Below are 66,360 nucleotides of genomic sequence, written 5' to 3'. Positions count from 1 at the left end.
TGAAAAAATATTATAAAAATTGTGTTCTGAAAATTTTGGGTTTCAATTTTTCTAAAATATTTTAGCAGTTATTTATCTTCATTCCAGCTAATGCAACTGTAGTGAAACAATCATACATTGGTGCTGGAGCAGCTATGGTTAAAACAACAATGTACAGATTTGTAGAGGGACAAATGCTTGTTTACCTTACTGTTGCGGATGATGGCTGTGTTCCAGTTATATACGAGAGTGCAGGAATGAACAGTAAAGGAGGTATTTACATCCTGTAAAGAGCCACATACTTTTATTTTAGCTAATGAAACAACTGCCCATCATACTAAATAGTCCAAACTATGTGAATGAAAGTAACGATGGGTCTTGAGAAGACAAAATGTAAAACAATTCAAACGGGAAAGACAGCTGCTAGATTAATATCAAAACAATCTACACACAAATCTTACACAAGGTCATGTTTTTCTTTGACTGTTAATGGCGTCTTTACACTGAATTTATTGGATGTTGGATATTTACTGATTGATATTTTAGTCTTAGATACATGTTTTTTATTATTTTTTTTTATTGCTTTTGAACTACCTGTCAGTAACTTCGAGTATTCTCTGTCAGCTCTGTACTAAGGGTCTTTCTGTTGTGGGCTGTATAAATACCCTGCCACGTCCAGTCTGTGTTTTTGTCAGTTGTTTTACTGCTTTTTATCAATCTATTGAGTTAAACCTTGTTCAACTAATTGTTATAGTTTGTTCTTATGTTGTACTGTTACACCACTGTCCCAGGTTAAGGGGACGGACTGTAATTCAGTTGTTGTCGTTTGTTGCTGCATATCATATTCGTTTTTCGTTCATTGTTTTGTGCATAAATCAGGTCGTCAGTTTTCTCGTTTGAATTGTTCTACATTTGTCATTTCGAGGCCTTTTATAGCTGACTATGCGGTATTGGTTTTGCTCATTGTTGAGGCCGTACAGTGACCTATAGTTGTTATATGTCATTTAGTCTCTGTTGGAGAGTTGTCTGATTGCCAATCATACCACATCTTCTTATTTTTATACAAAAAAAACAAGTTTGTGATGAAGGTAAATCTAGAAAAGCGCCTCATATGCACGATAATTATGAAGTGGTTTTTCATTTAACTAACGGTCAAATTCGGAAAAAGTGAACATGTGACCAAAAAAAGGAAAATTATTATGTATATGATTATAAAAATGAAATGTTATATGTCAACTCTATTTTGTGGATATACGATGAATGACATCGACAGTAAGACATTGAATTATTTATCTAACTCAAAATTTATTTGTTATTATAAATGACATCATTGACTTGTCTAATTCTAACCGCATTTTTCATATTTTTAAATAGAATCCGTTAAAATGGGAATACAGTATTTGGGAATTGAAGCAGTTGCGTCTGATGCATCAGTATTTAATTTACCAGCCAGTTGTGTAAGTAAATTAAGGCAAAAGTAGTTTACAGATATTCAAATCTCGCAAATAGATTAAGAAGAGACAAATTTTGGTAACAAAAAAGAACTGAGGGAATCGCATGAATCCCCCCAAAAAACTATATTCTTGAATAACGGCATACTAGATACCTTAAACACAAGTCCATAAAACAATTGTAAACAATATGTAGAATTGCTGATATGTAACATGTAGAAATAGCTTCTTCAATTCATGGTTTCTTTATGTCAATAAATACTCTATTCTTTGTTTTTGAAATATGCGTTCCATTGTTGTTGTTCAATAATATAACAAAATCATTGTAATTATGATGATAATAGTAATTTGGCTTTTATTTCATTGTAGAGTATGAGTTGACGTGTTAAGGCTAGTGATTGCTGATTGACTATTACGGGTAACCCTTTTTCGAATAAAATTTGAAATATATTTGTACAGTTTTGATTTTGCATTGTTACCATCATACCTAGATACATTCTTAACCTAAGTAATAAACGGAAGGCTTAGACTAACATAGAGCAGCTAAAATTGCCCATTTGGAAAAAAGTATAATATTGATATTGAACTAGAAATATGGGTAATACAAAAAAAATATTCATCAAATCTTCCAACCCTCTGCTCAAACCGAATACACATACACATACTATTCATTCATGTTGTTTTCAAAATAACAGACAGAAACATTAAATTGGTAAAAAATCGATACAGGGTAATAATTCGAGTCGAGTGAAAGTAACATTATATTGACTTTTGTGTACATATTAAATTGCTGACCGTTTTCGCAGTTTCTGTCTCGCTTTGATAGCATACAAGATAAAACGCCAAAATGGTAAAACGAGTAAAATATCGTTTTTTATCGGTAAGTTGTTCTTTAAGGCGTCCCGTTTTATTGCACATCTGCACTGTGTCTAAACTACCCCGGCCAAAAATGTTTGGACTCAATAGTATCTAATATCCGGTACGGTAACGGACCATCAACAGACAGAGAAAAGGTAGGATTTCTGTTTATTTATTTGTTATTTTTATTTTATTGAAGAATATTTATACACATATAACTGTTTTTGATTGTGAGATATAATATTTTCTACAACCGTTCTATATTTATAGAGAAATAAGTAAAAAGGCACATCAAAATGGTGAATTGAGTGAACCTTGCCTCGAATTTGTTTAATTTCTCTTTAAATTTTGCACATTGTACGGGAAGAAAGGTACGGAAAGAAAGATATTAACACGGAGATCGTAAGGCTAGTCAATTTGAGCACCTCAATATTTGTATTTCTGTGCATGGAACGAAAGAAATGGGTGATGTCAAAATTGAAGGACCCGGTTTTGTCAATGTGTACGACCCGGTTTTTTCCTATAATTTCACATAGCAGGACACGGATTTTTCATAGAAAATGATGCATAATCGCATAAGTTTCCATGCGGCGCAAAGGATCACAATAATAATGCGTTAAAAATCTTTTTACCCCTCATTGTAACTATTATACTAAATATAAATCAGTATAATAGTCTCAAGCCATCCAGAAAATGCAATAGTGATTATTTTATTAATAATTTTATAAATAAACGGTTCTTTTATCTCTGCATTGTGTAATAATTATCGTACATTGACAAATTTTCTACATTTTAGCGACGTTGGTCGAGTTTATAACTGTCAATTGAAATATGCATGGGAGGATCGAGGATTTTTAAAAGGGGGCATAATTCCGTAAATGGATAAAAAATCATATGAGATAATCCTTTTTCAACTGATTTTTATCGTTTTTTCTTATGTTGTGCTGTTTCACCACTTTTCTTTTCTTTTTCTTTTTTTTTTTGAGGTCCCTTTTTACTTATTTCTCCATTAATCTAGAACGGTTGTAGAAAATATTATATCTCACAATCAAAAATAGTTATATGTGTATGTAAATTCTTCAATAAATTATAATAACAAATAAATAAACAGAAATCCTACCTTTTCTCTGTCTGTTGATGGCCCGTCACCGTACCGGATATTAGATACTATTGAGTCCAAACATTTTTGGCCGGGGTAGTTAAGACACAGTGATCTGTGTTCACATGAATTATCATTGATATGGTCATAATAATAAATGAACAGTTTACAAATCTTTGAATTTTTCGAAATACTAAGGATTTTCTACAGAATGGATTACATTAGCTGTATTTTTGCAAAATGTCGAAATTTTGGGTCCTCAATGCTCCAAGCAGTGTTTTTTCTATCTGTAACAGGTTGTCAAGATTAAAAGCAAAAAAGGTAAATTGATTAAAAATCATCCTTCATGGGCAATAATTCCAAGAAAAATTAGCTAAATTTGTCAGTCAGATTGATAATTCTTGTATTGCTGTACAATTTTTTGTTTACTGGCTGTCTATGAGCTATGTATTGAGATTTATTTTTCAAAATAATCTATAGAAATACTAGAATTCTTCTTTAACTTCATTAAAAGCCAGTAGCTCCTAAAAGATAGACGAAAGATACCAAAGGGACATTCAAATTCATAAGTGGAAAATAAACTGACAACACTATGGCTAAAAAAAGAAAACTAAACACAAACAAAAGTACACAAAACACAACACAGAAATTTAAAGACTGAGCAACACGAACCCCACCAAAAACTGGGGGTGATCTCAGCTGCTCCGGGAGGGACAGCAGATCCTGCTCCACATGTGGCACCTGTCGTGTTGCTCATGTAGTACAAATCCGGTGATAAGTCTAATTCGGAAGGTCACATTCGGGGAAAAGGGTACGGAATTGTTGTTACGACGATTTGAACATAGTCATGGCCATGGTGTGTCAGTTTATTTTCGACTTATGAGTTTGAATGTCCCTTTGGTATCTTTCGACTCTCTTTCTCAAGTTAGTTTATTGGCAAAAATGCTAGAATTGATAAATTTTGTCATTTACGTCCAAAACGCCTTATAAGGAGTTTTCTGATAATTTTTGTATAAATATAGAGAGTATGTAGATTTTGAACATTTTGTCTCTTGAATTATCTGTATGTTTAATGGTTTTCACGATTTTAGATGATCGTCGTTAAAATAATTTCGAGGACACTTGTTTAAAACATCTATAGAACAAAACCAAATGTCAGGAAAAACAATTAAAACATTACAGAAAATTTTGCAAAATCTATACTTATATATGAGAATTGTTTCTTATATGAAAAAATTTTGTACTTATCATGAGCAACAGGACGGGTGCCATATGCAGAACACGATCTATTTACTCTTCTTGAGCACTTCAGATCATCCACAGCTTTTAATATTGTCCGAGTTCCTCAGTCTTTCTTTTTCTACGTAGTGCTTTTTAGACTGCATGGTGTTTGTCTTTTCATCGGTGTTTTTTTTTTATTGCCATATGTAGTTGGTATATCTTTGTTTATGAGATTTGTTTTCCCCTTCGGTATCTTCCGCCTCTTTTTAACACTTTTAAAATACTTTTTGTGAATAGTTTCCTGTTAAACTGACCCACATATTTTGGCTGATTTACTTATGAATGCATAATTCCTAAATTTCATACACTAAGGACACATAACAAGTTTGTAATACGCGCAAATTAAAGAGGTTAAACATACATTTTGAAAATCTGTATTACGATTACCGACCATGTTGGGTTTAAATGTTTGATCCTAGGTCAATTAATGATTCAAAGCTGTAAATTAATCTGCCTTCCCTTCCAACATAGATATAAACATATAAACAATTACAAGAAAAGCACCTGTCTGCTTATAAACAGCTAAAGATAGAAAGGAAGGTTGTAGTAAAACAAATTTTCATATTTTCATTTTATTTGTTGTTATTGCACTGATAAGTACAAAGGAGGCAGGAGTTACCAAGGGGACATTCAAAACTCATGAATCGTTGACAAACCGATATCACCATGGAAAAACGACAAAAGACGAACAACTACACAAAACACTTCACTAGAACATTGACATCAACTTGCTGTATTCAATTCAAAGTCTGCGTTGGCATTCACCAGGCCCACAAATATACAGAGAGTAAGAAAACATAATAAACAACGCATATATACACAATTCTCAAATGGTCAAGTTTTAAGATATTGAACAAAACCGCATTCAACGTTTTGTTCCATTATTAAATTTATATCAAATGAGAATTTTAAAAAACTCAGAGAGAAATCATAGAAAAAAATAAGGAGGGAAGCCAGTATCATGCCATACATAATTTTCAAAGAAAAAAATTACACCGAAAACTATGTTTGAGCGATACGAACCTGGAATGAACTCACTGAAAGCCCTTTTCTTTTGGTCATGTTATTCATTTTGAAGGCCGCACTGTGACCTATTATAGTTCTTAACTTCTACATCATTTGATCTCTGGTGGAGAGTCGTCTCATTGGTATTCATAACACATCTTATTTAATATAAACCTGCCTGTTGAAGGTCAGTATCATACATATTGTTGTTCTGAACGCCAAAGATGCCACTATAGACAAATGGTACATATATATCCAAAAGCGATTTATAGTTTTGTTTAAAAAAATTAAAACCAATGGGAAATATTCTCCAAATGAAGTGTCAAATGCAAAGAAAATAATGACGATTGGCCAATTTTTTGAAGAAGTGAAAAAAAAAAGATTAAAAAAAAGGGTCAAAAGTCAAAATGCAATAATTATATGTTTACACTTTTCCGACCAAATACAATCGCTTATTGCATTTAACATCTTATGGAGTTGTTTGTCTTGATGTATCTATTTTTTTTCTTGATTACGATCATATCTAATAGCAAATCAGTTATCTTAAGTTAATTCTCTGGTTAATGAAATTAACTTTAAATATGATGTTTGAATATTTTAGAACTTCCATCTGTAGAATTCTATATCTAAACGGTTCTTCTGAAGATTGTCTGTTGTCCTAAAAATAGTTTAAATGGTGTTTATGCAATAAATATTGCCTATTTTTAACTTCATTCTATATTTTACCTTCATATGACGCAGTGTCTTATCATATAGAAAGTTGAACGATATTAATGTGAAATTTTTTATTGAATGGCCCTCTGTTGAATCATATAAGCATCAATGTTAAAAGATAAAAATAAAAAGTGGAAAAATGTATCGATACTTTTCACTTGTTATTCTACCATTATATGTATTAAGTTGCTGTCCTCCTAAATAATGGCGTGGTATGGTGTATGCAGATTATGCCATGTAAAGAGCTGGACAAATTCATCGAACTGAGGTAATGATTCTGTATCTAAATTTGTACTGCAATTACAAATAACATAAGAAACAGAAATCATATGAATAATTGAATACAGCACAGTCTTATATGAATAGCTAAATTAATAATAAACTCATCATATATACCAGGATTAAAATTTTGTACGCCAGACGCCTGTTTTTTCTACAAAAAGACGCTAAAATAAAAACATGTCATAAGGCCAAATAATGTACGAAGTTGAAGAGCATTGAGGACCCAAGATTCCGAAAGGTTTTTTCAAATACAGCTAAGGTAATCTATTCCTGGGGAAGAAAATCCTTAGCATTTCGAAACATTCAAAGTTTTGTACACAGTTAAATTATAATTGTGACCATTTCAATAATAATATATGCCAACAAAGAAGATATTCATTAATAAATTTCTAGATGTGTTATAAAGAAATCCAGTTTGAAATGCCTTTCTGTAAGGTTTGAATTCTTAAGTTTGTGTTGGATACAGTAACTGATAAGACATAAAAATTAAGTAAGCGCGTATTGCTGAATATCAATTATTCCATTGAAATTATAATATCATTTTCGGATGTGCATTCGGCTCATATTTCTTCCTTTCCATTGCATTACAATGCATGCAAAAACTTTTTTATCAGAAGATTGTAAATCCTTCATTTTACATACAACCATTTACAATTGATGTAATTTCCTTAATTCTTTCAGCAAACATATAATTTTTTCAACTTTTCTATTTTTCTATTAATTGGTATAGAACGTATTGAAAAAAGTAAGTAAACATTTAGGGTCTAGAGTGTTCTTGTTTTCTTGACTTTAACAAAACTGTTATGGCATTCAAAATTCAGATCTATAACAGTATTACACGATTGTTTGTTAGAAGAAAGACAACTCTGATGTTCAATAAGTTATGTTAATAACATTAACGTACACAGGTGCGCACTTTGACAATTGTTCCTTCAGTGATGCTCGAGGCTAAAATATTTGACAAACTAAACGTGTTTTAAAATACAATTTTAATGAAATCATAGCTACTATTTAAATTGACTGAGTAATATCAAAATAAATGGAACATTTTGCACTATAAAATACAATTATGCGTTAAATTGTAATACCTTTAGATAAGGAAACGCATAAAAAACATTGACATTTAAATCACTCCTATTTGAACTACATCATTACTTAAATGATATTTTAAAATTGTGCATCTCATTTATCTTTTTTATTTTGTTTTGTAACTCATTTAAAAAGCAATTATTGACTTTGACCGGGTTGAAGAAAGTGCAAACACACGCCCATGCTTTAGCGACTGTTCGAATATAAATGGCGACCTATTTAGTGTTCTACAGTTTTGCGATCTAAATTCATAAACTTCACAGGATTAGTTTTCTTTTATTGAAATTGGGCATCGACTTTTATGGGATGGTTTGGTCATTTTTGCATTTTTATTATGAACTTGATAACAGTATTTAACTTTTTTGCAAAATTTAAAAAGGTACCAGTTTTGTGTAAACATCTCCTCGTTCAGTTTTCAACACAGATCGTAAAACATCAGAGACAAATTGAACTTGTGAACCAGTAATTGTGGAATGGTTTGAGGACAAAATATACATAACGTGAGGGTACCCAAATTGCACCTATTTTCACAGTTTTTTTCACCTACGTTTATTCATGATTCAGACAAAAGTTTTATTATGTAGATGCATCCTTATTTACTACCAATAGTTCCAACAATTTGATTTTGAATCCATATTGAATCATAGAAAAATGGGTTTGAACCGACCACCAAACGACCCATGATTCTATAACGAGGGGTACCCGATTGCATCCATGCTTTAATTAACATCTGTAAAAGTCGAATAACTGATGTTTTTTTTTATTTTTTACGAAATGAATGCCTGCAGCATATTTTTGACAGTTGCTGATGATGGTTGTATTCCTGGTGAACAGAAAGTTCCGGAGTAAACATGAATGGAGGTATGAAAATTACCTTTTATTTTTAATCTAAATAGTCTTTTTTTTTTTATCTCACACTTATCAAAGGTTATTATTGGTAATTGTCACCTTTCGTCCTCCGTCGGCATGTTCATTATATAAAGCATTTTCCTCTGAGACCACCTAACGTACAAATATATTTAAGTCAAACTTCATGTGAATATTCCTTACTAGAATCTAGTATGAGTCCTCTTGACTTTGAAGTGAGATCTTCTCTTAAATTTATTCAACTTTCATTTCAGTGACTGGAAGTAGTACAAGAAGCCCTATTAGCTGAAGGTGTCCTTATTGAACTGCTTGGTATTAAGAAACAATTAGGTTAATACTTTCCTTTGGTTTTAGACGTATTATTTGTCTGGTTTTCACTGACAGCAGCATTGTTAAAGTTAACTCCATGCATAAATTTCATAACGAAACAATTTAAAGTCAAGCTGATCACCAACATTTAAAACAAAATCACTACTGCAATAGTTTATTTCAATTACACTGGATTCCTTCAATGGTATATATTCCAATAAACACAGGCAAATATTATTATGCTGAATACCAAAAAAATATAGTTTTTGAAATCACTTAGGCAAGAAGGTCTTGTACAGAAAACAAGGTACGAGCAAGGTTTCATATACTGGCAGTCTTTAAAATTCTTTATTCAAAATGATAGTTTTTGCAACAACGAAGCTGCAACAACAAGAATATGTCATTATCGACATGATTAATGAAATACCATAAAGTTAGCCACCATTATATCAGATTAAAGAAATATAACAAGCAAATATACTTACATTGACAAAAAGTAGATTTTTGTTAATTTGGGGGTAATAAATTGTTAAAAGTATTAAAAATGTATCAATATATGCCGTGTACTTGCTATTCTGTCACTGTCTTTATTTGAATGTTTCATTATCTTAATCAGATGCTGACAAACTGGCAAAAGAATATATGGGGATTGAAGCAGCAATTTTTGATGCATCGCTGTTTATTCCACCAGGTAACTATGTGGAGCAATAAAGAAATTAATAGAATATAGAAGGTTTCATTTAGGTCTGCCTTCTGTTATGTTGTGATTGTCTTTTCATTTCTTTTTTGTGTATGTTTTTTTTCTATCCAATTAAGATATTACCCGCGTCACGACATTTATATATGAATAAGTTCTTTATTTTGTATTCATGATCGGTCTGATGAGTAAAGCCATTTGAAACTGATTTATTCAGCTTGTTCAAGTGAGATATATAAACGCTACACAATGGGCAGAGGGTTTTTTACTGCTGAGAAATAGCAATTTGACGATCGGAATGTTGAAATCATCACGGTTGTAATAGATTTTTGTTTGAAGTCGTCCTTCCTTTCAATATCGAGGAAGAGATATAGATATGAAGCAGACCTTCCACTTTCGGTAGCATCCTAAATGTCATGTTCACTGGGATATATGAGGTGTAAGCAACAATTGACATGTGGTTTAATGATTGACAGAACATCATCAATAAATATGTAAGTGAAATTAAAGAACTTTACAATATGCTTTTTTTGTCTTTAAATAAGAAGTTATGTATGCATTATGCTTCATATAAGTACAAAGACAATTATGTCAGTAGAAGTGCACAATAAGTACCCATTGGAAAACCGACTGTCTGCTGATAAATAAGTGTGGTTCTTCACAAAGTAAGAATTTTAATCACCGAAAACAAGCAACTTGTATCTACGTTTCCAAAGGAGAAGGGGCAGTAAGGGCCAAAATCAGCCCCAGCTTAGAACAAATTCAATTTTTCTGAAAACCATGCATAAACTATCTACTTCATAGAACAGAACAGATTTTGTTCATATCTCAAGACGTTTTTGCGTAAGAGACTTTTAAAACTAATGACAGATAAATTTAAAAATCCTCTATTTTATGATATACTTTTATTTGTAACTGTTTTGAGATTTTAATTTGGTATGTACTTTTTTAACCATTCAGTCGATTGGGAAAATGTAATTTATCAACGTATACAGTTTACAAATGCTATTTTATTTGTTAACAACTCATTATACTTATAATAACATAGTTACCATTGCTATGGCAACAGTAAAATATTCAAAAATTAAATAAAACATAAATAAGCGCTTTAAGATAGCTGGGGTGTTGGACGACAGATTTTTCTTAAACTTCTACAAAAGACTTCTTGATCAATATACTTTCAATTTTCAATATAAGAACTGGGGGTCATAGACCTTGTTTTTTTCGTAAAATACATTGAAATTAACAAAACCACAGTTATTTTATATGGGTTAAGGTATATGCATACAGTATTTTTATCAAAGTATTTCGAAAAATATTTATTGGTTCTCCATCATGTGACAGATTATGCTATCTTTTCTGCAGTCCGCAATTTTCCGTTAGCAAGGAACGGATATACTCAAAATACTCAAGTCATAAGCTAAAGTATATACACTGCCATTATGCTTTATCATGAACATATGTTTTAATGAGTTATGTACCTATTTTGTTACATCTTACTATTAATTGCAAATAGTCATATGAAACACATGTGTATGAAGAAATATGTTGTACTAGTAATTCAGCATATCAGAAAACATGAAGTTATTGTCTGACAGATCAGAAAAATGTACACAAGTTACAACTAATTACGGTTGGCCGCTGACAAAATATGAAGTCATTCTGTTTAGTAGTTTCTGAAAAAATTGTTGAGAAAGTATTTGTTAGACAAACGGACGGTCATACGGACGGACAAGGTGATTAAAATATAACCCACACTGATAGATTGGAGAAATATGATGCATTATACATAAAATACACATAGGGTCATAGATCTAACCCATTTTTAAAAAATGGCCTGCTATGTACAGTGACTATCTTATGTTTCGTTACGGTTTAAAATATAAAAAAAAACGATGAGCATATTCTGTCATTTTAACCCGTGCATTGAACTTTGTCATATACACTTTTATATATAAAACCGGAGAATACACTTTTATAAAGGACACATTTCCTATAAAAAATAAAATTTGTAGAAATCAGATTGAAGATCAAATGTAATTAAACAAATCAACGATTTTAACTCTTTAAAATGTTGGAGGAGGCAGTTGGTCAAAACATTTTCCAGGAATATTGAAAGTGAAAATTAACCTAACACTGTAAAATATATGGTTAACAAAGGAATCAAATGTTTGGCATTTCTTCCAAAGTAAAAAATATAATGAATTTTCAAATCATTCACTCTTCGTCATTTGCTTCCTCGTTGTCACTTTCGTGAACAGTATCTGGATCTGGCAGGTTTCGAGCGTCAAGAAGATATTTGCTCCAATCACGACAGTTTTCAAAAATGTTATCTGTGTACTTTCCAATACCAAGATACCAAATTAAGGCTGTAACATGAGAACAGGTTCCTACAACACGAGTTCAGGCTTTGAACTGGAAATACCAGCTCAAGACACTAATGTCATCATAATGAACCCATACACGATAGCATTTTGATGATATATGTCTTGATTGAATTTTAGCACACAATAGATTCTCTTCATGGTTACATGTATACACTTCATAATTACCATCGTCATCTAGGTGTTCTCTTGCATAACTTGGAGCAAGTTTAAGTTGATAGACTCCCACTGTAATATTTCTTATATCTTCTTCTGATAACCTGGGAAAATTAATCTTTTGCCATTTACAAGAACGTTTGTCAAGGCCTTCCTCTATTATATCCTCATGGAGTAAGTTATTTTGCTTCGAAAGATAAAGCATTTTAGACTCCAATTGTTCATTTTTTTCCAAGTCCCCTGAATTTAGTTCTGGCCAATATTTATTTATGATTGCACAGGCAATATTGACATAATCAGATACATATGGAATCTGGCTGTTTGGTAGAACTCTGTCAAGATATTTCAATAACTTAATGCGGCCATTCACGGACTCGACCACCCAACGGATTTTTGTTATTAGTCTTGTTACGTTGCTGTCTTCAACTGGAAGTTGAGATTCCCCTTCTTATAAAAAGCTGGCATTTTTGTTTGGATACCCATTTCTTGTAGTAAGTCAATTGCATCTCTGAAACCACGGTCGACAATCAGAATGTGATCCTCAGTCACCCATTCTTTAAACTCTTCAATGTCATGTTGAATGATGTGCTTTATTATTTGTGCATCGTTGTTCTTACCGTCGCTAAAGTACGGTCCAATTACACTTATAATGTAACCAGTAGTTGTAACAAAGACCATTGGTTTTACCAATGGTCGATCGATGTTTGTGCATGCTATAGCATTTACGTTGGAACTTGAATTGCAAACTTTTCTGGATATATATATCAGTGCCATCTGCGACTAAAATTGCTGGATACATTCCTTTTCCAAACAGAGATTGCGCTAGAGGTCGAGTATGCGATGTTATAACCTCTTCCTTACTTATATGATAAAATCCAAGATTAGAGGGAACTAAATTTTTAGATAACTATTTTCCAGCTGATGCTATAGCACGTCTAACATAATCTTTTCCTAGATTGAAAAGTGTTGATGAAAGTTTTATGATAAACCAGACTTCAATTTCGTAAGAAATATTCCAATGCATGTCCGGACACTTCGAGTGCAAGAATCACTTAAATTACCCCTTTGAACAATTGAACACAGGTCATTAAAGTTTTCCTTGGAAAGGCCTGTCAGATTTAAAATGTCTGAGCTTGTAAGTGCATTTTCTGTATCAAAATCAATTCGCCGCTTGCTTCCTCTCAAAGCCATATATCGGATTTGCGTTATAAGGTCCATTTAATCTGTACGATTGAAAACGGACGAAGACTGCGAATGTGAAATTCTGTCAAGTGCATCAGGTAAAAATATTTCATTGCACAAGTGACCTGGACAACATCTGGTAGAAAAGCTCTATCTAATGAGATGATGTAGTCGATCGTTCAATTGAGCAAGGGAATAGTAGTGTTATGCATTTAAACATCAAAGGGTTTGATATGTATTGTGATTAGAGTTTTTTAGTAGATCTTCAGTAATTTTCAAAATCTACATTTGATTGACACCGCTGGCTTAATAGTCCTCATCACAATAGTTATGAATTCCATCTTTTACTGTCAAAAGAATGGTTGTAAGAATTTTAGACGTCGAAAATAGTGACCAGCCGGCTATATAACCTTGATGCGTCAACCCGTGATCCAATAGGAAAATTCACAACGAAACTAAAAATCTTTAATAAATTCAAATAGTAAAAAATATATGCCGAAACAATATGAATTTGGTAGTCGCTAACTAAATATTTTTATTTTCTAACTTCGATGTTCTGCTTCTTTCTAAAATTATGATGTTTATGGAATAATATTATTTTGATTTATCTTGCCGCTTTGGTGTGTATTGTGAAGATTTGTATCATTCCTCTTTTAAATGTACAAAAATATTCAGACAAACGAAGTAAACTTTTAAAAATCTTAGCTGATTCCCAAACAACTTTCCATTATATATAAAACTATAAACCACGCTTTACCTTATGTATGAGTTAATTAATAATGAACAGGCCCACATCATCATCTAAGTTTAGCTTTTTGTGATTTTTTTTTCCTTTTTCTTTTTTTTTCATCAATTTCAATTTTCTGTCCTTTTGATAAAAATGTTGGAATAATTGTTTGACTTATGTCTTATCACATTGATATTTATGCAAATAAAATATGTTTAACTTTTCTTTCATTGTAAAATATTTAATCTTTACATAATTTACATCACCAAGATGTATAGACCTCGTTAGTTAATGCTTCATAGAAAGATATATTTTTATCCATATGAAGAAAAAAATAAAAATTGTTATTATTTTCGATTTAAAAATGTTATTCATCTTAAACGAAAAAGACCAGGTAAAGATCAAAGGGTTATTACTTTCATATATACTAGAACACACCCGCGACATCGTGGTTCCGTGACTGCATCGAAATATCTACGCCTTTTTTTCATTCTGGATTTTTAGTATTCGTATTTGATGATTATTAGGTGCACAGTTTTCTCTGCTTTCAAAATCTTTCAGTTTGAATCCGTCCTGGTTTTCTTACTACAGCCGGACACTACTTGTTGATATATTTTTTGGGTCAATGATTGAATTTAGTAGTGTCAATCCTTGTATAATTACGAAGTTCAGGTGACCCGTGTATATAGCAAATCCAAAATACACAGCCACCAAAAGTGCCTGACAGAGGCGGAACGTACAGATTAGGTAACAGATAACAGGTAGTATTGGTTTCGGTATCGGATTCAACCCGGAACTTGCTAATTATTGGTAATATTAATTATATGGGCAACAAAAGGACCTGGAATGGTGTAATTTTTAATCAACACCATTGTCCTATATCAATTATATATATAGAGTTGAATTCTTTGATTCGTCGTTTTTACGTCATGCCGGCTAACAAATTGGACCTCGTTATTTTAGTAGTATAGATGTGTTATTGTGTGAAAAAAGAAATCTGTTCAGAACTATATTATCACACTCAAATAGAAAAAGGAAAATAATACTAATAACCTCATCATAGATGCCACGATTACAATTTTGTTTGCCGGACCTCGTTTCGTCTACACACGACTCACAAGTAACGCTCGATCAAAAAAGTTAAAAAAAGCCAAATAAAGTACGAAGTTGAAGAGCACTGAGGACCAAAAATTCCAAGTTTTGTAAACATTTAATTTATAATTATGACCATATCAATGATAATTCGTGTCAACACTAATTTCACTAAAAAACAAATCTATCTCATGTACTATTAATCAGTTATTGTTCAAATGAATGTTTTTGGAAAAAGATGGGGTCAAATCAAAACATATCATATCAGCTGTAAAATTAGCATGCAATACTTTGAATTAACACTTGTTTGAAATTCCTCAATTTCTAATAGTTTTTCTCATCTAATATACATTTAACCTTTCAAAAAATAATAATGATATAAGATAATACTGGGAAAATAACTTTATTTGATATTCAAAACTTCCTTACGACAGTACGAACTGCATCTAATTGCACTAAGTATGTCTTTTTATGTGCTTAGAAGGAGGTCCGTCATCCTGCTCAAAGCTTTGAGATAGGGGTGATCCCTGTACTCGTCACGGACTTCATAGATGTCGGGAAATACGACTGTTGGGCGGCAATAAACGAACGCAAAGTTTTCAGTAGCAAACCAAATTTTCAGTCTTTGTAATATTTTCAGTGCCCAAATTTGAATATAAGCTGTTCTGTTTCTCAATGAACACACTAGATTGTATCTCATTAGTCGTAATGCTAGTTCATGACTTGGCGTATAACAGTTATGAAATACCATTTGGTCATTAAGAAGACCATACGACAGCTGTGGGTCAAGTTCAAAGAATAAAGCATTCTTCAGCATATAAGATGTAATGATTTCGGGACTGCAATATGATGCTGAATCACAGAAACTCCGCAAAGACTTTGTCAATTGATATGCATCTTTAACTTCTGTCATTAGCCGCATTAATATGCATCTCTCTACATTTAGGAACGACAGACGAGCGAACTCGCTATTTCGGCAAATTACATGCCATTGGTATTCCCTATGGCTAATAAAGTTTGTAACCCGAGAGGGAATCAAGTTTTGGATTACGTCACAAATGTGTTGTTTAACTATAACAGGTACTAAATCAATATTTATGGTCAGATCTCGTGCTTCCATTCCTATCCATTTTAATCGAAGTGGTGCTGTGAGTGAGCTCCCCATGACAAGGTTTGTTTGTATCCATTCTGCTGTTTTTGCAATTGGAAGAAAATTCCAATAAAACGGTGAATCTTTCCAAAACTCATTCGAATTAAGTACTGAATAAATGTGGGAATTAAATTTTTCATAGATATTCCAGCTTAATGATTTCCCACTATGTACAATGTCTGTAATATCGTCTTTTTTCACGTTGATATCTTTACGGATATCTTTCAATGCCACTTCATTTGCTTGCTCAAAAGTATCAAAGTAAAAACGAGGACTTAAAGAGATTAAATGAAACTGAAAGTCAAATTCATCAAGTGGTAGAATTTTCGTTTCCTCACTTATACTTCCTGCTAATTCTATTTTTGATTGAAAATTTGTATCGATTTTAGTTAAGTGTTCTGATATCTTATTAACTAGTTTCGTGACATCTTCAAAGATCGTGCTTTCAATGTTACTCATGACTAATGGCCCAAAACTATGATCATGGAGTAAAAAATCTACCAGTTCTGATCCTTTCAAGTCTTCCCTCTTTACATTTGTCGATTTACAATGCACAGATTTTCTCGCTTTTTTTATGATACATCCATTTACATCTTCACGTGTCTTGCAACAAGAATACTGTAGTATATTTTCTTGTTGTGGTTCTTTATTACATGTCCATTTAAAATCCTGGTCCATCAAGATTGCATTTGTTAATATGTTTGAGGAGTCATAATCCAAAAGTGATTTCCCTTGGTTGTCGATAACATTCATTTCAAATCCAGAAACACCCATGTAATTCAATGCTGCAGTGTTGTTTTCGAATAAAGACAGGTGTTGGACACGTCTTCCATAATTATCTTTTGCATTTAAATCTTTCTTATCCATGTTTTCATATAACAATTTTAAAGCAGCTAATTCTTCCTCCTCATTTCTTATCTTGTAATTTCTCGATGGATGTAAAACAGAATAATGTAAACAAGTCCTGCCAAATGCATCTTTGACAAATGGTCGACATCCTACATTCAAAAGAAACTTCAACAAACGTGCAAATCTAAACCAACAAGCATAATGCAAAATTGTACGACCATGTAAATCGGTTTGGTAAAGGTTAAGTCCATATTTGAATAATATTTCAACCTTGGTTATGATGTCTGTTTGCATTTTCTCTTTGTCCATTCGGTATATGGAATCAGAGAGGCCGCGAACCAACAATCCATGTATTGGAGGAAGCGGTAATGCACAACAATTTGAGGATAATTTGACCTGAGAAGAATATTTTTTCATGAAAATGTTGAGATCTTCAGGTGTCAATAGTAACAATAATTTATGAAATGCTGTCAAGATTCCTTGCGGCTCCGATATATTTATATCTGCATTATGTTTAACTAACAACAGCACTATATCGAGACTTGCATCACTTCCATGTAAACAATGGGAGTATAACAAAGGTGTAAAGTCATCATCATCTCTACAATTTGCATCTGCTCCGAAAGACAGAAACAAAGATAGTAGAGGGAAATTAGCTGTTTCCATGGCCCAAAGTAGAGGTCGATGTTCACTGTCGCCATTTGGGTCGGTATTATACGTTTGTATCAGATCCCTGGCGAATTCTATGATATCGATATTTGAAATATTGCCAACTTCATCACTTCCTCGAAGTCGACAAAGTTTACACAGGAAATGATTTCTGTAAGTGTTTACTTTCCGGCTAGTCTCATATTTTGTCATTTCTAACCAGCTTCTTATCTTATTGAATTGATAGTATGGTCGGAGAAAACCTAATGTGAAGCATTTATTGTTCTGTTCTGGATCTGCATAGGGAATAATTTTTTGAAGAGGACTTTTAAAACTTTCGTACAAATTAATTTTAGCTGCATATGGTAAAATTAAGTTCCATATTTCAGGTACAACTTTCTGATCAGCAGCCATATGCAGGACAGTTTTAAAGCCTTTTATCCTTGCGTTTACTAGTTTTTCTTTAGTGTTGTCTTGTGATGATAGAAGTTTTTCTTTGCATCCCTCGGTATCGTTTCGAGTAACTAAGGAGGCGAACGCCTGTAGGTCTGTCTTTGTCGACATAGTTCTAGGTCAGAGAAGGAGAGATAAAACCTAAAAGAACGCAAATAAGATTAAGTTTAGTGTAAATCATAAATTCTTGTCGTCGTTTTTTCTTTTGCATTTTTTTACGTGTTTCAACGAAAATTGCAGTTGCAAACCAGCATTTTCCGACATTAACAATTTAGAACAGAATGATTTGTATATAATTGAAAAGGTTAAATTATTATCCACTTTTAATTCTTCATATTTTCTCTATCCAACTTGAAGAAAACTTATGTGTAATCATAAATCTTTATCCTTTTTGTAATTATTACATCTATGGTGTCATTTTTACCTATCCATCACATTAATGAAAACAATGTGTGTAGATTGATTATCATTTCAAGTGTAGCTGAATAGTGCCACTACCAATAATACAAGAATAATTGAATTTTAATATATTAAGAAAAAACAAACTTACCACATAAACTTCGTATCGTATTGTTGTTAACACATTCGTTTCACATTCTTATAACAAGTATGTGTTTCTGGTATTATTTATCTAGCACAATACATAACAAATGTCTTAGTGCAGCAGGCTGAGGATAATATATGTGCATAGACGTGTATGTGTAAATTCATATTGCACATGTATATTTGAAATATCTTAAATACTTTGCAGTATGACATATCTACTTGAAGAAGTTTCAAATATTTTCTTATACTTGTCCGTTTTTTTGCAAAATTATAATGCACACAACATAATTTTATTGATTGAAGCAAAGGTTCTTTGTACAACTTCAATATACTCCATTGGAGAATTGCCACCCAATTGTATCCCTTTTCATTAATTGGGTTGAACACGAATGCTTATACATAAGAGTTACATTGTAGATACCAATGTTTTAACATGTAAAGAAAACCCATATTTTATGTCTTATGAGTTGTCAGCCTAAGGCTAAGATTTAGGTTATCAGGTTTGGTAAGATTGACGGTAAAGTTATAGGTTTTAGATGTCTTTGGTTATTTGTAGTTGATGTTTATCTCACATCTACTTTCTGTCTTTATATGTAAATTTAATGTTCATCTGGCTCGGAGGAAAAAGCAAAGAGCGATCTTCGGAAAAAGATACAAGAAAAGAGAAAGTACTCAGAAAGAAACACATTTCTGCTGTTCCAGGTATGACTTCACTGTTGGTCCTATTTTGATTTTGTCAGCTCTTCAACGTCTAAATGAGGTTTTGGATTTTCAAATATTTTGCCTTGTGCATAACTATATATAGAGACATCAATAGTCGAAATGCGCATCTGATACAGTACAATTGGTACAGCTAATGTTATCAGATATAAAAAGAAAAATAACAAAAATACCAGACTCCAAGAAAAATTCAAAACGGAAGGTCCCTTATCAAATGGGAAAATTAAAAGCTCATACACATCAAACGAGTAGAAAACAACTGTCATATTCCTGACTTGGTACAGGCATTTCCTTATGTAGAAAATGGTGGATTAAACCTGGCTAGTTAAACCTCTCACTTGTATGACAGTCGTATACAATTCCATTATATTGACAACAATGTGTGAGCCAAACAAACAGACATAATAGGTAAAAATGTCAAAAGTTGGGGTACAGCAGTCAACATTGTGTTATAATCTTAATCACTATAAAAACCAAAAATTATGTCAACAAAGAAAAGCAAAATGGCATATAAACACGCTATAGAAAAGCACATCAGTAAAAATGAAAGACAAGAATCCAAAAAGAAACTAAAGCACAATACCATAATGGCGGGATGTATATATACCGTAAGATTATGTATATGCACGTCAAAAATAACAGTATTCGCCATGCTCTATTATTGTATTATTCTTTAGTTTACTATTTATTTTTTCGGTTTTTCTAATCAATGAATTTTTTTAATCTCTGTAAATGCGTTATAATAAATTGTATCTAATATTTGACAGTATGGGTTTTGCTCATTATTGATGACTGTTTTTAACATCGTTGTCCCTTGGTCCTTTGGTCTCTTGTTGATAGTTGTCTCATTGACAATCATTACACATCTCCCTATTTTTTTAAATTATCATTATAGTCCTGTGTTTTTAATCATAAAATGGAAAAAAAGATGAATTCTAAGCAGTTGTCTGCAGAAAGATTTCATTCAAAGGTATAGAAGCCAATAGTATTTGTACGAAAGATAAAGAACGAAAATAAAAGATGTATTCCGCAAAAACTACCTTCAATTATTATTCATCAAAGATTAAGAATCAATAACAAGCGTAGTGGGTTATTTAAAAGTGTACACCATATTTTTGAGGTTATTTCGAATAGACAGAAAAATATTATAGTCAGTCCTTATAATTTAGCACATGACAAAATGATGTCTATGAGCTGATAAACAAAAATCTTTCAGCCAATCAGAAGACGTGTTACATCCAAAACTAAATTATTCTGAAATGTCTTAAAAGCTACTTCTTCGACGATTATACAATACAACTCATGAGATTGAAGTTTACAATTGTAATGTTGTAAATAAAAATATATGATTAATAGGGAAAACCAAATAGTGTACACCACCCTGTTTTATAGCTAGATACAGGATCAAAACAATCACTGATTAAAGATTGTGTATTAGAGAACAGTTGGTAGGTATCATCTGATCTCGAGCATCTTATCTCTAATGGATTCAAGTGTTGGACATGCTACAGCAACTTGTAGTCATCTGTTCTACTCTACCATTGTATGTGGAAAACATAACCATGTAACTATCCTTTGAAGTGGTGATTTTTTGCCGAAAAGTCTGAGTCATCTCAATGTTTCAAAATAAAATGCATGTTTCAGTTATATCTATAAATTTGGTTCACAAGTGAATACCCTGTAATGACAGCAATCTTAAGTAAACACTTTACAAATAGTCTCATGGCCCCTTAATTAATTTGCAAGTATATAAATATAAATCTTTTATAATCAAAATTCCGAGATATATTTCGTTCATTCAGCAAATTCCGATGAAGTAGAAAAACACGTTATAAAATTCATGCGTCCGAAGCACTGTTCTATATATACCTTAATCAGATACGCTCAAAGCCGAATAATTAAAAACCAAGGATGAACAAGAACCGAAACACTTGAAGAGTTATATGACCAAAAAAGGACTTAAAATAGCCAAATCCATCTAAGGTGTACTTTGCCTGAGTGAGTTGAAAACTTGGTTTCTTAAACAAAATAAAAAGCAAAATCCCAGATAAGCGTACAAGGTTGAAATCAGAACTATTTGCATGCTTTATCACGTTAGTCAGTAGAAATTGATATGAAAATGTTTACAATTACACTGTTTATAAATCTTATAGTTAAAGTGACTGTGTTCAAAGGATTCTAAATGTTCGAGAACATCCTACTCCTGGCTTTACCTGCCTTAGTACTATCATGCTGTCCTCCGAAACAATGGAGGGGGAATGTATATATTGATTCAAATACAAAAACAGTTGATGGACGAGACTATCATACTCAAGTAAGTTTTAATTTATTTGAAAATATTCAAAATAAGATATTGGCGGCATAAGAATATCCTCACATTGTGTAGTTTGTTAAAAAGGAGAAAGAAAAAGAAAATTTTGTCATTATTTATTCATATGAATAAAAGGAGAGTTTGGGTATTCGTCATTGGGACGGCAACCCAATGTTAAACAAAACCAAAAGACATATACAGGGCAACGTATTTGCAGTACAACTGCAAAACAATAAAATAAGTAAAAAGTAGACAATTATGATATGTGAGGGGATCCATGCTAGCAGGCACTTTTTTGGTATCTTTCGTCTCTCTTTTCCATGTCCAGGTATGCATCGAGTTCAATAAAACTAGCACGCTAAATTTTCGTGTTTCATATCTATGAAACATATGTCTAAAATGCAAACTAAATAATATTATTTATGAATAATCAATATTCTATTTAATGATTAATTTCTGTGTAATATTTTGTGTGCTATTGATGTTCAAGGTGTTATTGATATAACTTTTGACTACCTTAAAAGTTTGATTATTTCTTACGTTCTTTGACTAATTTTGTTCTTTACCATATTATTTTTTGTTGATTCCTAAAATCATCAGCTTTTTTGGTCGTGTCTGTGAATTAAATTCAGTTAAGTGGTCACGTATCATTAGTGTCTTAATTTTCATATCGTACTTTCTTTCTGTCGTTTTTTCCTTAAGAGCCATATTTAAGTGTTAAGTGTTATCTATTTTTCTTAATATTCAAAATTCAAATACTTAAATCTGCCTTTTTATACAGATGTCCCAGGACACAGTTGTCGATGAAACAATTAGGAAAGTATATGTAAATCAAACTATAAGCCTTAATGGTGGACCTGAATATTTACAACAAGTTTATCAGGACTTTAGCACAGTAAGTCGTTGAAAAGAAACATCAAACGAAATGAATATGTAAAAAGAAAATAACAATACTTTATAAGTATATAAAAAAAAAACGACAAGAAGAAAGGACCATGAAGAGTTACCGAATAAATGGAAAAAGGTTGAGGTCAATGTTGCTTATTTCATTTGGTTATAGAAAATGGTGGGAATTTTGCCCTATAATATCAAGACAAAGTGGATTACTTCACTTGTAGCAGTAGTTTGTGATTTGAAATTCATTGAACATATTTTCTTGATGAAAATCTTTCCTATTACCTTAGTTCGAGGACATATGATTATACAGAGAAATTGCCTTTTCGAATTTGCAAATTAAAAGATTTTAATGCAAAATCTCAAAAATCTTTTTCAGATTGACCACCGGAGCTTTAAAGTATGCTTTCGCGTTGTAACTTGTAACTTTGAATAATACAGAATGTCACTCTTCCTTTGATATATTTGTATTGTAGGAAGTCTATTGATTATATGACTTGGAGATATAAAAAATATTAAAGAAAACATAATGCCATATTGCATAAAAACGCAATTATACTGTGATCTTCTAAAACAATTCCACTTGTACGTTTTCTTATAATCTTCAATTTCGCATGCAATGGAAAATGCTTTCTACTAATCATAATTTTTCTATTTTCATGTTTTGGTAACTATTTTACATATTTTTTAAAATATTATAGTCGGCTATATTGCACTTGTTTGTTATAGGGTCTGCAGTATGTTATCAAAGGTGGCGCATGTATTAAGATGAATGTATCGAGCTCTGAGCCAAGTTGTATCCCAAGTAAGATATAAGTTGTTTTTCGAGACTTAGTTCGTTTAAATGTTTGAATGCTCATAATTTCATTTATTCAGTACATGAAATAACTGCATTCTACAACTCATTATGTATTAGATACAATACAAAGGTAACAAAGAAACAGGCCGGTAACAACCGTTGCCGGATAGTTTTTCTGCACGAGTAGTCAGGTCAAGGTCCGAGGCGATAGCCGAGGACCTTGACCTGACTACAAGTGCAGACAAACTATACGGCAGGTTGTTTCCGGCCTGTTTTTTTGTTACCTTTGTTTTGTATCTGACTTGTACGACGTTTCAAGAAGGAAGATGTACATTTTGCATTTAGAAGAGGTAGCAAAACTAAAGATATTAGAAACTTAAATGGCCATATACCAGTTAATGTAAGTTACAGTTTAAACTCAATTTTTTTCTCACTTCCCTTCAGCCGAGAGTTTTTTCTAAAAAAATTCAAGAATCTAATAACTTTATGAAAAGAACCATTTCAAGTTAAAGGTGAATGTTATACACATTTGAGACTTTATGAAATGCAACATCGCAAGTAAGTAATGTATAAAAAAGATTTCAGAGGTAAGCAAGCTACCATTTGATTTTATTGGGGGGGGGGGGGGGGAAGGGTGTTAAAATAAATTTAAAATAAACAGACTTCATCCTTTTTTTGTTGAAAAAATGCAGGATATGCCATGTCCATGTCTTGTTATTAGATATATATATATAGCCATATGTTTTGAATTAAAAAAAAAATGTTCATGCTTATAGGTTTTTATATGTCTCTGATAGTGTTGATCAGGATTGAACACGTGTCACTATATGATCCAATCAGAGCTTACCGTCCAAAATTGATGACATAAGTTGAATGATTTTCTTCACGATTTGCTGCATATTTGAGCATGTATTACACGGACACTTTATTTATAGGATCAATCATGCATTGGTGAGTTGATAGGGATTTTATCTTTTGATTAGATTTGATTTATATACATATATATTTCCTGTCTTTTTAATGAAATATAAACGTTGGTACCAGCATTTCTTTCAGCTTTGTCCAGGATACTATTCATGTCCATATATTGAAAAAAAAATACATTTACGGACCGACCATTTAGCTTCAAAAGGGGGTGTGTTCTTTTCTGCGTAAGAAAATTGTTTAGTTTAACAACGCTACAGCCCAAATATTTTTTTTTCGAAATCAGCATTATTATATACGGTATTCGGAAAATCAGGAGTCAGAACATTATTTTCAGTGTCATCTGCTTGACTATTATATATTTTTTCTCATAAAATTGGGGATCAAAATGTTTTTTTTTTAGGAAAAAAACATTACCGCGGCCTTTTGAAGTTAAATGGTCAACCCCTTAGTGTACTAATATGAATAGTTACTGGAATTGTTATAGTTAAAAATATAGTTATTGATGCCAACGTAAATATTTTTAAGACAGGAAATATGTCGGTGAAACAAAAAGTTCAAATCTAATTGAAACTTAAAGTGCCCATGAACTCACTGATCATGCACGAGTGATTCTATTCATAAAAAGTGTCCGTGTAACAACTAAAATGTGTCCGTGTATCATCTAAAAAGTGTCCGTGTTACACCCATTAATGTACTGTTTTTCTATAGCTCTGTTGGGGGCAAAGTCGTACAAATATAAGGGGATGGCAGGCTTTTGAGATGTTGGATATAGGGGTAAAGGTGGGAAGTTGGAAAAAAAATACCATAAAAGCGAGATTTAGAAAATGAGCATCCCGTGTAACCCTAATCATATGTGTAACATGTGATACAGCGTTTTGTGTGAATCAGCAACTAGATTAACACAAACAATCAGACTGTATTTTAATATTTTTATAGCTTTAAGTATAGCTACCGTTTCTCTGTTTGTTTTAGAAAACGCAGACGTGGTTACAAAATCATTCATTGGATCCGGAAAGACAGCTCTAAAAGCAACAATGTACCATTTTACAAGAGATAACCTTGATGTACATCTCACCATGGCAGACGATGGATGTATACCAGTATTAGTCGAAGGCAATGGCATTACACAAACAGGCGGTAAATTTAGCTTCTTGTTAATAAGCATTTTATGATAAATATGTTTATTTCAAAAATATTATCTGCACTTCAGATATCTATTATGAGTCTCTCACCAGGACTTCATCAACTGCAAGACCTTGCTACCTCAATCTCTAACCGTACTCAACATAATCCATTTCTCCCTAGCAGCAGTCTCTCGCCCTTTATCTCGTTCGATTATGGTGTAGAAGAAAACGTAGTCATTATCACATCTCCTTTTTTTTATATTCATTCAACACGTGTATTTCAACGCCTTCTCCCATAGATATGCTTGAAATATTTGGCACTGAACATTAAAAAGAATGCAACCAATATCCAATCAATCTTGATCTTTTCAAAGAAAAGAAAAGAAGTGGATGTGGTGTAATACTAAAGTAGTCAAAAACGTATATGTAGTTCCAATCTCATTAAGATCTGCAGAAATCCCTTAAAAGGTAATGTTCAGATATATTTTATCATCTATAATGAAATCTAAGGTTACACAAAGTTTCTGTATTTTGTATGAACTATTAAAAATATTGTATTGTAATCTGCGGACTATTCCGAAATTGTCCGAAAATCGATGTTCTAACAAGAAAATTTCATGGTGATATTCCAATTTCATGCACCGACCTGATTTCAAACGTTCCCTTACTTTGCATAACAGTTTAGCTTCGTTGTTTTATTCATGTTTTAGATTTAAAATCGTGATTTGTAAAAACAATTTATCATTATAATGGCGAAATATATTGACACAACCGCCTTAATCTATGTTTCAGGGGGAGGGGGGTTCACAAACAAAGTTCCACTCAAAAAATGATTGATTGATTAAAATTTTACAGAAAAGATAACCTAACCCCTAATGAGATGTCAGAGACAAACAAATCTAACGAATCAACTCGAAAAATCCGATTTTAATGAGATTGGTGTAGGTCTGGTGTAATTATAAAAAAGAAGATGTGGTATGATTGCCAATGAGACAACTCTCCACAAGAGACCAAATAACACAGAAATTAATAACTATAGTAATGTTCATTAACATAGTAATCATTAGAGAATATAATGAACAGACGTGTAAATGTAGTAAATCCCCAAACGATAATAGCTTCATATAGAGGACAAACTTTGTTTCATGTATACTTTAACAACTTAAAGACTGCGTCTTTTTACTTGCAGAAAATATGAAAATGGCGGCAGAGTACATGGGAATAGTGGTGGCACCTATGAATGTTTCCATTTTTAATATTCCGTCAATCTGCATGAAATGAAATTACGAACCTTTTAATGTGTTACTGAAAATATATTAAAAAGTAAAATAAATGAAGCAAATTAGTTTATAAATTGAAAACAAAACCATATATAATTAATTATTTATACATGTGTTTGTGTTTGTAGTGAATAATTTACATTCTCGTATGTGAACCCAACCAATTCTCGTAACTGAGCAAGTTTTTCCTTTTGACACATTTTATCAGCAAAGTACAGTTATCATTGCAAAAGGTGCTCTAAGGTCACCCATGTTAGAAGATTTATAATGAACATAAGTTGGATCCCAGTACTGATTCTCGAGCAGTAAAACATAAGCTTTTGAAGACTACTAAACTGTATTTTGTGCAAAACAAAACAAGCTCTTTAGTTCAAACACTTCATACAGTAAAACAAGAGTATGGGAATTTATATTTGAAGTTTATCTACTGCGTTTTTGTCTCGCCTTGACGGAGTCAAAAAGCGAGATATATGTATACTGTTTCCGACGTGTGCGGCGGCGGCGCCAACAATGTATTAGTTTGTGATTATTTATGTTAGTTTATCGGAAACCACTAGTGATAAGTCAATGATATTTGGTAAGCAGGTTTTATGAACATCGGCACATCTCATTCACATGGAGATTGTTTGGTCGTGTACCTTCAATCACGGTTCATTGGCTTTGAATAATTTGCATAACTTACATGTTAAAGTATTGTATTTTAATTTAAATATTTACTAGCAAAATAGCAAAAGGACAAGACATATCACTGTTTATTTCAATTGCATGAAGATTTGGAATGTTTTTTACATATATGGTGCGTCTTTTTACGAGTTATTGTGTTAAGACATTTAAGAGAGTGACGAACTATACCAAAGGGACATTCAAACTCATAAGTCGGAAATATTAAACTGACAAATTATGCCATGGCTACAAAAGAAAAAGACAAACAGACAAACAACTGCTCACAAAACACAAAATAGAAAACTAAGGACTGAGCAACACGAATGCCCCCCAAAACTAGTTTGGGGGTGATCTCAGATACTATAGAAGGGGTAAGCATATCCTGCTCCACATGTGGCACCCGTCGTGTTGTTCATTTAAGTGCAACCCGGTGATAAGCCTGGATGGGTATGTCACATTCAACATCCCTTTGCTAAATCTTGTGTTTTGTGTGCTTTTTGTAGGTTTTTTTTGCCATGATACTGTCTGTTGTTTTTCTTCGACCCAAGTTTTGGATTACCCATTGGTTTATTCGTCCCTTTTTATATCCTTAGATCATTTTATACCAGCGGCTGAATTTCAATGAAAGGCACAGTAAACTCTGCCATATCAATACAAATAAAGGACCGTGAGTGTATTTTTATCAGCTCTGCTCACAGTTTATCTGGTTTTATTTTTCTTATCCTTAATGAATAGGCAAAAAAGAACGCTAATTTAAAAAAAAAAAGGGATATGTGTCTTGTTTCGGCTTCCTACATAACTGTCCTTTCTTTTCCAGTAGTAAGTAACTGTCTTAACCCATTTATTAACAATTTCTTTCTTGCTTTTGAATAATTACTAAATTGTTGGACTTGTTCGTGTCCTGTGTATAAATAAAATATCTATTGATAAACGTTTAACTATCAAGTGAACGTTTAATCAATTGGTATATTGATAGTTTCCTTCTAAATAATTCAAACATTTAAAATGGTAAAAGATTTTATTGTACAAAAAGTAAAAAAGCAAACAAATGATAAATTATTTATCGTCTTCCAACTCCAATTCCAGCAAATGCAGGTACATTTGCACCCTGTAAAAGAAAAACGATTAAAAGTCATAAAACACAATTATTATAATGTAGATAATATCCCAAAAATGATATAAATGAACAAAACTGAATATTTTTAGCATTGAGAATAAATCTGTGGTTGTGTTCTAACGAATGTTACAATAAAAACAGAAATGGAAAGCCATGTGAACATGTAGTATCAATATAAGTGTCTTGTTGATGCATCATCATAAAATATTGTTTCAAGTTTTAATTTTCATGTGGTTGATATTTCTGTTTTGGGCTGTTTAATGCGAGTGTAATCAGCATAGTTACTCGTCACTTTGATGGTGGCAGGAAAATATGTATATCATTGAAATGATAAAGAAAATAATTTTATGCAATAAGCATAGAGGTTATCATAATAGTTTCTTTAAAAGGAAAAACGAAAAGAATGCTTACACACTGAGCTGGTTCATTGAAGACCGACGTATCTGCAATGCCTGGTGTTATTCCAAAAAATTCAACTGTCATTTGGTATCCACCTGAAATGTACATATAGATTATCATTTAGGTTTATGGTATTTTGCTTATGTCTTATATCTTGTGTGGCATGTGGAGCAGTATTTACACACCCTTCCGGAGCACCTGCGGTCACCCCCGGTTTTTGGTGCTGTTCGTATTGCTCAGTCTAGTTTTCTATGTTTTGTTTTGTATACTGTTGTTAGTCGTTTTTATTATTTTTTGCCATCATGGCATTGTCAATTTGTTTTCGAGTTTGACTATCCCTTTGGTATATATCCTTTGCCTCTCTTTTATTTTAGTTATGTTGAATACGTTTTGTGCTGCATTCCTGTTGGCTTATTACAATTGTTTTCTTAACTTTCTTTTTGAGTTGATTCATACTTGAATGTCAATTTAATTAAGTCATTTCGAGAACCTGAAGGGAATGTACAGGGACAGTTTTACATAGTATACCTTTACTACAGTAGAAAATCACTATTAAGACCTGAATTACCTTAGCTAGATTGGTTGTTTAAGTGATGTCCTGTTTTAATTTGGTTTTCAGTGTCCAAAAACTTTTCAAGATATAAAAAAAGAATATGTGTGTATATTTTGATTCTCGAACCACATGCATCTAATTGTCCGATGAAGATTATTCGTGTGCAGTGAAGTCCGTATCTTTTGTTTACAAATATAACAAATAATTGAAACGCTGAATTCAAGACGTTAAAAGTAAATATATATTTACCTCCATCAGCATTCTGACCCGATGCTTCATATGCCATTGGTATGCAACCGTCATCAGCCATTGTTATATAAGAGGTGGACATGTCAGTCACATATTTGTAAACTGTTGTCATAATCTTAGAATTTCCAGCACCCATGTACGACTTCAATACTGCGGTAGCATTTTCTGAATAATAAAAGACAATAAGAATTTCCAGCACCCATGTACGACTTCAATACTACGGTTGCATTTTCTGAATAATAAAAGGCCGTGTGTCTGGAAGAATAACACACAAAAACACACCTCATATACTATGCATGTTAAAATTATAATGTTATATGATACAGGTTGTAATGCGGTTTTTTAAAATCTTGTTCTTCGTTTTATCTAGAAAACTATACATCCGTAAAGAATAAAATTAAAATAAGGAGATGTACATGTAGTATGATTGACAAAGCGACAATATTCATAAAAAAACAAAAGGACAAAGATGTGAACAGTTATATGTCAACGTACGGCCTTCAACAAAGAGCAAAACATTTGACCATAAACAGTGAGTAGAGTGCTCAACCCCCATCTACAACCGTATAATTTTAAGTTGCTATACCATCTAAAAACAAACTGTAACAGTCAGCGAAAACTAGATAGAAAATAACTTGACTCATTGACTCATTAGATTGGTACTAAGCATGAAAATAAAAGTTAATGCGGTGAGCACACGACTTCTGTGTATTTTAATAATCACAGTTTATTGATTTCCATAAGAAATATTCTGTGTTTGTTTTTAATTTCAGATCAATCTAAATGAATAGAGAAAAACATAACGTTGGCCTTATCATAAATGATACATTCTTAGCTAACTACTAATACTTTATTGAATTAAGGATATGCTTAAATGAATTTAGCATATGCTGAAATGAGTTAAGCGTATGCTGAAATAGATTTGTAGAATAATTATGACCTTGATTCCGCGCCAACATTTCTGTATAAGCTTAATAATTCAGCATATGCTGAATTGAATTTAGCATATCCTAAAATGAATTAAGTATACCCTAAATGATTTTAGCATATGCTAAATTATAATATAGCATATGCTGAAATGAAATAAGCATATGCTAAATTCGATATTTATGACCCTAATTCCGCGTCATAATATATACTTAGTAGTAAATACAGATAATTTGTATGTGTAATACGTTCAAACGGCAATCGTGCTGTATCAGCTTCCCGTGATAATATCGATATCAGTCACGGTTGCAAAGGCTTTATCACACCCTACTCTGTATGACGTCATGTCACATAAAAACATATTTGTATATGATATGGCTTTTTCAATATCACACACCGTATCAACCGTCAACCAATATAATCCCTCGAGCAGAGCTCTTGTGATTACATTGGTGTCTCGGGTTGATACAGATGTGATATTGAAAAAAACATATGATATTCTCTATATAAAATATTCCAAAAGAGGAAAACACGGAACTGATTAATGGGCCATAAGTTCACGTAGTTTTAGAGAACACTGACGCTGTATCTTCGGTAAAGTTGGCTTTAGATTTTTGCTATTCCTTTATATTCCTTCTGATACATAGCCCTACAATGTATTTTACATCTTAATATTCCCAAACTTGTGGGTCTGTGCATTCTTAATACAAGGGAATTCATGTAAAGGGCATTTTTCATTTGCTGCAAAAACTGAACCAGTTCAAACCATTCAACCGGTATAACTCATGTTTTGGAAAATGTTATATACATGATATTTAATCAAATAATAAAGTATTATTACACTACATACGTGGGACACAGCCAGGTTCTACTGAAGTCACACCCATCTTTTCACAGTTTCCGTTCCGTGTTATATATTGAGTCGCCTGAAAATTTATATATATAATTTAAAATAACTTTTCATATTAAACATAAATGTCTGACAAGCTGAAAAAAATCTAGGGCTAATTTAGTCCAAATAAATATGACGTCTTGAAAGGCTATTGTATTATTTTCTGTGACGCCTTCGTCTAGTAGGGGGGCTTCACAGAAAAAAAAATGAAAGAGCAATTCAAGGCGTCATAATTATTTGGACTAGAGCTAATTTTCTCTGAATTTCTAGCACACGTAGGGTCAAAATCTTAAAGTTGTTTTAAATTACACTGGAATCTGAATACAAAAAATTGTAAATAATATACATTCAAAAATTTACAATAATTGCACATTAAAAATAAATCAAAGGTTATTTCTTTCTTTTTTTTTTACAGTGTTATATAAGATAAAGCAAATGACGTCTTGAAAGGCTATTGTAGTTGTTTTTTTTTCTGTGAGAAAAAATTGAAAGAGCCTTTCAAGACGTCATAATTATTTGGACTAGGAAGCTATGAAACTGTTAATTTTAAGACTTTTAACAGATGACCGTGGTTAAGAAATCAATACAAGCGAAATAGGCCCTACATCTTTGAATTGATGGTTTATACATTCGAGTCACTTGTTAATTTGATTTAACTTTAACCTCTTTTATATACTCAGTCTGCTATTAACTTGAGGAAATACGGCATTTCACATTATTTAATTGAATGCAAAAAAAAGCTTTGTACAATTAACAAAAGTATATACATATAGTTCTTACCGTGTTGTAATTCTGAAGGACGGTTTGCATTACATTTGCTCCATCTATAACCATAGATTGTGCCACATAAACCATTCTTCGGTCCGTGTCGACTGATACCTTCTGTTCTATCTGAAACCAAGCATAATACAAAATTCTATAATAGAATAAGAAGACTTATGAAATAGCCCCCCCCCCCCCCCCCCCCCCCCAATGATTGATAAAAAATATAAATGTAATCCTAATTGAAAAGAAAAGTCATCAAGTCATAATCCAACGACCTTTTCCTCATTTACCGTTGAAAAATTAACGGAAAATGTAGTAGATATATTAAAATAATTTTAAAAGATAGATTATAAATAATATTTTATTCTCTACCCTAAATACAGTAAAGTTTAAAAGACAATCGGACCTGATCTTCTTATTTTTTATAAGACGTGTATGTCTGACACACTCAAGCCATTTTGTAAGAATAGTTTTAGAATTAAAGACATGTCCAACCTCTGTATAATGTGATTTTCCATCAGCACCAGTAGAACCAAGAGCAGTATATTCAATACCTTCCCATTGCTTTGGTGGACAGCATGCAATGACAAATGTTGGAATAACAACTAAAGCAAGAAAACCACACAACATTGTTATTGCTCGTCAAAAAAATTGTCGAAACGGGTAATGACCATCGGGTAATGACCCACTGTTTTATATACCTTATATCTGAGAAGAAACAATCACCTGATTTTGGGTTCCCACGTAGTTTAATTAGATAAGATAAATAAACAATTACACCAATAAACAAATCCATTAAAAGCTTGTGAAGACAGGGAAAAGTCACTTTTACTTCGGATAAACATGTACACGAAGACTTTGTTCTTTAGGGTCAAAATATAGAAAGAAATCATCTCTAGACAGTATATTTGGGTGCAATTTAATGAGAAAAAATAATGAAATTTAGAAATAACCAAGTCAGGAGCCTGTAATTCAGTGGTTGTCGTTTGTTGCTGTGTTACATATTTGTTTCGGTTCATTATTTTGTACATACATTAGGCCGTTAGTTTTCTCGTTTGAATTGTTTTACATTTATCATTTAGGGGCCTTTTATAGCTGACTATGCGGTATGGGCTTTGCTCATTGTTGAAGGCCGTACGGTGACCTATAGTTGTTCATTTCTGTGACATTTGGTCTCCTGTGGAGAGCTGTCTCATTGGCAATCATACCACATCTTCTTTTTTATATTGATATAAAAAGGACCCTTCCTGGTAAATGTTTCTTTTTTTATATTATTTTATACGAAACTCAAAATAATGAAGACGTCTACTCTGCTGTTACCTCTTTTCAGTGTACGTCATGATGACGATGCAAGTGAATATGTTTATTGGATGTAATATTTATTAACAAGAGGCTCCTAATAGACTAAATCGCTTACCTGGTAAAAATATGCCATTAATGTACTTTAATCAGTTATGTTTGCTTAAATGTAAAACTTATTTAGTGATATTTTTCTTAGATCTTGTATTGAAGATTATTTTTACTGTTTACAATTCATATTTATCGATTAAAGTTTTCGAGGTATTTGGCAAAATTATAAAAAAAATAAAAGAAATTTGTTATTTAAGGGCAATAAATCCTATATAAAACTAAATCCTATAATGAAAATGACAATTTGGCCATGTTGACTTATTCTTAGATCTTATTTTGATTTTTTCTCTCTATCTACTCTCTTCTTTTGAAAAAAATGCAAAAAAGCTTAAAAATCATCATTCATGAAATATAACTCTTATTATAAGGAGTTGGTTGACAATTTCGGTCATGTTGACTTATTGTGCTGAACATTTTTGTTATTTATTGTTTCTTTTTATCTATTATAGTTTCTGAAAAAAAAACCACACTATATAAAATGGGTAGAAATCATTTTACAAGGGAAACAACTCCTCTAGGGGTAATAGATGATTTCAAATATGTTGACTGATCTGTAGATATTATTTTTCTGAACATTTAGCTATAAAGTGTTGCTTCCTATCTATTATGATTTTTACAAAAATACATAAAATAGGTAAAAGGTATAAAACCACTAATGCATAGCCCCATTGCTTTCTATGCTAAATTCTGCAATTTCAAGCATTAATTTCTACTTTGTCTGAAGTTCAAATAAAGTGGCACTCGTTTCCTTTCAAAACTATACCTTACCCTGACTTGTGCTGAAAAATTCAACATACTTTTGATTGCATATTAGGGCGTACTGGTTCCCGGAAGTTTGACAGTACACACACAGGTACTTCCGATCTGAACAAAAGGCAAACAGCAGCAAATATGCCCTCCTCTTATAACTTTATGTACTTTTTTATTATTCAAAAGAAACTTCAACAAGGGTTTTACAGTGATCACAAGTCCCTAAGCTTTCATTTAATACCAAAACTATCCAAATATTTCACCTATTGACAAAGATACAGCTATGCGTAGGAACTATTTTGTTTTAAATATGTACTACTTTCGACCGGGCCTGAATTAGTGGTTCTATACCAAAATAATTATTCAGGAAGGAATAAAACTAACATGTTTGCTTTCTACAGTTTCTCTCTATCTATTATGGTTTCTGTAAAAATAAGCAAAATCACCTGTCAAGAGGTCAATTGACGATTTGGCATTGTTGATTTACTAATGTCTAATAGATCTTATTTTGCTGAACATTTTTGCTATAAACAGTTTCCCTCTATTTATTATGGTTCTTGCAAAAGTGTGTAAAAATCATTTTTTGAGGGTAATTACTCCTATAAGGGTCCAAATGACGAGTTTTGCTATTTTGGCTTATTTGTAGATTTTAGTTTGCTAAACATTTTTGCGTTTACAATTTCTATTTTTTATAATATATGTAAATAAACAAATTTTAAAAATCAATAAAAACGTGTATTAATTGAATACTTCAATAGTATTTGTTCTAATAAATTTATCGTAAAATACATCATTTTCAGCTCACCTGACCTTCAAGGCCATGTGAGCTTTTGTCATCACTTGGCGTCCGTCCGTTCGTCCGTCGTCGCAATTTGTTGTTGTTGTTGTTGTTGTTGTTGTTTGTCTTTTGGTCGTTTTCCATTTTTTGCAATGGCATTGTCAGTTCATTTTAGACTTATGAGTTTGAGATGTCTATATGGTTGTATGTTCACATTGTTTCAATCAATTTATGTATTAGAAGTTTTCAACACTGCGTGATGATATGATTGCAGATCAAATTGTACATGTCCAAGTAGCAGGATCTGATACTATTACTGTATTAGCTCCTACAAACATAAAAATCCATACTTGTCACTTTTTAATGTAAATCCAGGACTGCATTGATATCTATATGCAAAAGTTTAAAGGAGGTAGACATTGATTTTAAGTTTATGTGTCAGAAAATGAATCGAGATGCAATAAAAAATATTCTCAGGACTAAGATACACACAAATAATGTGCAAAATATATTTTTTGATCGCTTCCATTAATTCAAAAACAAAATTTAAACAATGTCGCTCGCTTGAATATAATTCCTTCCATTTTTTTTTTAATTATTAAAAATACATTGTAACTCGCCAAAATAATTTTTTTTTCGGCTCTTGAAAACTAAATTTTGGAGAAAAAAAAATCAAAAATAAATTGATCATTCGTTATTTCACTCCTCTTGTTGACAGTACTTCAAAGAACAAGAAATTATTTTGGTGTGGCATTGGAGTCTTCTGTGTGAATGCATATAGCTTAAACTTTTGGTCCATACAAACATATCATTTAGTCTGAAGGAAGAAAGTCTTTATATCAAGGCCCTGGGATCTTTTCTAAAACAATATTACGACTAAAATGGACTGCAGATTACTTACTCTCAAGTTGAAAAAGTACGTACGAATATTTGTTTCTCGAAATATTTTGTGTAATGAGCCACAGAACTTACAGCTTTGTTAAAATAGTTCTTTTTTTTGAGGGGGGTCGATGTTAATACAACTGAACATCTATTATTCTTTCGAAGAAATTTTTTTGTGTTATTTTATATCATAAAGCATATTTGTAGAAAATTCCTATAATCTGCTCTGCAATACACTTTTATTTTATGGAAAGAGTATATATATAATAATAATTAATCATGTACATTTGAAATTTGCGTAAAATCATTGTTATTGATAACCAGTGACAAATACGATAAAGAATTGCGGCAAGTCAAAATCAACAACATATTGGGTACGCACACCTAATCTGTTTTGAATTCCATCCTAGTGTTTTTACTAATTCAATATCAGTAACGATTTTGGAAGCAAGTCATACATACTTGTTGTTTGGTACGATAATAGAGTTTAATTTGAAAGAATTCCGATTGCAGAAAGATAGAATAACTTAAGGAAAAACATTCAATAGCTTTTAATCCAGAATTCTTTGACATGCTATGATACTTAAATGTGCCTGGCTTCTTCTATGCTACAATGTTTTTATTATTGTGGACAAGTTCATTTATATACAAATTATCTATTTGATATTATTCCCAACTTTGTACTTCGTTTATATCTATTTACTCTATATTATAATGATCTTACTATATTGAACATATTTTTGTATTATATGGTTCAATGAATCCAAATACTCTATCTAGGTTCTTTGATATTTACTCACCACTGGCTATTGGACAAATTACTTTTCTTAATTGTTGTTTTATTTGGTTCTGGCCAGTTTGACAGTTCACCTTTTGACTATATATACTGTAATTTTTAACTATATTGTCAATGCAGAATAAGTAACACCAGAAACAACACTATGAGCCGTAGCCAGCATTATAAGGTATTTATAGTTTAAGGGTTTTTCAAAAGGTCTATGGTTAAAAGTTTTTGTCTTAAATATTTTATTTAGTTTCATTTACTTTGCTAATTGTATTTCAAACTTTATATTTTCTTTTTTACCTGTAATAAACTTTCAATGTTGTATAGTATTTTATTGAGACGTATGGTCAACTTACTTTAGTGAACAGTTTTCATTATCATTAATTAACAAATTGTATACATTCAGAGTTGTCATTTAACTAGTTTTGCATTATTATTTATTTGCAATAGTGTAATTAAACATAATATACATTATTTGCTACAAAATGATATATTCATATGCATTTATTTGTAAAGTTATATTTATTTGTCATTATCTGTATATTTCAGATCTGTCGTTGCCTTCTTTATAGTATATAATAAAGTATTTGAACGTTCTGCATTCAATTCATCTATGCCTTATACCACCTGGTCACATAATCAATACCTGAGTTTTCAAATTACTATCCTAACTTATTCAAACAGTAAGTATTACCATTATACGTTAATTGGTGAATAACAAGGACTGTCTTTTATAACTTCCATGTCTGTTGATGAATACATTGATTATCAATATGACATATTAAACAAGAGGCTGTCTCACTGGGACCAGAACAGCTATCCCGTTTCATGTCATTTAAAGGTTTCTATAAACTAAGCTAAGCATTGAGTATTCTCAAATAACGGTTGTATATAAAGTCAGTTTCACAGATAATCATTAACCGGAATCGAAACTACACGTTCAACAGGGGGAATGTAACAATTAGAGCGCTAACTTCATTGATTTAGTGATTTTATCTAATATCAGCCCACAACACTCTGTTCAGAAAGTAGTTTGAGTTGCTATACAATATGGCAAGTAAGCATAGAATCACCATACATGTTTCGGGTTTAACGTTTAAAGTTAGAAGGGATTTATTACTCGAGAAACCCAAGACATACCTAGGATGTATAGCTATGAAGACTAGTTTTAGCGAAGAAGATTCTGACATATGGATAGATAGACCTTTAGATTGTTTCCAGGCCGTTTTGAATTTCTATCAAACTGGTGAATTCCATATGCCATCAACTATTTGTCCAAAGGCATTTAAAAGAGAACTTGACTTTTGGCGCATCTCGTACACTGATTTAGAGGACTGCTGTCTTTATAGATATCTTCAGTTTATGGATGATATGGAAAAAAATCCAAATTTTTGCAGCAGCAAGCCAAATTAGAAATAGGAGACGACAATGGCAAAAGAAGAGTTCGGTCTAAAATATGGAGCATTATAGATAACAGAGAAACATCAATAGGAGCGAAGGTAAATTACTTACGGTAATTAAGTCATTATGAAGCTAGTTTAGAATTTTTTAAGCGCTTTGGACGCATGACATTTATAAAGTGTTGTGTTCATTTTTTTGGCATTACGTCGATACATGTACCTCTGCTGGTGGACTATAAGTCCCTAATGGTATCATCTGCTCAGGACTCAGTACTTCGGTACGGACATGATTTATATCAAACCTTTCAAAAATTGTCCTTTAAAAATTTAGAATTAGAATTTATACAGAAACTAAGGTTTCAAATCCCTCCGGCAAAGCTGACCTTAGATGGATTGGACTATCATTGTATGTACATTTTATTATTCCGCTATTGAGAATTTCAAAGGGGAGGATTGAGGATTGAGATAAAATAATACATAAACCCCTACACAATCATGTTTATGTGCCTTTCCCAGGTCAGGAATCTCGTCAATTTGTTTTATTTGCTGTTTTGACTGTTTTTATGAGATTAAGGGGGAATTTGACTGATTGTGTATGACAGATCTCTGAAAGTTTCTGTTAAATTACTTCACAACTTTTCTAACGTCTGGACGATGTAGAGCTTAAGATTTTGTGAAGACATATGTCCATTTAAAAAAAACCTATGTTAATCTCTCTTTTCTTCTTTCTTTTTTGTTTGTTTGTAAGTGTTTTTACAAAAAAAACAGGTTAAATTAAATATGAAAAACTGCCTGACCACAAAAATGTTTTGTTAGACATGTTGTTACAAAATACTTTTTTGATCACGGCTGTTCAGCTTACCTTTAGATATTAATTATAGGATTTCATAATGAGACAGCTTTCATAAACATTTATATGTACACGTGTATACATATAGTTATGCTTCCATAAATGCATGACGTTTGTTGGCAACAATATATGTAAGACAAAATTTAATAACGATTATTTATATGTTTTTGAAAACGAGTGTAGATTCTCGACACAATCTCTTCAGAGGATGATAGCCTTGAGACGAGATGTAGCTGAGAAATTTCATCGAGTTTGAATAATAATAATAATTAAAAATGAAAAGGGATTAAAAAGATGAAGGATTCATGGATAAATCAGCCATTTTATAATGAATGGTTTTAATCTGTATAGTTGTTCTCAAAATTGCACAAGATCGGGTATTCCTGTACTTTTATAACTTTGCTGTATAAAATCTTCGAAGTACAACTACCGATATTAGAATGTGGGAAATATTATTTCATATAAGCAGATTCAGTTCTTTGAACTTTCATTTAATTCGTTATTATTATTTGGTGCAGATGAACGATCTTAAATATAATAGTTCCTGTTCAAAGTATTCACTACTGAAGTATGAAAGATTTCGGACAGATGGTCTTAAAAAGGTACGCGTTCAAAGATGTAATTTTACAACAATAAGTATAAAATGGCGAAATTCCAATAAATCCTACAAAAATGGACAAATCATAATTGCGATAAATTATGTCAATTACATATTATAATACACAATATCATTTATATGGAAGCATTCGAACATAGTGTCTCAGAGGAGAAACGTTCAATATACCTTTCAAATTATACGTTACTAAATGATTTCCCTGGGAGAGGGTTGCTAATTACAAGTAAATTTTAACGGGCTCCATCATGATTTGGTTGGCCGTTATTGAATATATGTTTCACAATTAACCAGACTTATATCCCACTTATCATAGCTTTAATACTGAGGATTTTTCTGAACGTAACTTGTCAACGAGTTTGTTCTATTGATTATCAATATGACGGATGCCCAAATTGGAGCTTGAACTGCCAATTCCCCGTGACAAATTAGTTAGCCTATATTTTTTAAGGATGTTGCTTTTGGTTTATTTTCAGTATTATCTTGTATGATAGTCAGATATATTGTGTTCTTGGTTGCGTTCTTGTTTATACTTAGTTATGAAAACCTGTGTTTACATTTCAATGATTCGATCATGTCTAAGGGTACAGTGGAGTCCCCTGAATTCACATGTACCGAGGTTTCCTAAATTTGGAAATACCTAAGGTTTAAACAAAAGATATTCACTAATCTGCTGTTGTATGATACTTTATCACCAGTTCTGATACATCAATTGATTTAACACTAGTAATAAGATGGGTTTGTATAGTGGAACTGGAAAGCTCCTGAGTTCATACTTTAAATTAAGTTCACCCTCCGTTTTACAGGTGTTCGTGTTGCTCAATCTTTTTTCTCTGTGTTATTTTTCTGGCTGTTTGTCTGTTTTCGTATTTGCCTTACAATGTCATGGTGCTTTGGTCGATTTCTCATGTCTGTTTTCGTATTAGCCTTACAATGTCATGGTGCTTTGATCGATTTATCATGTCTGTTTTCGTATTAGCCTTACAATGTCATTGTGCTTTGATCGATTTATCATGTCTGTTTTCGTATTTGCCTTACAATGTCATTGTGCTTTGATAGATTTATCATGTCTGTTTTCGTATTTACCTAACAATGTCATGGTGCTTTGATCGATTTATCATTTTTGACTGCCACCTTTTTATATTTTCCCTTCTTTTCACAAGAAATTACTATGCTACAATGTATCAGAAATGGCCTAAGTCCCATACCTCTTGCAAAAGCGTCAAATCAAAACGTTTGGTCAACTGCACAAAATCAAAAACAATCTTATGAAGTATGAAAACTTTCCGAAGAAAATGTCCCAGAGGAGTAATGTAAGCATGGTGTCATTATGATTCTACAGGCCAAAAATAGCCAAAGTCCTGTTTTATCTGCAAACATATAAACTGTCAAATCAAACTTGCGGTACAGAATGGTCAACTTTAAGTGGTGACAATGGTATCAAGTAGGAAGCATCTGGGGATATTGGATTTTAGATGAGTTATGTGATACAGATGGACATACGAATTCGAATCTCGCGTTGTTGTAAGGCCCAGCTTAAGAAAATCCCATAAGATGTTCTAACTGGTACACAGGCAAAATTGGCTCACGTGAATTTCACACGAATCTCACATGAATTTCACATGAATCTCACATGAATTTCACATGAATCTCGCATGAAATTCACGTGAAAAATTTCACGTGAGATTCACCTCAAACTTGCCCTCACATGAAATTCACATGAAAATTTTCATGTAAATTTCACGTGAATTGAGATTCACATGAATTTTTTCACATGGATTTCACGTTTTTCTTTGCGCAAAAAAAAAAATATGATATCCTCATGGTTTTAATTAAATTTGAAAATTTAGATGTTTTTTGAACTGCTTTATTTTAAAAATTCACGTGATTTTCGTGTGAAAAAAATTCATGTGATTTTCACGTGAAATTCACATGAGTTTCACGTATAAGCTCGTTTGATGTGAAATTTACGTGAATTTCACGTGAGATTCACATGAATTCAAATTCACGTGAAATTGATGCGAGTGGAATTTGCCTGTGTACATGAATGAATATAGCACATAAACCTTTCCCTATTTATTTCGACTTGTTGGTTATTATAAAAAGAAGTACATGCAATAAAAATCAGTTCAGAAAAAAACACATAACTCTAAAATGAGGTTGCTATTATTGACAATTGATAAACAGGTATTGTAAATTAAAAATTAACGCGTACATTTTGGGTCCCGGTAAAGTGAGAAACGGAACAGGAACGAAACAGAGCGAAACGAAACGAAACATGGCGAAACGAAACGAAACACAGCGAAACGAAACGAAACACGACGAAACGAAACGAAACATGTAAATTGAGAGACGAAACACTACGAAACGAAACAAAATCTGTATTTTGAGGAACGACATATAGAAAATCTTCCTGACGAGATATGTGCATAGCCGAAGACACCGAACATTCCATTCAACTTTGAAAAAATTACTCGTCATTTACATTGGTATCTTCGTGCATTAGTTGCAATTAGTCAACTTGTTTTGTTAAATGTTAGGCTTAGGTGCGTCAGCTATGCTACAGAGCCTGTTCTAATATCAAGGCTTCTTGTCACGTGCAACAATGAGGGAACATTGAAATTAGAATAGCTGTTACTGGGGATCGTCTGAATATCAGCCTCATACAAAATTGGCCATTCTTATCTTTGTGACTAGGATTTTTATGTACCGCCTACGGTAGTGGGGCATTATCTTTTCTGGTCTGTGCTGTCGTCCGTCAGTCCGTCCGTCCAATACTAGGTTTATTCTGTTTGTTAAGATAGATTAAATCACAATAGAGTTGTGTTCATGTCAACTTGAAACACATGTTCATTATGACATGTTCTTTTTGAAATGTATGCCAAAATAGGAATTTGAACCATAATTTGCAATTCAATGAACATGCAAATTTGATATTTTAAGCGAGTCATACTGTCCTATGGATACTTAACACATGACATGAGTAAAATCTCTTTGTTCTTACTGTGCTATAATCTGGATAATGCACAGCAAAGGTTTGCATTTACTACCTCAGATATACTGCACAGTTCAAAAGTACTCTTACCTTTAGGGGCGGACCCTCGATTTTGAAAGGAGTGTAATTTCATATAAAATTTTAAAAATATCACCGAGTGTACATGTAGTGACAATAAAAAAGAAGATGTGATATGATTGCCAATGAGGCAACTCTCCACAAGTGACCAAATGACATAGTAATTAACAACTATAGGTCACCGTACGGCCTTCAACAATTAGCAAAGCCCATATCGCATAGTCAGCTATAAAAGGCCCCGAAATGACGTACAAATGTAAAACAATTCAAACGATAAAACTAACGGCCTAATTTATATACAAAAAATGAACGAAAAACAAATATGTAACACTTCAACAATTGACAACCACTGAATTACAGGCTCCTGACATGGGACAGGCACATTCATACAGAATGTGGCGGGGTTAAACATGTTAGCGGGATCCCAACCTCCCCCTAACCTAGGACAGTGGTGTAACAGTACAACATAAGAACGAACTATAAAAATCAGTTGAAAAAGGCTTAACTCATCAGATGGATACAAATAACATACATCTAACAAAAACAGAGTGGACGTGGGCGGGTACTTGTATATCCCAACAACAAAAAGACACTAAGTACTGATCTGAGAGTACTCGAAGTTACTGACAGCTAGTTCAAAGCCACTAACAAGTAATAAGAAAATCATGCATCTAAGACTAAATTATCAATCTGTACACATCCAACATCCAATGGATTTAGTGTACAGACGTCATAAACAGTCAGAGGAAAAACACGACCGTGTGTAATGCCAAGATACAGGTATCGACAGATTGTAGATCCATGAATGTGTATATGAATTATATAGCAATAATATTTAGTTTGCTTTTAATTTACTGACAACAAAGTCAATATTGATACCAAGAAAACAATTTTCAATGATCTAATTACAGTGTTGCATTGGTAACCTTTTAGAATAAGTTTATTTCACGGATCGACAAGTTTACCAGGATCGTTTCTAAATTTCCGGGCACGGTAAACAACATTTCCATAAAAATTAGGATGTGCTATCCCATTTGAACTTCAAAACCAAATCTTTATATCTATGGAAGAATTAAGTAAAGGTTTTAAGTAATTTGTGGTAACGAAATCCCTGGCTTAATATTTACCAGTAATACATAGATTACGTTCGTTAAAATCTAAAACGTCACAACAGACACGGGCATAGCGAACGAGTTGTGAAATTCAAACACCATAAGATGGTGCCAATGGAACATCACCATCCAAAAAGGGAAAAATAACAATCGGGAACGAAAAATCGTCCCTTTTGTCGTAAATTTCGGCAGTATATTTAGAAAATTCTTGATTTTTTAACGAAAAAATATCATCAAGATAAAGGTAAGTGTTGTTGGATTTATCAGTTAAATGCAATTTTGACGGGTCTTTACTTAGTGTGGTCATAAACTATGATTCATAACAGTACAAAAACAAGTCTGCTATTAAAGGGGCGCAATTCGTGCCCATTGAAATACCTACAACCTGTCGATAAACTTTGTTGCCAAAACGTACATAAATATTATCAAGAGGAAATTAACAGCTTCAATCATCTCATCCCACCTCCAGTAAGTATTTCTAGCATATTTACCTTTCACATTAAAGAAGCAGGCTTTAAATGAATTGCAGCAAATATATTTACATTCAGATTTACCAAACGACCATTTAATTAAATAAGAAAACTTTTGTTTGATAAGATTGTGTGGAGGTGTAGTGTAAAGAGTAGAAAAGTCAAAACTGTCAACAGAATTCAAAAGACCATCAAAAACATCTAATTTATTTAAATCATCCATTTTTTTCACTCCAAAATAGACGATTTTATGCTAAAACATGATATGTTTTCCACTCAAAGGGTGGGACATAAAATATTTTATAATATTTTGTGTACAATGTACATCTGAAATCAGTGTTTCCCAGTCAAACCAGATAATAATATTTTTTTTGTAATATCTGCCGAAAAAGAAATGTATTTTAGAATATCCAAATAAATAAAATCTGATTTGGATTATAGTTTCGTGCTCAATGGAATTAATTACGACTATTTAGATATGTATGCCTTTTAAGTTTTGGGATCGAATTTAATGAGGAACATATTCAAGTTTGTATCAAAGCAGGTTTGGGGGATAAGCTAGAGATCAATCAGATTTTGTTTAGAAGCGACATGTCTTTAAAATTGATACAGTAAAAAAAATGGAGGGAGGGGAAGTTAAAGATTGAAAAGTGTAACATTATTTTCTGTTTACATATTAATATTTTTAATTTAGGTACATCTCCACATGGGAAGGTCGACTATTCATATGTATTATATATTGATAGAAACAAGTGTCTGTGTACATCTCTCTTTGGTTCATCTTCCTAGAATTATTGGGGGAAAGAAAGACAATTAATCTATACACAATAACCAGTTTAGTTATGATTTTTCATGCACCGATTCAAAAGTACAATCAACGGAACTAAAACTGTATGAAATGTAGGTTACACGTCAATAAGACAGCAACCAAACGACAAGAACAAACTAAGGACATCTAGAAGGCAACTTATAGTATAATTTCAACAATATATAGGTGTCTACACAATATGTCCATTTCTAATTCGTCACTATAACATATTCTAGTTTGTACTATTCGTTTCTTCTTTGTTTTTAAGTTTCAAAGATTTTTTATTATGGCAGTCCATGACCATGATAACATTCTTCTTCTTTCATTTTGTTGCAAATCAGGCAAGAAATAATCTCGTTTAATACAAGTTCAATTCATATAAACCTTTTAAACTACTTACAACAGGTACCATCGACTTCAACTGTATGGACATGCCGTATGTACTTCGTAACTTATCTTTTGAAAATGTGGTAGATACTATACATAGTAACACGCGTCTGTCAAAACGAATAACAAAACACAATATTCGGTACCGTAAGTTTATAAAAGAAAGTAGAACATGACGAGTCGAACATACAATATTGTATGAATAAAAGGAGAAAATTGACTGTGCTCCAGTACCACTTTAGATCACAAGGTCACGATTGAAAAATGCCTCGGGTCACCAGGTCACTTTTAAGCAAACTATTCAGTTCTAAACTGATTTGATTCTCGGTTTAAACATTTTAAAGGTCACATGTACTTTCAAAAGAGACGTCAGGTCGCAACGTGGTCAATCCCCTCTTTGACGTCCCAGGTCGGACTTGACAATGTTGTAGCCACATATAGGGTGAATGCATCCAACTTGAACATTTGGATCCTACTACCTAAAGTTATGTATGGCAAAGTGTCCATACCATTTACATATTTTGGCTATGGTTATTTCACTTGGGATACGTACATGTAAGTGTTTCATTCATGAATCAAATACCTTTCTTGGCACAAACTCATAAACAATAAATGATAAAAACCTATTGCAGATTATTGCATATACAATGATATTAACAGACGTGATCGAATGAAAAGTTATACATACTAATATATCATAATATTATTAATGATAACAATGTGTGGGACTATAAAGCACAGAAAAATACAAAGCACAATAGAACTGGTATGTAATGCGTTCTTTCTAGTGCGGCAATCAGTGAAGTTAATCCCAGTGTGTAATGTGTGTTCGAATAAACCGTTAATCACACGTTCTCTTTGGATTAAACGAGATCTTTTGTATTCATATATAAAAAAAAAGCAGAAACAGATCCAGAGTTTAAGGAAAGGGGGAGGCATAATTGTCCAAAAAGATAAACATACCACCAATGTTGTTTTTTTGACGATTTTTAAGCAAACGATTAGATGATATCAATCAAAAGGACCCTCTAAACCCACATTGATCTTCGGCTATGTCAGGAAGATTTTTTATAGGTCGTTCCTTGAAATACAGATTTTGTTTCGTTTCGTTGTGTTTCGTTTCTCAATTTACATGTTTCGTTTCGTTTCGTCGTGTTTCGTTTCGTTTCGCTCTGTTTCGTTTCTGTTCCGTTTCTCACTTTACCGGGACCCATACATTTTTTTCTGATGATGTTCTATACTTATTTAAACTTTTTTTTTGTATTAATAAAATCGACGTATTAAGTAGGCTTTTAATTTAAATCATTTAAAATTAACAGTGACTTGCATTAAAATTGCTCATGTATGTATACATGAAATTATTTGCAGAAAAATGTAATACTTTGTCATTTCACTTAAATATACAAAATTGTGCAAATTTCTTTTTCAAAGCAATTCGTTTGTTTATTTTGTAGATATTTCTGTTCGTTGGAATTAGTTTTGTTCTAGCATCTGCAATAACAATGTCAATCAACACATTGCCACAGCACAGACGGTTCCTGACACCTTGTGAAATGCAAAAATTCTACCAAGACGACTATAACAACTACGTAGAAGAAGAAATTCAATTTTTGTCGGTACCATGTAATCATATAAAAATTTATGATGATCGTATTGAAGTAAAAGACGTAGAAGGAAATTTTACTAAACCTGATTCCCTGCCAACACTTACAATTAAAAATGAGGCATTTATGACGGTTGAATATATTACAACTGCTTTTTTCACAGTTGAGCTGTTTTTTCGCTTACTGTGTTGTCCAAGCTTGAAAGTATATTTTATGTCTTGGATTAATTTAGCAGACATTATATCCCTTATTGCTGGTTATATGACTATAGTTGTGTACGCCATAACCGAGAATCATCAACAAATAGTAATAAAGGACGTATTGGAACATCTGCAAGTCTTACGCTTACTTCGTCTTGTGCGTTATTGCCAAAATTTCAGTACAATCCAAGTCCTGAAATTTTCAATGAAACAAAATTTTCGAGATCTCTTGGTACTGCTTTTGTACCTAGGAATAGGTATTTTAATCTTCGCAAACATTATTTACCTAGTTGAGGATAATTCCAAGATAAATAACATTCCCCAGGCATGGTGGCTCGGGATAATAACCATGACGACGGTAGGATACGGGGACGTCACACCAGTTACTCCGACAGGAAAAGCTGTTTGTGGAATATGTGCAATAGGTGGGGTTATTTTGATATCGGTTATCCTACCCATCTTCGTTGATTCCTTTCTTTCACTTTATGGGATAGCACAACTCAATTTAACAGCATATCGAAAACAATCAAACGGTGTAATTGTCAAAACAGGGAATGCAAAAGTGACGCCACAAAAAATACCAACTCTTAGCTGGGAGTAAATCTTTATATATGGGACTATAAGGTGCTAGGGCTGTCTTAAACTTGCAGTGAGGTGATAGTTTTTTTTGCTTCATGTTGAAGACCTCAGTATGACTTTGAGATGAAGAACAGCAATAAAAGCGCTGTTCCTTTGCATTTTGTGTGTTTTTTGCTGTGCATGTACTGATTTTGTGTCATGGATAGATACACCATATCCTTTGTTTTCTACTATGTATATTATTGTTAACTGCTGGTTAAAAGCGGACTTTTTGAATTATTATGTATAAGCCCATATGCGCAATTAATTTCAGGTAGGCGATAACAGTAACATTTTCTTGTAGTCCATTGTTCATGCAGCAAACTTTAATGACTATGATGAGGTTTTTTTCAAGCTCAGACATTTTCACCAATGTGGTTTAATTGGGGTACCGTATGAGATTAAATTTCCATGATTTAACAAACAGATATGTGAACAATTACAGGTTAACGTATGGCCTTCAACAATGAGCAAAGACCACTATTAAAGGCCACGGGAGAAAAAAACATGTTTGTGAGAGCTCAACCCCTCCCTCTCCGACCAAACCATATACAGAGACAGTGATATAACAACACAACATAAGAACAATCTAAAAAAATAATGAGTTTGAAAGGGCTTAACTCATTAGATAGTTATCAAGCACACAAGAAAATAAGACAAAAAGCACTTGCAGTTTACTTCAAGCTACATGTAGTTCAAAACCAAATTGATAGTCTTTCGGAGGACGTGTTTTACAACAAACAATCGAAGTTCCCAAGGGTTCCAACTGTGCTCCCTTTCTAACCGATTTGTTCCTTTATTCATCTTAGGCAGACTTCATACAGGAGATTCGAAGGAAGAATAAAAAGAAGCCAACATTATCCTTTAACTTCACGTTCCGCTATGTAGACGATGTCCACTCACTGAATAATTCAAAGTTTGGTGACTATGTTGAACGCATCCGGCAATTATATCGAACTTGAAATAAAGGATACAACATATATAGTTTAGTCTGCGTCATAACTTGACTTACATCTAGAAATTGACAATGAGGGTCGGTTGGGAACAAAATTTTGCGACAAAAGAGATGATTTCAGCTTCCGAATTGTGAGCTTTCCATTTCAATATAGCAACATTCCAGCAGCGACTGCATACAGAGTATATATCTCCCAGAGCTTGGATCTCATATTATAATTTCCTTGATAGTGGATTGCTGCTTACAAGGAAGCTATTTAACCAAGAGTTCTAAGTGGTGAAGTTGAAATAATCCCTTCGAAAATTTTACAGACTCCATCGCGAGTTGGTTGACCGTTATGGAATATCTGTTTCACAGATGACGACGGATGTGTTGCAATTGTCGTTACCACAAACTCGTCCTCTATTCTCCGAATTTGACCTAACAAAGTAGACCTATAAAAGTTTATATTTCAGCAATGAATCAGGGATACCTTTCAACTATATTTGTTTTTTATTCTCCCAGTTATATTCTCTTGTCCAGGATAAATGATCATTATTATTGAAGCAACAACATGGTCGAAAATATTCCGGATTCCAGCTGTTTCATATCCTTTCTATCTACAATGTAATGGAGTCGTGTAAAATTTCCCCAAATGTTTCTTTCTCAAATAACTCTCTAGATATCTTGTATATGATCGACCCCCAGTCATAAGAACATACAACTATCGATTCAAACACATCATTATTCGAGGAATATCATTTTTCGTGGATTTCGTGGATACAGTTGATCTATGAATTTAAATGTTCAACGAATTACAGATTTTCTATAGGCTTGCAGACTTTTGGAAAACCACGAAATCAAATATCCAGGAAAATACCATTTTTCCTTAACCCACGAAGATTGTACCAACGAAAGATAAATGAATCCACAGTACTAAATAAGAAAAGAATTAATAAATTGTGGAAATGGCATATATACTAGTACTCAAGTTATTACACGTAGAAAGTTGACAGCCGCAGTACTTCTCTATTTTTATAACAAGATTTTGCCACCTGATATAATTGTTTACTGTATTGTTATCACATACAAATGAAATTAATCTAGGTCATATCATAGACAAATAAATATCACCAGGACAATATACCAGTTCTTTGATTTTTATACAACACAATGGCCTTAGATTTAACTACTATTATTGTATCAAAAACAGTTGAATAAGGTAATTCCCTGTTTGATCATTATACTTTAGTCTCCATTGTTTATGACATGAATATCTAACATATTAACCTGAGATCATGATTTCGTTAAACTTAAAAAAAATAGATTAACCTTTGTGCAAGCCGCCTATGGTCAACAACCCACGTGCAACCACCATGACCAATGTTTTGCATTCTTTACATTCGGATGTATCTACACTAATCATTACTTCTTATTATAAAACCAACCTTTACCAGGAGCAAAACAGACAAACATACGTGGAAACTGTATACCACTACTTCTGTACAAGGAAGGGGGTACGGTAAAAAATAGACCATTAAACATCAGGTAAATAAAAAAACAACAGCAAACCATATTATTTTAAGGAGCACCGTTCGAGAAGAGCATTATTTAATTCAATACGTATTATTCTAATTAGAAAAAATATTTATAAATGTCTGTTTTTAGAAACAGGAATCGACAACTTTAAATTCGCCATGTGTTGCCCTTTCAAACGGATGCTGATTTTTATACTTCTTTGTCAAATATGCACGATTTTCTCCAGGAAAGAAAAAAAATATGCTAAATTGATAAATAAAAAGTGTCCTTGAAACTTCAGATAAAAAGTATAAGTTATTTCTTTGAGCGGTAACGGTTGAATGTTTTCACAAATCAATATTTTGTTACAGACAGTCAGATATTTTAGCAGTGGATATAACAACAGTATTCTCTGTTAAAGGCAAACATTAACTACCTAACGGTTTTATAATTAATTTCTATTCTTTGTATTTAACATTCGATATTTGTTTTAGTTTTAGTGTGCAGATTTTATTTTGAAGTTCAAGTATAGAGTCACTGAATAAATCAATGAAATTACAATGTCATTAAAGTAGGAATTCTAATATTGCATCTCTGACAGCTTACATTGATCCCTCCCGATTCAGTTATAGGTACACTTGTAGTAGTTTAGACTGAATATATACTTACTAGAACTTAACAGTTTTTTCGGTTTAATATCAATGTGTGCAATATTATTCTGCTTCTGATAAAAGTTCTTGTTTAACGAATGCCCGCTGTAGTAGCAGATTTTAAAAAGAGAGGCCATATTTTGGGTAAGTACCTATGACTTACCGGATACAGGAAAATATGCTTTATTATAATTCCAAAATTGTAGGCGAAAATCCCCATCACTACGAATAAAACATTTTCCCTGCCTTTTGATACTGCAAAATATGAATTATGACAAATATTAATACTAGTAATCCTTTAATTTTTGTGCCGAACCTAATGCAAAATTCGCAATAAAATATATATTTGCCAGGTCTACATGTACAGGTCTCCAGATTCTGTAATAAAGGATTTCAATGTAAGAAACGCCAAGAATTTCTTATGTGCATATTAATGCTTAAACAGTAGAGGAAGAATAGGGAACTTCTGTCGAGTGTTCTAGTACTCGAAGGTGGGTCTGGTGTCAAATCACGAAGGAAATAAAATTCAATTCGACTTAAAAATATGTGAAAAAGTTCGTTGTATTATCAAATGTCGAAACAAATTTTAAAAAAATATATGTGTTTGTCAAAATAATAAGTTTTCATAAATACTGCGCACAAAGATAACGAAAAAACAGTAAGTTTTAAGAAAAATTAATACAAAAAGGCGACACATAGCCAAATTTGAGTCTTTGAAAAACAACTGTCATATCCCTTACTGGGTACAGGCATTTCGGAAGAAAAATGTTTGGTCAAACATGGTTTTATAGCTAACAGAAAAGGTAGGTAAGAAATCAGGTTACACATTATATTGCTCATGACAAATCAGGTAATACATTATTGCTCGCGATGGGATAAGATCGATGGAAATCCATTCTGTTCTCTTCTTTGTATAGCACCACATAGTGTGTCATGTCTCTTCCCTCATATCGCTAACTGCTAAATATATCAAAACAATTAAGATATCCACCCATTAACCATAAAGATTATATATATTTTTTTACCATGACAACACCTTTCCAGTAGAATATGTTTGTTGTGCCTTTGCTATACAGTAACGACTTCCGTAGATGAAAAGGAGATATATGCTCAAACCCATTGCACCAGTTCCTTTTTTCTTTCTTGATAAATAGGGATTTGAAAATTTTATAGCAACTTTCATTCAAGATTGTATCAATTTTATATAATCAGCTCTTTTTGAACATTTCATGATTCATCAATAATCTAAAGTGTTTCGCTGTTTTGAGGATATGAAAAGAAAACGAAATTATTAAAATACGAAAACAAGGACAATGGATAATATAGAGACTTTAAGTTAAGATGATGATGTGGTGGTTAATTAAAAAAAAAAAAAACAAAACAAAACAAGCCTTAATTTCTGTTCTTATCAAGTAAGCGCACTCTAAAATCGATTTAGAATTAATCAGAACCCCTCCATAATTCAAATATATTTTGAAAATCCGGAATATAGAAACGAACAAAATTGATTTTTTTCCTAGTTCGTAAAGAAAGTAAATCACAAATTGTGAACGGAAACTGTTTCAATTATGATTCATTTCCCGTCACGAGCATATATATAATGCATTTCATGATTGTCACAATCAATTATGGCTAAAAACATCAAAATGCTAACTTCTCTGAAATTATCCGAACATTTTCTATGAAACAAAAACGATTAACATTTAAGTCAATTTGCTTTTTATGATGGATATTTTTGTCGACGCGTGCGCTAGAGGTTTCACTCCTAAAACCAATGAAAATTGGTCTGTTTTCATTGAATTTGGTAGAAAATTGAACTTTATGCTAATTAGAACGTAATAAAAAAGAGACCAATTTCCTATTCAGACATTGTTTTAACTATGATGTTTCATGATAATATAACTTGAAATTTTATTTGAAATTAGATAGAATTGGGGGTCATAAAAGTGTTACTTATTTTGAATTCTGAAATGGAAAAGAAGGCATACTATGCTGTATTAATTTGTGACCTAAAATCCCTACACCCTTTTGACAATACTAAAGAAAAATAATGCATTTTAATTGCTGTTTTTCATCTGAAAGTCACATTGAGGCCTTCAACACGGTGCATAAGCTTACACCTGATTACAAGTTCTTGCATCAAATTGAGCGGACATTCTTTGCAAGATGTCGACAAACAGCATAACATCTAAGCATTGAAGCACACGGATGTAAGGAATACACGTAGCGGAAGCTGCCGTATCGCTTCAAAGTTCGAAACGACCTTAAAATTCTTTACTACTTATATATAACACGTACATTGCATCGGTGCATGAAACACACACATTCCAGAATAAAAACAAATTACATAACGTAGCTGTAAGAATATAATATCATAACCTTAAGATGATGACACTGTTTTGGCCTCTAAACAGCACTTTCATGTTATTTCGTGTTACGAAATGTAAACTTTGAAATACACCGTTGTTTACGGTAATAGAATACATATGCATTTTTTACATTCATTACACATATTTTCTTATTTTCGAGACATTGAAAAAAAAATTCTGCCGAAGTATTGGTTATGAAAAAAAAAAATGTAGGTGATACGTTAATGATACAGCAACCCAACGACAGAAATAACAAAATGACATCTAGAGGGCATTATACTATCTTCAACAATAGACAAGACTGGTGTCTATAATACGTCCAGCTCTATAAATCATCTCAAGTTTATAACAAATGTTGAAAATCTTAACTGAAACAATCAGAGATCTGTCTTCATCATCACATTCAAAATAAAAAACAAAAAACAAAAAACATTAAGATAGGACATAAGCCAATCACTGACGAGGTTCCTGAATTGGGACAGACACGGCATTAACTTTTTTATCTGAATCCTGGTCCCCCTTTTAATGTTGATCAATGTACTAACAAAACAGGCATAAAGGAACATAGAAATAAAAAAAATTAGTATTTGTAGTTACATTAAAAGAGAAAAAAAAACATGGTGTATTTTTACATAACGTGATACTTATATGTCTCCGTCTGTGTAAGCTTATATAACGACCTTGGTTTTTGGACGATTTTATAAATAGGTCCCGACCAACATTTATCGCTTAACTTATCTCTTGACCTATCAATTGTACGGCCTAGATGTTAAAGCAATAACAATGTCATTAAACTTACTACTATCTTTATTTGGAGTTCTTCTGATTTGCCAAAATGGTGAGTAAAAATGTCCAATAAAAGAGTAAAACTCAACTTTTAGAGCCACTTTATGATGCAAAGTTTCCAAGATCAGTCACTGTGGTTCATATCTAACATACGTTCTTGGTTCTTTTTGTTTAAATTCAGAAAGCACAAAACCTTACTGCAGCTGGTTAGAAAAAAAAACAGTACTTTAGAATCAATGTTTGTAAAACCAACAAACACAAACAACTAAAACAAAAAACAAAACAAAAACTATTACATCGAAAAGTTACAAGTCCGTGATCTTTTTTTCTCAAAAATAGTTTTATGATTTAGTAATGTCCTGAATAACTTTGACCTGGACATATCACCGACGTCATAATGAATGAACCAACGTTGATAGGTTTGACTCGAACTTATCAAGTCATCTTCTGGTTTGCTGGTGATACAAAGAAAAACACTTGTAAAGTTTTTATCATGCAAAATACACAAATAAATCCGATAAATCGATTTTCAAATTTTCATCATATTTATTTTGTAAGATATCAGCTGCTCGACACAATTTGAAGTCTGTTTGGACTCGTTCGCTGCGCTCACTCGACAAAAAGCTTCTCACATTGTGACTCGCATCTGATATTTTAAAATATCAATAAACAGACAACCCGGAACCTACATGAGTAGTACTGTTTTGCTCATATTTCACACGTTGTTTGTCACCTTTCTTCGTCCGTATTTTTTCCTAAATTTAAAAAGCGGTTTTTGGTTTTTTTTTATTAATCTTTTATTTTACGGGGTATATATATATATATATATATATATATATATATATATATATGACAGGAATTAAACTTTGTGTTTTTTGCTCGACACATTATTCTTAAAAATATAGATTATGTTTAATACCTTTATTTAAGTGCAAGCCGATTGTCCAAATGGATTTACTCGACATGATGACTCTTGTTACAAAGCTATCAGAATCCGAGCAACGTGGGCAGAATCAACTGTGAGTTTTTATTTTTAAAGGGAGCCGATAATTGAACTCGGATAAGAAAGTAATCTTGTAGGAAAAAAACACTAAAAATATTTCTATAGTTTGATTATGTCAATATTAATAATAACTAGAAAAAAACCGCGCGAGCGCGGCTTGAAGACTACTTGAAATACACAGCTTGGGTTCGTATTTCTCAAACTGTTTTTATGCACTGATGCATTATGTTGATAGTTTTTATTAGTTTGTCAGTTCTTCTTCCATAAGAGTTTAAATGTCCAATTAGTAGCTTCTGTCTCGGTGTTATACATTTGCTCCTTGAACGGAGGAAATAACTCAGAGAAGAAGAAGACAACCTAGAAAACTGATGATAAAAACATTTCTCAGTGTAGCTGGTTTGTAGTATTTCTTTTATTTTCGAAAGGTGCGAGTCAAGTTCTGTCTCTGTGTGATACGGGTGCTCCAAGAACGCAGGAAATAACTCAGAGAAGCAGAAGACAATCTCTGATGATTTAAAACATTTTAGTATTTTTTTTTCGAGTGGTGCGAGTTCTGTCTCTGTGTGACACGGGTGCTCAGAGAAAGGAGGAATTCACTAAAAGAAGAAGAAAACAATCTAATGATTAAACACATTTCTTCGAGTTTGTTATATTTCTTTTTTTTTGAGTGGTGCGAGTTTGATAAAGCGATGCAAGTTGTAATAATTAGTGAGAGTGTTTGAGTGGTGCGAGTTGGTCGTGGGCCAAGTTGTCAAGCAGTACGTCGACTGAGCATGCGCGAAAGCGTATAAGACACGGATCGATAACGGTCCCCGAATTTGGATATTTTCTCAAAAATTGGCGTTTTCTGTGGAAAACAGATTTTTTCAAAGACAAATTTAGGAAGTACAAAACACTATATTTATACGTCATATCACAAATATTTCCGACTTTGTATGGTTTCAGAAGAGTTGCGGCTCAATGAAATCGGTCTCTTCCTTTAGTAGTATAGAAGCTACTATTTTCAAGATAGTCTGTTGCACCCCGTTTTATTATCATTACATTTATTTTGTGTTAAATGTTTATTGGTGGTCTCACGCACATACATGCATTTAGTGTAAGAGTTAAAGAGTCCAGGCTATGGCAGATTCAAACCAGACTACAAAAAATAATACAGAGAACCTGCTCAAACCAAACCCATTTTGTTAAAAAAAAAGAAGAAGAAACTGATTAAACAGGTGGCTTTTTTACTTAATATTGTATTACATGTTCCAGTACAAAATTCATTTTTTTTAAAAAGTGTCCGGATAACGGGTTCGGCTTAGTTAGGTTTCACACAAGGAGTTAAGGAGTAAGAGCAGACCTGGTCATAGGGGACTTATGAGTATCATTAAATAAATTATCCATTTCAGTTAATATTTAATTTTTTATTTTAATTTTTTGTTCATTTAGATGATTGATTGCTTACCAATTGCTAACGCGATATTCATTTTACGCAAACATATTTACTACAACTAGTTTTAGGTCTTAAAACTTGCCTTATTTTTCATCTATAATTCTTGACCGGTATAGGTGTACTGTCATATGTTTGGGTCAGAACTGACTTCCATAGAAACTGAGGCAGAAAACAGATTTGTGGTAGGAATGCTCCAGAATATGAAAGGTATAAACATTGCATATAAGTATATATATAATACAAAAAAACTCAAATATACATGGCTTATGATTTTGTACGCCAGTCGCGTGTTTCGTTTGCAATAGACTCATCAGTGACGCTTGAATAAAAAAAAAGTAAGGATAGAGAATGGAAACGGGGAATGTGTCTAAGAGACAACAACCCGACCAAAGAGCAGAAAACAGCCCATTACCACCAATGGGTCTTCAACGCAAGTAGTGTCAAAAGGCCGATTCTGCCGCACTTGCCATTTTAAGCACAAATCCTGCATAGGAACCCCAACCCCAAACATAAAATGCAAACGCAATACGTTTCAATTATCCTAAGGGTAAATACAAATATGTCTTTTACACAAAACCCAAACACCTTAGAAGGATGTAATCCTAGGGTAGATACAAATATGTCTTTTACACAAAACGTCAGAGATACCCCAGCCCCAAAAACCTTAGAAGGAAGTATCCCCAAATTGATATACACAAAGGGATGGCATCCAATATTGTTGATATAGATATGGATCAGTATGAAAAATTCTTTCTGGAAATGGAAGATAGTACCCCAACTCCCCAAAAGCAGCAGTGTTGTAGCAACCCTAAAATGGAAGATATGGACGAAAGGACCAAAATATGTCAGCACTGTGGTACGGAGGTGCGTCAAAATATTGAGAATGATACTGCCGAAGAACCAAAAACTTGCGGCGCTTCGCTGAAGAGGAAGAAAGGGCAGTTCTGCAAGAGTAAACCAGGAAAAGATGGGCTCTGCTGGAGACACAGCAAAGAACCACGCCAGCAGGAGGAGGAAGAGGATACCCCAGTCGGAGTGAAATCGTGGTGAAAACCACCATGAAAGAACTTCGAGAAATCGCGAAGAAGGAGGGTCTTAAGGGATACAGTAGGAAACCCAAGGGGGAATTGGTAAAGTTAATTGCCGCCCACAAATTTACACGCGAAGAGGTTTTTACCAAAAAGGAACTGAAGACCATTGCCAAAAGGCGGGGAATTACCAACCATTCCCGACTAGGGAGAGCTGATCTGACCGTACTGGTGAAGAAGGACATCGAAAATGCCCCCGTCGAAGAGGAAATCAAAATTGTCGACCGGCGCAATGCATTGAAAGGTGTATTTGGCACAGTCACCATTGAACCACTCAAGCAGCATGATTTGGAGACGTTTTTCCAGGTAAGTCGCAACACCATCACAAGCACAATCGAAGATGTCCTCGTCCAAAAGAAGGGGTTGAAGGTACAGCTAGTGATGAGCTTGGAATTGGTCAAAACGAATCCCGCGACTGGAGAAAACACATACGCCACCCCCACCTTCAGATCATTGATGGTAACAATCACCGAATTAACGGACCTGGACTTTGATATTGCGGTCATGATAGCGAAGATGAAGGAGAGTATGGCAAACTACATGCGTGAGGGTAGCGGGTGGGTATTTGATCACATCGAGCAACTTGAAATCCACCTGAACAAATTCAAGCCACTCGCCGGCAGCTCCTACATACTACTCCCATCGGATCTTGCCAGGAGGAAAGCAATCATTAATGTGAGAAACAAGGATGATCATTGCTTCAAGTGGGCAGTGTTATCGGCACTTCACAATTTGGAAGTAGACGGGAAATCAATAAACCGAGTCACACAGTACAAACAGTGGGCGGTGAGCTTAACTTTGCTGAGATTGAATTCCCTGTTTCCCTCAAGGCAATTGACAAATTTGAGCGGCAAAATCTAAACCTTAACATCAACGTCTTTGGCTTCGATGGCGTGAAGAAAGGTGAAGATGAAGAGGAGGATCTCCAACTATATCCCCTAAGAATATCGGCGCGCAACATGTAGACCTCCTGTTCCTGACCGGCACCGACAAACAGCACTACTGCTGGATCAAGAGCATATCACGACTCTTGAGCTCACAAGTCACAGAGCATGGTCATGAGATTTTCTTTTGCCGCAGGTGTTTGTGCCACTTTTCCAGACAGGACATCTTGGACGAGCATATGGAATACTGCGTTCAGAAGAAGGCGGTCAAAATTGAGATGCCGGAAGAAGGAACCTCCATCGGCTTCCAAAGCCACAAACGTCAGATGAGGGTTCCATCTACGCAGACTTCGAGTGCTTTACTGAAAAGATGAACACCTGCCAGCCCAATCCATCGAGAGCCTACACGAAGGCGTACCAGTTACACCGACCTTCAGGGTTCTGCTACCGTGTGAAATACGTCCACGGTGACTACAAAGATTCAGTCGTCTACTGTGGGGAGGATGCGGCCAAGCACTTTGTCGAATGCATGGAGAAGTAAGTCCGGGAAATCGGTAAAATCTATGGTAAAAAGCTTACGATGGTGATGACCGACACCGACAAGGAGAGTTTTACAGCGAGCACACACTGTCACATTTGCCATGAGGCATTGCATGGGGATAAGGTTCGAGATCACGACCACCTCACGGGTAAGTATCGCGGCGCAGCGCACAGTGAGTGCAACCTAGCATTCAAACTTCCCAACTTCGTTCCCATCGTGTTTCACAATCTCATGTATGACGCCCATCTGTTTGTAAAGGAATTAGGATTCGGGGAAAGGAAGCTCAACTGCATCCCAAGCACAGACGAAACCTACATCAGCTTCTCAAAGAAGGTGCATAAGACCCTGGAGATAGGGTTCATCGACTCGTGTAGGTTTATGCCCAACTCCCTCGAAACCTTGGCGGGAAATCTTACGACGGCTAAGTTCAAGGCAACACAGAAATGCTTTGGCGAACGCTCAGAACTGATGATCAGGAAGGGAGTGTACCCCTACGATTACATGGATGGATCTACCAAGCTGGAGGAAACACAACTACCACCCTAGGAGGAGTTTTTCAACAGACTCAACGGCACAGATATCAGTGACAATGACTATGAGCACGCCCAGCGGGTGTTTAAGGAATTTAGCTGCCAGACGATGCGGGACAATCTTTACCTGGAAAGTGATGTAGCCATACTTGAGGATGTCTTTGAGAATTTTAGGGATATCTGTATGGAAAGTATAAGCTCGATCCAGCACACTACTTCACAGCCCCCGGACTCGCTTACGACGCGGCGCTAAAATTCATGAGGGTCCGACTGGAACTCCTCTCAGATCCAGACATGCTGATGATGTTTGAGAATGCGACTAGGGGAGGCGTGGCTATGATCTTCCACTGATATGGAAAGGCCAACAATCCATACATAACCAACTACGATGCGGCACAACCCATCAAGTACCTGGCCTACCCAACAACCTGTACGGCTGGGCCATGGCAGAACCCTTACCCACGGGAGATTTTGAATGGATGAAGCCGGAGGAGATCGACCAAATCCTAGAATACCCAGACGATCACGAGCATGGGGCTATGGTGGAATGTGACCTAGAGTATCCCAAAGAGCTCCACGATGATCACAACGACTAGCCTCTGGCGCCGGAAAATGTGGAGATCGATGGGGTGCACAAACTGACACCTCATCTGAACAAGCGCGTCAAGTACACCCTTCACCATCGAAACCTCAAGATGTACATGGCGCGGGGAATGAAGCTCACCAAGGCCCATCGCATCATTGGATTTAGCATGGCTCAAACCATACATCGACAAAAACACCGGACTCAGGGCCGTGGCCAAGAACGACGACAAAAAGGATTTCATCAAGCTGATGAATAATTCAGTGTTTGGAAAAACCATGGAGAACATCCGCAAGAGGATCGATGTCCGACTGGTCACCACCGAGAAACAAGCAATGAAGCTTGTAGCTTAACTTAACTTTGATCGAAGGGTTGTGTTTCACGAGAACCTGGCAGCCGTCCACACGAAGAGGACCAAGCTCAAGTTCGACAAACCCATCTACTTGGGGGCGTGCATCCTAGACATCTCAAAGATCCTGATGTACGACTTCCACTACGATTTCATGCTGAAGATGTACGGTGACAACGCGCGCCTACTATTCACAGACACTGACAGTTTAGCCTATGAGATCACAACAGCTGATTTCTACAAGGACATGACCCCCCACATCCAGGAGAAATTCGACACCTCAAACTACCCGGCCGGTCACTCCTCCGGAATTCCAGTCGATGTGAACAAGAAGGTGATCGGTATGTTCAAGGACGAGTGTGGTGGGGCTTCGACCTAAGTTATACTCTTACAAGATGGATAATGGTGACACCACTAAGAGAGCAAAGGGGGTCAAGAGGAATGTGATTGAACGTAACATCACATTCGATGAGTATAAGAGATGTCTGGACACCCAGCAAGAGATTCACAAATCGATGAATATTTTCCGTAGTCACCGCCATCAGATCTACACCCAGGAAATTAATAAAGTCGCTCTCTCGGCTAAAGAGACAAAGCGACACATTCTCCCCGATGGAATTAGCACCCTAGCCCATGGACACTACAAAATAAATGGATAAAATCAGAATTCACAGCATAATTCTCCCCCACAATCCCCTGTCGAATAAGGAATTGGAGAGAGCCGTCACAGCCCTAGGAATCCTAAGTTTCAGAGGGGTGTTCATGCGAGATACCCTACCACCCAGCCCGCACCGCATCGAATGTGGAATCTTGAATAACGATAGCTGGGGGGTCCTGGAACGCATTGGACTTGCTGGTATAAACGTGGACCGGTAAAGTATTACTTTGACTCCTATGGATTGCCACCGCCTGACGAGATGGTAAACTACTTACAGCCTGAAATTCGATATAGCACCGATGAATTACAGCAGCGAGTCTCGGTGGTGTGTGGTCACTTTTGCCTATTCGTGTTGAAAGTGTTGGCGACTGAAAAATCGCTGGAAGATACAATCTTCTCACTCTATAAATAAATGGATAAGTTTGGATCTCATGCAAGAAAGCGCGCATCCCTTCGGCAAATGCCGCAGGATTTGGATATGAACGACAATCGCATTACTAGCTTAGGACATCCCAAGGACAGCTCGGATGCTGTGACAAAATGGTGGGTGACCCAACAGTTGAAAGATGGTATGAAAGATATTGATAAATTAGATTCTGAGTGTAAACAGATGCAGATGACCATCAAGCGAATGCAAAAGGAGTATGACTCATCAATCGGAGAACTCACAAAAAAGGTGATGACTCTAAAAGATAGTAAAGTCGATAAGTCAAAATGCGCCTTAACCAACGGTGGTAAGATAAACGCTGAGCTGGATATGCAAAAGTTTCACGTGCTGAATCTCCCACTCCCAGAAACTGACAATGAACCCGTCGATCACCAAAGCCCTTTACGATCGTCTACAGTCGGATTTGGATGCATTGAGGGTTTTGTAGAATTGAAGCATGCTTAGTTTTCCAAATCTTTCCAGTCTCAAGGTTGAGACTGGAAAGGTTGTTGATGATTATTGTAGATCTGATTGCGGGACCCACGAGTTAAAATTCTTAGGATAACCCTTCCACTTCACAAACACCTCATTAATCCCGTTCTTGGTTCGCCTGTGGAGGATCTTCTCTATGCGGTAGACGTCCTGATCAGTCTTTTGAAGTTCGGGCTCATAGAAGGATCCCCGAATTTCCTCGCCGCTGAAATCCTTGAGGCGATAGGTGGACGGCTGAGTGTTCAACACTAGGGAAATGGTGAATACTTCCTCGGTCCAGCGGGGTGTGTATCCCTTCTCGAATGTACCTTTCTTCTTGGTAATTCGGACTTTGTCGCCAGCACGAAATCGTGGTGGTTTCATGGGAGGTATGCTGCCGTAAAGGTTCCAATACACCTTGTTTTCATGCTTCTTGTGACTTGCGGCGACAGGGGTCATCTTGATGGAGCGGTGCTTGGTGGTATTGTACTGGCGAACAAGATGGTCCAGGACATCGATATAGGTGCGCGTGGAGTTGGCTGAAAAGTATTTGAACATCTTCTCTTTCATGGTGCGATTCCAGGGTTCAACCACACTCGATTTCTCTTCGTTCACGGTGGAGTAGAGCTCAATATCATGATTTTGGAGCAACTCTTTTACATCCTTGTTGTAAAACTCAGTGCTTTGTCTGTCCAAAGCTTCTTGGGCACACGCTCCTTGAACACCGCTTGAAAGGCATCCCACACCGTCACCCCTTCTTGTTTTTGAGCGGTATCAACCAACCATATTTGGAGAAGACATCGATGATGCTCAGGATGAACTTATTTCCTTTGTTGTCCCTGGAAAAGGCACTCATATCAACAAGGTCGGCCGCCCAGGTCTCATCCACACCACCCACTACCACACGGCGTTTTTGAAACTTACGTCGAACAGGTTTGTGCAACTCCTCAGCTAAATCATCGGTCCAGCGAACTTTTTTTTAATACCCAGACCAAATCGAGCTTTGATGCCGATGATGGGTCTGACGATGCTGCGGTCCATGCGTTCGCGTGTGGTAGGGTTGGAAATGGTGTTAAGCGAGGCTAGCATAGCTTTGTCACAGATGGAGTTGCTTGCGAATGTATCCTTGTGCTGGGCATAACAAAGATCGTGGTGATATGCAGCCTGGTCAACGCGATTAATGGGTTTTTACCAAGCCTTCGGGGTGCCACCGGGGAGTAGTCGCTTGCTAAGGTTAGTCCCTGGTCCGATGAAGTTGTGTCCGGGCAGATGCATTTCCATGGGTAATCGGTTGATTAGTTTGTTCATGAACCCTGAACCGGTTGTAGCAACAAATTGAGACTTCTTGGCACCGCACACCTTGCAGTTGCCAAACTTCCTCCGTCGCCCGTTGCTGGTAATTGTTTCATCAGGGTTAACTGTGTCCGTCTTCCTACGACATTTCACGCAGAAGATCATCGTTATTGTTTTAAATAAATGAACGTCGAAGTCATTTCCTACAGTGCCAACGCCCCCAAGAGGAGCAATCACTACCTCCTTCCGCAGCGGTCGATCAGAGGGTTGATCATTGGGAAGTCGGACTGTGGTAAAACAATGCAGTTGAACAACCTACTCCTGCGCGATGGATGGCTCGACTACGATCGATTGTACGTCTTCGGAAAATCACTTTACCAGCCCATCTACCAGCTGTTGCAGCAAGCGCTGGGAAAAGGCTTCCCTAAGGAAGATATTCGAGACCTCCTACAGTGCAAGAGCAAGTCACCCTACTCGTTGATAGATGTGGTCAACGCCTTACCACCACCACGACACCCGAGTGGTATCGACACTTTTTTCTTTGAGCAAGGGAGCGATGTACCAGACCCCCGGGAACTCGATCCCAGCCGCAAGAACCTCATGGTGTTCGACGACTGACGGCTGAGCAAACAGAAAACATGTAAAGACTACTACGTGAGCGGTCGCCACAACAACGTCGATTGTTTCTACCTGTGTCAGAACTACTTCAAACTACCCCGACAATCGATCCGAGAAAATGCCAACTTCCTCTGCCTCTTCCAGCAGGACGCTAAGAATCTCGACCACATCCGACGCGATCACTGCAACGATCTCACCAAGGAACATTTCGACGCTCTGTGTAAGCATTGCTGGTCCCAACCCTATGGATTTGTAACCATCGATCTCACAAGCCCCAAGTCAGCAGGGAAATACCGATGCAAATTAGATGAGTTCTATAAGGTATAAGAGAAAGAATGGATCAGTTCGAAAAAAATTTCCTGGAACTGGAGAATGAAGAATATCTGGACACAGAGGAACCCCAACCCTGCAAGTTCGAATGGCCCTGCAAATGTAAATTTGAGCGGAACCCAGTAGATATGATAAGTATGTGTTGGAAATGCGGTCGCACGATCACCCGCCCGATCTATAGCGGTGGAAGTGATTTCGACGCATGGAACTCTGGCCGTCAGTATGGTAAGGTGGAGCGCTTTCCTCAACCCCAATGCCCTACCAAGACGATTCGAGGCCACCAGTGCACACACCCATGCCACCCTGGTAATGACCTATGCCGCAGACACTTTAATCTTGCAAAGAAAAAGGAGGCCGCAGCGGATACGGACGATACCTCTAGCGATTGGGAAAGGCGTCTGAACCTTCCCCTAGGCGCTTGGGAACGTTTCACCTAACGATATGGGGGGTTCACACCAACGCTATGGGGCGTTCACACCAACACTTAGGGGCGTTCACACCAACGCTTAGGGGCGTTCACACCAACGCTTAGGGGCGTTCACACCAACGCTTAAGGGCGTTCACACCAACGCTTAGGGGCGTTCACACCAACGCTTAAGGGCGTTCAACAGCGTTCGATCCTATAAATAAATGACGTTTATCAAGATTACCGACCCTAAGCAGCGTGAGGCACTTGCAAAGAAGTTGCATGAAACTAAGCGGAGCATTCAAGCCAGGAACATGCAATACCGCCTTGACAATATTGGACTCAGCCGAGACCTTTCCAAGGTGTTCAAGCCTGTGGTTGAGGCTCAGCGGTAAGCAGCTTCAAAAATCACCAAAACAATCGAAGATTTACCTCCAGCAGTGCCAGCCCTCCTTCCTGCAACGCCCGAGTTTGCCGATCCACTACCCATCGCACCACCTACAGACACCGTCCTCGGACCCCGAGCACAGCAGTAGTATTTGCAGCTCAGTATGACTCCTTTCGCCGACCACACCTTTGGATTGCGATCTGAAAACGATGGTATCTTCATCGGAAGATCACCAGTTACTTTTGACGGCGATGATATTTTCGTAGATGGTGTGAGGTACAAAGGAACCCTTGGCCTCTGGGAACTCATGGTGAAAAAGAATCCAGAATCGTTCGAGCCTGAAGACCGAGAGGACTATGAACAAATCCTGAAAAGTTCCGATGCCATGTATCAAGGCAATTCCACCCTCTCGAGAACCCCGAAGGCGAATAAGGGTTACAAGTGGGAGGAAATCGTGTCCCACATCTACAAGAAGAATAAGTTTGGTAGTGGGCTGCAAACCGTGTTTCTTCCTTCCAACTTCAAGCAGCTTCTCGATCGCTTGGAACTGTGTGCCGCAGCATACCTAGCAGGAAATAATGGTGTGCGTAACAAAATTGTGTCGATTATCGATGCTTTGAAGAAGGGTAGACATATCAACATCGATGAATATAAGGCGCTTCATCGTAGCATCCTATAAATAAATGATGCAAATCAAGAAAGGTTACGCTCGAAAGTACGCATACGGTGGTAAAGGACTGTTTGACACAATCGCCAGTTTGGCTGGACGCATGTTTACTTCCTTTGCTGCCAAAACCCTAGGAAGTAAGGCCGTGAGTGCTGCCACCAATGCAGCCTTGAAAGGTGTTGAAAAAAGGGCCTCCAAAGCCGTCGACCATGTGGTTGATAAAGTGGCCCGCCCCAGAAAACGCAGTAAAACCCC

General features: G+C 34.5%; 3 protein-coding genes and 1 long non-coding RNA gene across 4 annotated transcripts in view; 3 read left to right on the top strand and 1 right to left on the bottom strand.

Moving 5' to 3' along the window:
* The window catches only part of LOC127735749 (uncharacterized), a 4,254-nt gene extending 2,374 nt beyond the window's left edge, over window positions 1-1,880 (top strand). Inside the window, exons 4-6 of the mRNA XM_052246035.1 lie at window positions 88-252; window positions 1,354-1,436; window positions 1,800-1,880. Of these exons, the coding sequence (XP_052101995.1) occupies window positions 88-252; window positions 1,354-1,436; window positions 1,800-1,811 (260 nt within the window). The 3' untranslated portion in view covers window positions 1,812-1,880. The remainder of the gene's footprint in view (window positions 1-87; window positions 253-1,353; window positions 1,437-1,799) is intronic.
* A 20,768-nt stretch (window positions 1,881-22,648) lies between these two features.
* LOC127735752 (uncharacterized) lies at window positions 22,649-26,866 on the top strand. Its single transcript, XR_007998585.1, has 4 exons — window positions 22,649-22,744; window positions 23,473-23,548; window positions 25,442-25,606; window positions 26,783-26,866. It is a non-coding gene; the product is annotated as an uncharacterized LOC127735752 (long non-coding RNA).
* A 1,669-nt stretch (window positions 26,867-28,535) lies between these two features.
* Window positions 28,536-33,102, bottom strand: LOC127735748 (ependymin-related protein 1-like). Its single transcript, XM_052246034.1, has 6 exons — window positions 32,934-33,102; window positions 32,454-32,564; window positions 31,632-31,707; window positions 29,855-30,019; window positions 29,065-29,147; window positions 28,536-28,644 (listed from the first exon to the last, which is right to left on the bottom strand). Exons 1-6 carry the CDS (start codon window positions 33,066-33,068, stop codon window positions 28,597-28,599), a joined length of 618 nt encoding a protein of 205 aa, XP_052101994.1. The 5' UTR covers window positions 33,069-33,102; the 3' UTR covers window positions 28,536-28,596.
* Window positions 33,103-37,975: 4,873 nt separating this feature from the next.
* On the top strand, window positions 37,976-50,245 carry LOC127735744 (potassium voltage-gated channel subfamily A member 10-like). The gene is made up of 2 exons (XM_052246030.1): window positions 37,976-38,541; window positions 47,210-50,245. Exon 2 carries the CDS (start codon window positions 47,258-47,260, stop codon window positions 48,158-48,160), a length of 903 nt encoding a protein of 300 aa, XP_052101990.1. The 5' UTR covers window positions 37,976-38,541; window positions 47,210-47,257; the 3' UTR covers window positions 48,161-50,245.
* The last annotated feature ends 16,115 nt before the right edge of the window (window positions 50,246-66,360 follow it).

The sequence above is a fragment of the Mytilus californianus genome, unplaced genomic scaffold (genome assembly GCF_021869535.1).
Source record: "Mytilus californianus isolate M0D057914Y unplaced genomic scaffold, xbMytCali1.0.p SCAF_3, whole genome shotgun sequence".
NCBI classification, from domain to species: domain Eukaryota; kingdom Metazoa; phylum Mollusca; class Bivalvia; order Mytilida; family Mytilidae; genus Mytilus; species Mytilus californianus.
Note: the sequence above shows the minus strand (reverse complement) of the source record. Positions and strands in the feature narration are given on the sequence as shown.

Coding starts and splice junctions, on each gene's coding strand:
- LOC127735748 (XM_052246034.1), bottom strand. CDS start 33,068: ATGTTGTGTGGTTTTCTTGCTTTAGTTGTTATTCCAACATTTGTCATT. Junction 30,020..31,631: donor AGAACCTGGCTGTGTCCCAC/GTATGTAGTGTA, acceptor TTTATTATTCAG/AAAATGCTACCGCAGTATTG. Junction 29,148..29,854: donor GGGTCAGAATGCTGATGGAG/GTAAATATATAT, acceptor TGTACATTTCAG/GTGGATACCAAATGACAGTT.
- LOC127735744 (XM_052246030.1), top strand. CDS start 47,258: ATGTCAATCAACACATTGCCACAGCACAGACGGTTCCTGACACCTTGT.